Source organism: Malaclemys terrapin, chromosome 12, assembly GCF_027887155.1.
Source record: "Malaclemys terrapin pileata isolate rMalTer1 chromosome 12, rMalTer1.hap1, whole genome shotgun sequence".
Lineage (NCBI taxonomy): Eukaryota > Metazoa > Chordata > Testudines > Emydidae > Malaclemys > Malaclemys terrapin.
This window is the reverse complement of record NC_071516.1, coordinates 4,688,567-4,759,964: the sequence shown is the minus strand read 5'-3', so window position 1 is coordinate 4,759,964 and position 71,398 is coordinate 4,688,567. Positions and strand designations below refer to the sequence as shown.

The following is a 71,398-nucleotide window of genomic DNA, read 5'->3' as shown; positions in this document are numbered from 1 at the left end:
ATGTAGTCAGGTATTTTGAAGGACTCTATATACTTGTGCTTAAGCACTTGAAATAAAATGTACTTAATAAAAGTACTAACCTCCCTCCCCACTGTCCCGGATCCTGGGTGGCCCGCAGCACCCACTGTCCCAGCTGGGCTGCACGCACCACAGGGCTTTTCCCTAGTGGACCTGCTGTTGCACCGGCCAGGTGGGTGGCAGCCCCACACCCTTCACATCTGATCGGTCATGGGGGTAACGGGGAGACTTACTCCCAGCCCAGCGGACGGGTGACTCGGGAGCAGGGGGAGCCAGACCAGGCGGACACCTACCTCTCAGTGTCCTGCAGCAATGGAACAAGCCCAGTAACTGCGTCCCCTGCAGGGTGGGGTAGGAAGCGCCTGCCAGCCACTGGGCATGCATGGGCCAGTGCTGTGGGGCTGTGGGGCCTAAGCAATTGCTTAGCATGCCTCTTGCCTTCCCAGCACGGATGGTGCTGAGATGGTTCCCCAGCCCTTCCATCATAGAGCGACTGCCCATTGCAGTTAAAGGGAGATGGGGGAAATTCATCTCTCTTTTGACCCAGCCTCAGCTCTCTCCAGATGCCTCCTTCATCTGGCTGGGACACCCCCAGCCTCAACTGCCTGGGTGCCAAAGGAATACTGCTGCTAATAACAATACAGTCGACGGAAGGGACAAAGCCACCCCACTGCTCTCACCCCTTCACACGCTACAATAGGGGGTGGAGGGAACGGAGGTACATACCTCCCTTCCAAGCCCAGATCGGCGCGGGAGGGACCCCCACTCCTGGACTGGGAATGGTGTGACGGGAACATTGCTGGTGGCTGCTTGTGCTGGGACTTCAGACTTCATAGGGACTTTAACCCTTTTATAGGTGCAATAAAGATTATTTTTTTACTCTTAAAAGAGGTGTCTTGGGTTTGATCCGTGGCTCCCCATCCCCTTCCCACCCTCGTGTGGGGACTTGGTCCCAAGGACCAGGGATCACTTGGATTTCTTTTTGAATGGCTCACACAGGGGGCTCCTCCCCCGTTACTGATTGGGTCACGCCTCTTGTCTGACACCCGGTTTTATGCCCCAGGTGCTTAGTGCAGACTGGATGAGGGCAGCTGGCTGCTGTTGCTGATTGAACTTAGCAGACCGATCCCTTCCTGGTGTTACTGGGGATGGTTTTAACCCTTCACAGTCAAGCTGCACTCGTCATGCAGCCGGGCACACTAGATTCTGTACAGCTCTGATTTCTAGGTGTCTGTATTGGAACCGATTCACATTGACGTTATGGAGAGAGACACAGGAGAGACATTGTGTCTACTGGACTGACCACAGGGCAAGGAACCAGGAGCTCCTGACCTCAAATCCTGACATGCCCGTGGCTTCCAAGACACCAGTTTACCTTTGTGTGTCTCAATTTCCCCATTGGTAAAATGAGGATAATAAAAATCGTCCCTCCCTCCCAGGGGAATTGTTTGGAGCATTCATACGGCTGATTTATTATTATTAATTATCGCTATTAGACCTCAGTAGGAGCCCTAACGTGGGAGCAGACATCTGCCTGCTGCAGGGTTCTTACGCCTTCCTCTGGAACATCTGGTACTTGCTGTTGTCACAAACAGGATACCGGGCTAGGAGGACCTTGGGGCTGCTCCAGGCTGGCAGTTCCTATGCGCCTACTGTACTGAGTACATCCGAATAATATGTGCGGATTGAATAATAGTTCCATGTCGAGGAGTCTTTGGGTCCAAGGGCATGAGGCAGTTTTGTACTGTAGATATTATGATGGGTTTGCAGTGGCTACAGCGGGTGTGTGTTGCAGGTGCTGAAAGGGCCCCACCCCATACCACGCCAGCTGACTCACAAATGTTTGCCCCGAGTGGGCCTGATTCACCATTGCCTCGCGCCTCGGGAAGTCACTCACGCAGAGTGGGCGTGTCCGGAGCGGGAAGCATTTGACCCCTGCTTTGCATTAGCGTAAATAACTGCACAAGGCAGTGGCGAATCCGGTGTAGCTGCCAGCAGTCCTTGTCTGGCTGGGGACGTCCTGGGTTTTACAAACCTGTCCCGAGCCAGGTCAGGTTTTCTAAACCTCAAGAAGTCATCAATTCCAATCCCCTGCACTGAGGCAAGACCAACTCAGCCTGGACCATGCCTGACAGGTGTGTGTCCAACCTGTTCTTAAAAACCTCCAATGATGGAGATTCCACAGCCTCCCTAGGTAATTTGTCCCTGAGTTTAACCACCCTCATAGCAAGAAAAAATTTCCTAATTTCTAACCTAAATCTCCCTTGCTGCAGATGAAGCTCATGACTTCTTATCCTCCCTTCAGTGGACAGGGAGAAAAATTGATCACCCTCCTCTTTATTAGAGCCCTTCCCACATTTGAAGGCTGTTATCAGGTCCCCCTTCAGTCTTCTTTTCTCAGGACTAACCGTGACCAGGTTTTTTAGCCTTTCCTCACAGGTCAGGTTTTCTAAACCATCTATCATTTTGGTTGCTCTCCTCTGGACTCTCTCCAGTTTGTCCACATCTTTCCTAAAGCGTGGGACCCAGAACTGGACACAGGACTCCAGGGAGGCCTCACCAGTGCAGAGTAGAGTAGGACAATGACCTCCTTTGTTTTACATATGACTCTACATAAGAACGGCCATCCTGGGTCAGACCAAGGGTCCATCTAGTCCAGTATCCTGTCTTCCGACAGTGGCTAATGTCAGGTGTCCCAGAGGGAATGAACAGAACAGATAGTCATCAAGTGATCCATCCCCTGTCGCCCATTCCCAGCTTCTGGCAAACAGAGGTTAGGGACACCATCCCTGTCCATCCTGGTTAATAGCCATTGATGGACCTATCCTCCATGAATTTATCTAGACTCTCCTGTTACCACACCCCAGAATATGAGTCTCTTTTTTGCAGCCATATCACATATTCGACCCCTTGAATTTTTCCCTGGCCTAGTGTCACACATACCAAATAGAACAATTCTTACATTATGCTTGGTCTTCCCAAGGAGCACTGAAAGAAGCACCTTCTTCTCTGGGTGGACGTGAACTCACATATATGCACCTCTGAACCCTGGGTCCTCACTGACCAAGGACAACCTCTGTGAGTGGGGTATGGTGAGGGAGCAGAGGGGGGCACAGTAAAGGAACTGTTGGTTGTAGCACTCAAGAACATGAGGCGGAAGGCACTGCCCCACGCACTCTGGCGTGGGTGTCCTGCTCACAGCTTTATGTTTATGAATCCTACTTGTGGCATTTTCCCTAATTAACGTCAGGTGACTTCTCTCCTTTCATTAAAAGTTTCTTTTCTACACTCAGACTCTGTGCTTGTGAGTGGGGAAGTATTGCCTCTCAGAGGCGCCCAGGGATAGTGTGGAACTTTCCCAGGTTACTGGGGGGGGGGGGGGAGCTCGAGCCGGTTTTGTGTTGCATTGTTGAAAAGGAACCACTAGATATTGAACCCAGGCCTGGTTGCTGCTGGCTCCAGCTGGCAGAAGGGTCAGATAATACAATTACCCTGGTTCCAATTGTATATGTTTCAAGTGTTCAGTCCCCTCACATGGTAATTTTTATTTATTTCTTTATTATCTCTTGGAAATCTTAAAACCCTTGTGTGTGCTTTTATTATTGCAAAATGAGACGAGCTACAATTTATGACTATTACTTTTTTAAAAGTCTGCTCTCCTAGAGCATTAAAGTGTATCCCTGATTAATTTTTAACTCTAGCAACAAAACCTAAAACATAAGAGTGCCTCGGTGCTCAGCCCAGAACATGAGCCTGGCACGGGTTGGGCTGGTTTCCATGCGAGTGAACGTGGAGGCAGATGGCAGACATTGCCCTGAATGGCAACTAACTTGCCGGCTGTGTGTCGTCTTCTGGTTTATTGCCTAATCTTCTCCTCTGCACAGAATCTGCTTGGCGCAGCCCAGTGCAGAATGTCCAAAGTGTTTTGCCCCAGTCTCCGCTGCTGATTGCCCGTGTTGCTTGGCCTCTTTCAGGGAGCCCTGCCGGTGCTCTTTGACCTATGATGAGCACACGGACACTGCCTCTCAGGCTGCAGATGTCAGGGTACTAACCAGCTCTATGGTATCTTTCCGCTCTTCCGGGACATGCAGGTGATGCGGCTGGAGGGACAGGGCCTCCTGTTGTCTTTCACAAAGCTGGATGGGCTCAGTGCCATTCTTACTGGCCAGCTTCTCCACCCAGAGGGCCTTAGTCGTGCAGGGGTTTGTGCACCACCACCACCGTGGCTAGGTTCACCTCGGCCTCCACTGTGGTTTGCAGCCGTGGCTGTTTTAATCTCGGTCGGGGACACCCTTGGCAGAACTGGCCCCTTCCAGCTCCTCCTCCTGGCCTTGTGTGAAATCCCCTTCTGTGTAGCCTGCGAATGGATGGTCAGCGCCCATCTGAAGGTCACTTATGTTGGAGGAACCATACCTCTCCCTGTCTTTACTTGCTATTTTGGAGTTGTTGTCTCTGCTGCTCTGTGCCAGACAGGGATGTGGCAGGAGCACCGCCCCCCCCCAAGAGATTCCTTCTTACCAATCCAATCTCTTGTCCCTGGTAGGAACCATGTTTCTCTGGATCTTCTGGCTGATCTTTGTGGCAGCCCGTGCCCAGCCAGGGGATGCCTTCCTCACCCTCAGCGGCCAGCGCTCTGATCACATTTGCGGCTTCCTGCCTTCTTAAAGCAGGGCAAGCTGAGCATTTGCCAACTGCAGAATGCTCCCTTAGCTGGGGACATGATCACTGGGGCGTTGGCCAACATGATGATCACAGCGGCTGCTACCTTCGCCCTGGGCAGCATCTCCTCTTTGGCATGCATCCTGGGTCTCAAGTCTGCAACTCCCTTCTTGACTGGAAAACTCCCTCTCCAGCAACAGTGTGGCATTAACAACCTCCATGACCTGTGTGGCATCACTGGCACCATGGGCGGGATGGTGGCCAGCTGGGTTGCTTCTGTGGAGATCTATGGCCCCCACCTCTACCAGGTCTTCCCTCTGCATGCCTGGCCAGATGGCAATGTCGGCTTGAATGCGTCCTCATTGGGGGAGAGACGGGGATGGAACACCTCAGAGCAGGTTCTCTACCAGGCTGAAGGTTTTGGGGCATCTTTTGCGGTGTCCCTCTTTGGAGGGTACCTCCATGGGCTGGTTCTGAAACTCCCCTTCCTGGTCCCGCCATCTGATGACCTCTGTTTTGATGATGCTCTTTATTTTAAGGTCCTGCATCCGACTGAGATCTCGGACACTGTTAACCTCCATCAGGAAGTTCATCTGCCAATGAAGGACAAGGTTTATCTCCAGGCCTATCTCCCGTGGCTGTATCTAAATAATGCTGTGTCCTTGCATTGTGTCCATCCTGTTCCCTTGTTCTGCTTTAGGTGGGAATGACTTAAATCCACGGAAAGGCGACTTGGCTTTTCAAATCAAAATGGCGTCACATGTGGGCCTGGATTGCATCTGAAGAAGTGAGGTTCTTACCCACGAAAGCTTATGCTCCCTATACTTCTGTTAGTCTCAAAGGTGCCACAGGACCCTCTGTTGCTTTTTACAGATTCAGACTAACACGGCTACCCCTCTGATACTTGACTCCAAATTTTTGGTGACTCAAAAAGTTGAAAAAAAAAACATTGCAGGCTGAACAAAGCGTTTCATGTAGAGTTTGAGTGGTTTTTTACATTTGTAATTTTAAAAAAAGATAAAAGTAAAGGACATTCCTAAACAGAAGGTCGTTTTGAGTCAAAAAATTGACACATTTTGTTCTGAAACGATCTAAACGAACCCTGCAGCGGTATCTTTTTTCTGACATTTTTGTCTCCTCCCCCCTAACTTTTCACAGTCATGGGCAGGTAATAGGTACGGGATTCACCTTGCAGCGATGGGGCAATCCCCTCTGCATGCCCCAAGGGATGTTTAATCTCGTACTGTCTTGTTTCCAGCTCTCTCTGGGGCTACGGGTTTGCTTTGTGAAAAAGCCGTTATCGGCTCAGGTCTATTTACAACATCCATTTTCAGTGGCACCATGAATGAACACTGTGCTGCTCTGGAGACCCAGCCACCCACTCCCCAGAGGGGGACAGGAGTAGGAGTAGCTTAGGCGTTGGAGAAATTGTTATCCAGCAGATCATGTACCCCCGCCTCCTCTCCCAGTCTGGTGCCTGCCTCCAGGCGAGCAGGTGTCCCGGGAGCAGCCCACAGGGAATTTGGTGGGACAGGAGAGATGGGGGTTGGAGCTGCAGAGATGGTGGCATCACTTGATTTCTGTAGCAGCTGGTTGGGCTGGAATCCCCTCTCTGGGGGGCGGTTGGGAAGGGCTAGTCCCTTGAAAGGAGCATCCCCCACTGAGGACATCCCAGAGCAGGCACGCCGGGGAGGCCCCCGTGCTTTGTGGCACTCAATCTGCTTGGCAGATGGCAGGACTATTTGTTGTCGTGCAGGAGCCTGGAAACCCGGCAGCAGGACCAGAGAAAGGGGGAGGTTCTCCCCCACCCAGGGAGCCTCTTTATTATTGTTTAGCCTGAGGTTTTCCATGTATTTCTTGCTCAAGGACTCAGAGCGCTGCCTAAAGCCCGGCATGGAGCTAGCAGACAGCATGAGCGTCTCCAGGCAGCTCTGCTCAGACACCTCCCTCCTGAGCTGCAGCCCGCACCAGAGACAGCCAGACGCCCTGACGTTGCTCTGCCGAGGCACCGCCATGCGGGCCTCCGGGAACCCTGCTATTCTAGTCCGGCCTGGAGCCGTGAAGAGCACGTATCGGCGGGGTGGGGCTGGTGGGGATGGACAAATGTCCTCCAGGATTTACATTCTGGCCCCTCGCGTTGTGGATATCCACAGCTGCATTGGATGGGGACAGTCTGTGTCTTCCCATTGTTATCCACACCTGGGGGTTCCTGCCCCCAGAGAAATCCTCTCCTCCAGCTGGAGCCAGGGAGGGCCTGGGGATGGGCGCGTCGCAGGGCTCTCCAAAAACAACCGCTCTCCAAAGGATTGCGCCGTAAAATATTAACCAGAGCCCCTAGCGTTTATCACACTGTAAATCTGGGCTTTCAACAACTTTATGACGCTGCGCAGAGACAGGGAGAGAACAACACACTGTTCCCATTGTCATACACAGACTTAACATGCCAGGCCAATTCCCTTCTCCCTCAGTGCCCCTCACTGGAGCTGGCCGGAGGGGGGTGGTGCAGGAGCCCACGTTCCAGGTCTGGAACACCCACAGGTGCTCTGGAACTACAGGTACAAGTGCCAAGGTCAAGTCAACCAGCCTTCCTTCGGAGACGGACAAAAGGAGCATTGTGTGGTTTACTCCGGGAAGGTCTTTTGAGTGAGACTTTGAAACCAAGAGTCTGCCCCGTATGCAAATGCGCCTCCAAGGGTGTTTGCGCTCAGCCAAACCTCCACCCCAGAGGCAGCTGCATTTTGGTGGGGCAGAGTCCATGGCAATTGTGAAGCCCTTGGGATGAACAGCACTGTAGAAGTGTGAAAGATGTTATTAAATTGCATCCTTGGAGGAGGAAATGCTGCAGCGCCGATCCGAGGGAGTCCCTAGCGTGTCACTGGACATGGGCAGATACAGGATCAGCTGGTCTGGACGCCATCAGACCCCAAACTCAAACCGCACCTCTTTGGCCATTAGAAACAGTTGTCTTAACTGCTGCTGTCACTCTCCCTCCCCTGCTCCAACACCCTCATGTTCTCCAGCTCCAGGAGCCCCTGAGCTGCCCTGAGATGGACTCGTGGTGTTTTTGAGTCTCCAGGAATGGGTCCATAACACGATGGCCAGGTTTGTGCTCTTCCCGGCCTGACCCCGGTCTTAGGGTTACCATATCTCATAAATAAAAAAAGAGGACCCTCCACGGGTCATGGCCCCGCCCATTTCCCCACCCCTAGCTCCGCCCCAACTCCGCCCCTTCCCCCACCCTAACTCCGCCCCCTCCTCCCTCCCACTCCCAGCCAGGGGGAAAGGGCTGCCCCAGTGCTACCAGCATCACGGTTTCCCGGGCAGCCCCCAGACCCTGCGCCCCCAGCCGGCGCTTCCCCAGCGCAGCTGGTGCCCGGGAGGGGAAGCGCCCAGCCGGGGGCGCAGGGTCTGGAGGCTGCCCAGCAAACCGTGAAGCCGGTAGCGCTCGGGCTTTGGGCAGCCCCCATGCCTCCGGACCCTGTGCCCCCAGCCGGGCACTTCCCCTCCGGGGCTCCGGCGGCTCTGCGTAACTTACACTGTATAAGTTACACAGAGCGGAAGAGGAGCAGAGCCCCCGCAGCTGGAGGCTCTGCTCCTCTTAGGCTCTAAGAGCCGGGCTGCCCCAGCGCTACCGGCTTTGGGCAGCCCCCGTGCCTCCGGACCCTGTGCCGCCGGAGCCCGGGAGGGGAAGTGCCCAGCTGGGGGCGCAGGGTCCGGAGGCAAGGGGGCTGCCCGAAGCCGGTAGCTCTCGGGCAGCCCGGTTCTTAAACAGAGCCTCCAGCGGCTGGGGCTCTGTGTAACTGACACTGTGTCAGTTACACACAGCCCCGGCGGCTGGAGGCTCCAGTCCCCGCGGCTCTATTTAAGAGCCGGGCTGCCCGAGCGCTACCGGCTTCGGGCAGCCTCGTGCCTGCAGACCCTGCGCCCCCAGCCGGGCACTTCCCCTCCCGGGTTCCGGCGGCGCAGGGTCTCCAGGCACAGGGCTGCCCGAAGCCGGGAGCGTTCAGGCAGCCGGGCTCTTAAACAGAGCCGCCATTTTCCCGGACATGTTCCGCTTTTTGGCAATTCCCCCCGGACGGGGGTTTGACTGCTGAAAAGCCGGACATGTCCGGGAAAAAGAGGACGTATGGTAACCCTACCCGGTCTAAGCGTTTTGGGGACTAGCCATGCTGCTTGGGTCGTCTCTGCTCTAACCCTCTGGCAGTCCATCCATCAACGGTGCTGGGCTAGCACCCCAGGGCTCTCCAGAGGGAACAGATCACTGGACTTCTCCAGACTGGGGCACCTCACCCCAGAGCTCTCACTCAATCTAGCCAGGCCTGTATTTAGCAACATGGATTGGACGGCCCCCTTGAAATCTGTCCCCAATCCCCTTGGGAGCTGTGACTTCCCAGGCTGAGATGCCAAGACCAACCCAACCACTCCCTGCACTACCCCGGTTAGGAGAAGGGATCTGGGATAAATCCTCTGGAGCATCCGCGGGCAGTAGCTACACCATACTGGTCCCACCCCACTGTCGCTGCTTCCCTGGTGCAGCCGAAGGACGCTGTAATGAGTGATAATTACACAAGAGCCCCAGAGAAGGAAGTTTAGATTCAGAGGTTATCAAGTGCATGGAGCATATCTGTGATGGCTGTTAAATGGACCTCTGCAACACACATGCACCTCCACGCACCCCATCACATGCCCGCAGACACACGATGGCCACACACCTGGACACAAACAGGTGCTCTGACACGTGCACGGAACAGAAAAGACACGGTGGCATGGGCATGGACCCAAACAGGTACCACTGCTCACTCCTGCCTGCACACAGACATATAGAAAAACACACTTAGGGCAATCCCAGACATTCCCCCCCACACACACCCTTTCCCCCACACATGCATTTGCTTTTCACACTCAACAGCGAGCAGGCAGAGACTGCACAATCCTCCAAAGCGCCAATGCCCCAGAGCTGGGCACCATTCTGGGTGCCAACCAACCGCCTGGCATTGCAAGGGGGAGCGGCGAGGGGCTGCAAGGAGCCATCCGGGGGGGCTGGGATTGGGGCCACTTGCGGGGAGCCCCAGCCGCAGGGCAGGGAGTGTGCGCCCTCAAGGAAATGTGCTCACTCCCGCACTTGGCCTTGCCTGCCGGCTATTTTTATTTTCCTTTTCAGGCCAGTTTCCTTTTTCCGGCTGTTTTGCTACAATTCCACCATCGCTCCAACCTCCCTTTTCCCCTCCCTCCCTTTAGCATTTTCCTTCCTTTCCATTCACTCATCCCTCCCTGATGGTCCATAACGCTCCGCCTGCCTGGTGCTGGTTCTGACGCCCCCCCCCGGCTTGCTTCAGTCTCCACCCAGCCCCGCGCACCCTGCTCCCAGCCAGCAGGGGATGGCGTAGCCGCAGCCGCGTGGCTTTTGGGAGCAGCGGGAGGACCGGACTGGAGAGGGGCAGGGGTTTGGTGGTGATTATTAACTGGTCTATCAGGCAATCGTTTTAAAGCCTTAGTCGCTGGTGGTTCCGTGGTCTTAGGTAGCCACTGGAAGGAGACCTGCTCCCATGCACCCAGGGCCAGTGCGTTCCACACCTCGCTTCCCACGTCCGTGTAACTGCCCTGGCCTCTGTCACGTTCCCCCTTGATAACGCAGCAGCTGCTGCTCCCACCCTACTGCCCGATCGGTCTGCGGCTATCCTAGGTCTCTGAGGCAGGGCCTGAGCCGGGACGTCCAAGGGGCACCCATGTGCCTGAATCCGAGTTCAGGCCCGTCTAGGCAAAGCAAGGCCTGGCCTGCACTTTCCAGGCCAGGCAGCAGCCTGGGAGTTTCACGGCTGCTCCATGTGGCCCAGAGAATGGCCCAGTCTGCCCAGTCGTTGCTCTGCTTGCTCTGAGACTGTGCTGCCAGCTGGGGGGGACTTTGCTCCATGGCTCCCGCGAAGAACCGAGCCAGACGTTCGGACAACGCAAGTCACAGCTCGGAACCCGTCCCGCTGGGAGCTGGCAGGCGGAGGCCCCCCGGCCGCGTCTGGACTCCCTGTAGAAGGTGGCGGGCTGTGTCCAGAGCGCGAATATCTCTCAGAGACTGGTGGGATGTGTGTGTGAAGGGAACGTGCTCCCGTCCCCCGTGCGTACAACCCCTAAGCAACCACTCCCCCTCTGCCAGGCCCTAGGTGACTCGTCTGCCCCCGCAGCCCAAACGACAGACACTCACACCAAGGACCTGCCGGTCCCACCAGCCCGAGCAGCGTCTCAGGCCTGGCCCTGCCTGCGAGCTGCAAACGCAGCCAGCTGCGGCAATGCCCGGGGCAGCACTGGCTAACGCTGCAAAGCACCTCGCCTAAAAGAGCTCCCGCAGGGCAGCCTTGAGCACACGCATCACTGGGCTGCCTCGCAATCCCTTGGCTTTTCCACTGGCTCTGCAGCAGAGACGGGGACAGCGCGGGCGCCCGGGGCACACTAAGCAGCGCACATCATCCCACCCTCAGCCGACCGCTGCTGAGAACAAACAGGGAAAACATTACCTCTGGGGGGCCTGCGTGAATCATGCTTCCCCTGGTGCACTGGAAAGGCTGATGGCAGAGACTGGGGGCGATTGAGGAGGGGGCATCCCCCCCCCCCCCCGATATTGTTATAAAAGCTGGATGCAAACTGGCAAAATCTTTGCTATTTTAGGACTCTCGGGGGGATGGTTGCTGGGGGGCGGGGTAGCTGGTCCCCCCCTCCATTTAACAATTAAAATGCTCTCTGTATTTGATCTTTTGTTTAGGGAAAGAAGCCCAAACCCAAACAACGTTTTCAATGCAAACCCCCCTGCAGAGCTGATAGAATGAGGATCAGCAAAACAAGCCGGCGTTTGTTCTCTGCACAAGCTACTGGCTCTCGGGAGCCCAGCAGCGAACTCTGCCCACCCCTGCCACCTCCCAGCTGACTTTGCTGGGCTGGAGGGGGGCGCAGGGTGAAGCGCTGCTCCGCGCTGAGATGCCAGGCCTGCCTGGGGGAACGTACAGGAGGGAGCTGTGCTGCTGAAGGGGGCTCTGGGAGTTACAGGGAGGGGCATGGGATCCCTGCATGGGATTCGCACACCCGTGGGCATAAACTTCACCCCAGCTCCAGGACCCACACGTCTGACACCCTTGCACAGGTTGCAGCTGCCACCAGGCGGGAACCCCAGACTGTGAGGAAAGGAGACGGGCCCAGCCACCATAGACCAGGACAGGGAAAGCGCAGGCAGGCAGAAGGGGCACAGTATGAGGAGCGGGGCTGGAGGCTGAGGGAGCTAGTTTGGTGAGACACCTGGCAATCAGGACCGCAAACCATTCGCCAGGCTGCTGCCGGCCAACAATGGCCAGTAAAGATCTCTTTCCTCCCACTGTGCCGCAGCACTTCCTGCTAATAACACTGGGCCGGGGTGGGGAAGGGGCAACTCAGCAGTGCTGCCTCTCATTATTTTAATCACATGCCTGGTGATAACTGATTTTCCTTAAAGCCCCAGCTCCTGGAGGCAGGTGATTGTGGGCAACGCTCAGCTTTCTCTCTCCCTTTTTTTTTTTAAAAGTCAATTTCTAGCCATTGCCTGCAAACGTGAGCCGAGGGCGCCCTAAGGGCTCAGGAACCAGAAGGCAAAGCAAAAAGGAGCCCCCGTTTTTTTAGATCTCGTGATGTTTAAGCCTTTCTGGGGCTGGGCTCAGGCTTTCAGAAGGCTCCCATTAGCGATGCCCCTCCGATTGGTGCAGAGACACTTCCTCTCCGGTTACAATGGCGCGGCAGCCTGTAGCTAGCGAAACAAGGAAGCGCTGGGTCTTGCTGGGGACTGAGCAAGTGAGGGCATGACGGGCCCACGAGGAAACCTCCGTCCCCCTCTCTGGTGAAATCGCACTGACTTCACTCCAAGCAATTTCCCCCGACCAAGAACATAAGGGGGGGTCGGGGTGGCAGGCCGGGATCCTCCCCAGGAATCTGAGTTCCACCCTCCAGCAATGCTTTGGGCAGTCCCACACAGTGGCTGCCAGCCACGCTGCGTGGCATAGCTACGTGGGTCAAAGCCCAGTGTCCCTGGCTGCTTGGCTCCACAGTCTTTCCAGGATGTCTCTAGCACAGCCCTCTCCTGCCATCTAGCGTCGTGCAAACGCCCGGGCCGGGTTCTATGCTCCACCCCCGGTGTTGGCTTACGTTTGCTCTCAGGCTGAGACCGGCCAAGGGCCTTGGCTGGGCTTGGGTCTCAAGCCCGTGCGCTCTTTGATGGACGGGCGCCCTGCAGAGGATGCGGATGGACCACGGCCGTCCCCCGGCTGATGCAGAGCCAGACTCTGGATGCCAATCTCCTGCCTTGCTCCATGCGCAGGCCTGGCCCCAGTGCAACGGCTGCAGAAAGCCCCCAGCGGCGAGCGGCCTGGGAAGGAGAGTGACCAGCAGGATTAAGAGAAGCCAGTTCTGCCCTCCCCTGCTCCCGCGCTAGCTCACCAGCGTCAGTGGCGCTGAACAGGCTCAGCTGGGGGCATCGTTTGGCCCCGGGTGCTGGGAGCTGGACTCGGGCCTCGGGAGGAAAAGTCCTCTCGCAGAGGGGCTGCGAGCACTTTGCAAACAGTCAGGTGGGCTCAGCCCAGCAGGAAGGGGAAGCTCTCGGGGGCACAGGCCAGGTCCTTCTGTGCTTGTACGGCACCCAGCCCACGTGGGATCCTGAGCAGGGCCTCCGGGCACTCCCTGCCCCGGAGTATTAAATAAAGAGTGATTATCCCCATTTCACAGCTAGGAAAACCCAGGCAGGGAGCGAGGCAGGAATTTGCCCAGGGTTACAAAGAAGGCCAGTGTCAGAGTTGGGTGGAGATGCCTTCCGGCCCTGTTCACTGCTTTAACCACTAGCCCATGCTCTCCCCGCTTGCTGGGGGCAGGGAAAGTGCATAGGAGGGAGACCGCCGTCTCTTGGGGGGGGGTGTCATAAGGAGGAGCCCCTCCCCCAACAGTTAGTTTGGGGACTAACCTTAGCCACTGAGGCAGCTCCTCTCCAGCTGGCCCCACTCACCTGCTCCCTGCTGAAGCTGCTCAGTGCACTGACCGCAGGGCCCTCAGGATCAGGCCCAGAGGGGCTAGCTGGAGTCACCGCCATCGTGTTATCACACATTCCCCGGGTGCATTGGCGGTGACTGGGGGCAGGAGAGGGCAGAGGCCAAGCCTGCCACGCCCATTAACCCTCTAGCAGCAGTGCCAGCCGCACCGCTCCGGGGCCGCTTTGCTGGGTCGATGACGAGCAGCCCCGTGGGGTCCCTGGGCCGCTCGCGGCTGTCGCTCTGGTGTGGGCTGGCTCGAGAGGATAGTCACAGCCCTTGCCTGAGCCTGCCTCCCTCGCTTGGGCAGGGCGGTGTCCCGGAACAAGGGAGGCTGGCTCCGTTCCAAACGGACGGGCAGCAGCATGCTGGCAATGGACCACCCAGCCCTAGGTGCGGCTTCTCTGACCTGCCACCTCTCCAGGAACAACCCAGGGGGCTCCACGTTTATTCACCCCATCCAGTTCCTAACAGGCTGGCTCAGGGTACAAGCCATCCTTGCTAGAAGAAACCCAGCAGAATCATTTGCATGTCTACAGTTCCTCGGAGGCAGACTGGGAGAGGTTCATTTAAAACTGATCAAGGGATTTTTTTCACCCGGGGTATAACTAGCCTGCGGACCCCCCTGCCACAAGATAGCACTGAGGCCAGATGCCTAGCAGGGTTCAGACCAGGACTGGGCATTGATAGGGAAAGGACAGTAGGACTAAAAACCACCCAGGGTTTTGAAAGGGATCTAAACCTTCATGCTTTAGCGCATGAGCCAGACTCTAACTAACCGGGGTCACGAGGAAACATGCCCCATGGGTAGGTTTTCCCATTCCTGCCTGCTGCCATGTTCTTTGCACCTTGCTCTGAAGCACCTGGTTCCGGCCAGAGTCAGAGAGAGGTATCAGCCTAGATTGGCCCCTGCTCCAAGTTCATAAGACAAGTCCTGCGATTAGCATCATACCTGCTTTACAGCACGAGAAACTAAGCTTGACCGTCTGGGTGACTTGCCCAAGGCCAGCCAGCTGCAGAGTCAGGAACAGAACCCAGCAGAGTGATTCCGCCCAGCCCTCTGTTTTACCCACTAAGCCAGACTGTCACCGTTACTCTAGGAACTCCACTGTCGGCAGCAGTTAGGTTGTGTCAGCAGGGACAGGTGTGGGAGGTGTGAGAGGCATGGGATGCGGCTTGCTCTCCCGTAGCCATGGTGGCTCTGGAGTGGGGGGCTCATGGGCCTGTCAGGCACACAGAGAGCACATGCCACTTCTCTGAAAAACAGTGCCACTCACCTCTCCCTCATCATCCAGGAGTTCAAACGAGGGCCGGGAGCCAGGAGATCTGGCTTCTCTTCCTGGGCCTGCTACCAACTCTGCGAGCGACCTTGGGCACGTCACTTCGGGGACATCTACACTGCAAAAAACACCCTGCAGCAGCTAGTCTCCGAGCTCACGTGATGGTGCTAAAAATAACTGTGTAGATGTTCCCACTGGGGCTCTGAAACCTGGGGAGTTGGGGGCTTGCAGACCTTGCGCTCCAGCCCAAGCGGGAACACCTGCACGGCTACATTTAGTGCCTTAGCGTCAGCCTGCGTCTGTAGGCTCAGGCTCTGAAACCCGCTGCTGCAGGGTTCTGTTGGGTGTTTTTTGCAGTGTAAACGTACCCTGGTCTCTCTGCGCCTCGGTTCCCCATCTGTACTCCAGGGATAACAGCACTTCTCTGCTCCCAGGGGTATTGTGCGGGTAAACTCCTTTATGCCTGCGAGACACTGTAGTGAAGCAGAGCCATCGATGTACCTACACAGGTCGTTGCAAAGGGTTACAGTTGCAGCAGAGGGAGCGTACCCGCAAGACAGCACCACAGAACACCTGGGAGTTGCACGGGATACTCCGATGAGTCTGCACCACCTCCTTCAGCCAGCAGAGGGAATTCTAGTTTAGTGATAAAATCTGGTCCCCAGACCGAAGAGCCGTTGACTGTATTTTTGCTGCAAGGAAGGAAAGGATGGTAGTAAGATGTGACTGCAGCTCGGGTAGGCCAGACCTGGGCTAGCTTTAATTCAACTGGCCTGGCTAAAAATAGCAGCCAAGGCATAGAGGCCCAGACTTCCACTCCAGCTGTACAAACTCTAGAAGAGAGGGGGGAGTTCGTGTTTTCTAGATAAAATATCCAGAATCAGTAAGGGAAGAAGTTTTATTTTCAAGCTTCTGAGAAGCTGCAAACACGGGGGCGTTCACACCCAAGAATTTAAAGCAGGCAGAATGTGTTGGTAAGAGAAAAACTGTTATTCATGAAACAAACTATCCCCTCCCCCACCATCTGGGGGTTTTTAATTCTCACCATTATGGCATTTCAACATTGGATACACTGGGGATTTATGTATTTCCCAAGCTCATGGATTTGAAGGATTTTTGCCGAGGTTTTGTTTTGGTGCATGGAAAACGCGCTCCTTTCCGACGCTGCTCCTTCGGGGAGGCTCATGTTTAAATGCCAGGCAGCCAGTAAGTAAAAGGATGTTTCTTTACGATCTCTGCTCACTGCCTATGACGTTCACTTGTCTGCACGAGGCTGGCTGGGCGCTTCTCGAAGAGCTACAGGGGCTCAGTGAATCTCAGACCAGCTCCCTCTGAGCTCATACTCACCACTGGTGTAAGAGGGCCCACTGACTGCAATGGAGTGGCACTCCCTAACTCCAGCAGAGATCTTGGCCCTTGGTGTTGTGTTTCTGACCAAGTAGATACCTTGACCAACAGCCACGATGCAGAGTACAGCAATGGCATTGTCCCATGAAGAGCAGAGAGAAGGAGATTCATAGATTCCAAGGCCAGAAAGAACTACTGTGATCAAACACTTTTTACTCCACCAGCCATGGCCACAGAGGGATTTGAACCGCTGCCCTCTAGAATCGCAAGCAGGAGCCGAGTCCCAATGCCACCTCATATAGATACAAGACTTTGCTCAGCAGCCACTGGCTAGGGTGTCCCTGAATGTCCTAATGCACCACTCAGCATGAATCCACAGCAAGTCGTGTCCTCTGGTGAAGCTAATGGGAGCAGCTCTGCCTCCAGGGCTGGAGTCCTACCAGCAACAACTGGTTTTCTATAACTGATTAAAGGGCGAGCTCTGGTGCCTCTCTTCTAGAAGCAGGGGATTTGTTTTGCTGGTAGGAAGAGGACAGTAGTTACAACAGCATAAATGATGAGCAACTAAAGGCTGGTTTTACGTCTAGGCAGCACAACCTTCCCCTTAGCACCACGAGGCAACATCAGTTCAGCCCTGACCCAGAGGGAAGAGCACCACTTCCTGAGTCACCAACCCCACTTCCTACAGCACTTTGGCTTTCCCTTGTCCACTTGCAAGTGTCCAGCACAAAGAATGATGGGAAGAGAAACCCGGCCCCGAGAGGCGATACAAGTGGTTCTCAATTGTCTATTCTTCCTGGTTTTTCCAGGACATGGCAGCAGCTGTAGAAAGTCCATTTCATTCTCCGCACCAGCCTGTTGAGCGCAGGTTGGAAGAACGAGGGAGAGAGAGCTAGTTCAAACCCATGGAATGTCAGGGGGATCTAAGATTTCCTAGACTACTTGCCATGATGGCTACCATGCCCAGCCTTTCCTGAAGCAGCAACCCTTCAGGAGCTAGATGGCTTTCTTCCCAGCATCTTCCGGGCTATGAAGCCAATATTGCATGTCAATGAACATCCCCGGGAAAGCAGCAGACATCATCTCAGGTGGTGCAGTTGTAACCCACACACCTCCTGGGTGTGGTGCTCTGTCCCATCGAGTGGTACTGAGACCACTTAAAGAGAGAGATCAAATGAGTCTACTCTACAGGGAGATGGCCTTTAGCTCATGCGGTAGGGCTCACGTAGTTAAGCTCCACAGGTCCCAGATTCAATCCCACCCACCAACAACAGGTCTGTCAGTGTTACACAGCGTGAGAGAATTCCTAGCAGACAAGAAGCATTTTCATAATCCAGGAGCCTCTTGTTACCCTATTACCCCCTTCTTTCACTGCCTGCTCACTGCCCTGTCCTTCCAAATTCCTAACATACAGACCCGCCGGAGCCAAGGCCCCCGCTGTGGAAATGTCCAACAAAGTTTTATTCAGCACAAAGGAGCAAATTCTGTTGATGCCACTCAGCTGATTTCAGGGCTGAATCTGACCCTCAGTATTTGCTACCTGGAACAGTAGCAGAGCGGGCCATGAGCACAAGAGACGTCCCTCTCCAGTCCCCAAAGAGAAGGATGGGATGCAATGGAAAGCCTGCCCCAGCACCGCCTGCTTCACCCAATGGCAGAACCAAGAAATCAGAAGGCAAGGAGTTTCCAGGAAATCAGTGTTGCTTACTGGCTAGTACGGAGGTGGTGGTACAATCCCAGGTACTCAGCACCCATGGGGAGAGCACCATACACTGCTTCCTACTGACCCTATGTGTCCCAGTCCTTTGAGTGGAGAGAGAACAGCTTCTCCCAGCAGGTGACCAAGTTTTCCACTGTTCGCGCTATCACCTTCAGCTGCTTTCTCCTGTTGCCCTGGCCTCTGTGTCGCGGTTTCTCTGTAGCTGTTGACAGACTCTTCTGTTAGCATGCAAAGAAAGAAAAACAGTCGCAGCAATGAAAACCAGGGCCTAGATACAGACGCCGAACAGGACAGAGACCAGTTCAGGGCTGTTCGTACCCCAGGAGCATGTGGGGAAAAGCAGTGGGGAGGGGGATAGCACTGGAAAATGGGGGTCCCCAAGCATGCATGTAACCCACTGGTGAGGGTGTGGGACCTGTAACACACACTTCCCAGGGGGTTGCGAGCGCTCTGCTGGATACCTGGACACTCACGCGCATGTGCACATCTGGCCGTACAGGAGAGAAGCCACCTGTGAGGTGTGGGGTTGTACCATCAAGTATCACTCTCCAGAGAGGGTGGGTGCGTTCCAACCTGGTGGAACGTCCCAAGGCAAAACTTCCAACTCTGACAAATTGGGTGGAGGAGGGGGCGGAGCCGGGGATTTCCTGAGATTGTGCCAGGTAACCTGAGCTCCTCGGCAGAGTCTTGCACAAGGGCATCAAACATCCGAATGGATTCCCTCAGCTTGGGCTTTCCCCCGCGACTCTCCCAGGTGAAGAGTGTCCGTTAATGAACCCAGCACTAGTGCCAGATAGGGAGAGGGTGGCGATCAGCTTGGGGTTTCCCCAGGGTTCTCCCGCAGGGAATTCATTTCAGACAACAGAACAGCTCAGTGACAGTTCGAAGGCATCATTTCTGGCAGGGGCGGCTCCAGGCACCAGTGCACCAACTGCGTGCCTGGGGCGGGAAGCCGCGGAGGTTGGCCTGCTGGTCCCTGTAGGTTGGCAGTCAGGCTGCCTTTGGCAGCATGCCTGCGGGAGGTCCGCCGGTCCCGCGGCAATTCGGCGGCGGGTACGCCGAAAGCATGGGACTGGCGGACCTCCCGCAGGCATGCCACCAAAGGCTGTCTGACTGCCATGCTTGGGGCGGCAAAAGACATAGAGCCACCCCTGATTTCTGGGGAGACCCTGGATCTTGCCCCAGGCCTGCATGTGCTGCCCAACAAAGACAAGGGGGGTGAGGTAATATCTTTGATTGGACCAACGTCTGGTGGTGAAAGAGATACACTTTTGCGCTTGTACAGACCTGAAGAAGAGCTCAAAAACGTGACTCTTTCACCACCAGAAGTTGGTCCCATAAAAGACATTACCTCACCCACCTTGTCTCTCTAATATCCTGGGACCAACAAGGTTACAACACTTAAACTTCTTAATGAATGGCTGCTATTTTTTGCACTGTGCCAGCTGCATGGCAGAAGAGAAAAGCAAGCCCTGACCTTGTGGATTTTCTTGCAGTTCTGTTTGGTCACAGACTCCGTGTTGCTGACCACCTGCATCACAGCCACCACTTCAGGATTCCTCCAGGGGCCTCTGACCATGTTCCTGAGAGACATGCTCATGGTGGAGATAGACAGCAGGATTTTCTGCTCCTGAACAAAGAAAGATGCAAAATCCAGATGTGCAGAGCCAACTCAAGCAGAAAGCTCTATGGTTAAGTAGAGGAGCCAGCGGTAGCTTAAGACAACCTCGGGGTCCCAGCGTCTTAGATCACTGGAGTAAATAGTGCCCTAAAATATAGTCGTCGCCCAACCCTGCCCAAAAAAAATCCCTCCCCCCACTAGAATACAGCTTAGGGCCGCTGTTCTGCTGACCGCTTGGGGAACAAGGCATGAGGCTGTGGCCACAGGCAGTGTCACCGTGCAAGTGATACAAGTGTTACCTGCTGCCCATCCACCTGCACCGCCACGTTAGCGCTGCTGCCGTCCAGCAGGCTCCCCTCCACCCCAGCTGCTAAAGAGACCTGCAGCCTTTCCCTCAAAGGGCAGGTCATGGGCACATCCATTTCCCTTTTTTGATGATCCCCCCCCCCGCCACACACACACACACACACTTCCCCTTGTTTGAATACAAAAGAAGAAGCCCTCAGTTATTAGCTACACAAAAGCTGCGGGGCAGAGCAAACAGCAAAATCCTCAGGTGTTAATAAAATAATAATAATAATATATTAATTATTATTATTAACACCTGAGGATTTTGCTGTTTGCTCTGTTCTGAGTTCCTGCCCCGCAGCTTTTGTGTAGCTAATACCCGAGGGCTTTTTAGCTACACAAAAGCGGCGGGGCAGGAACTCAGAACAGAGCAAACAGCAAAATCCTCAGGTGTGAGCAGTAAACCGTGCGAAAGCAAAAGGGCACATAGCGCACTGAACTGGTTAGTGTGCCTGCGTTCTACTGCCTCCTCCTGGATGGAATCGTAACTGCTCCAATAGCAAATGGCAGTTCGGAGTCCCAGGGTTTCGAGTTCTATCCCCTGCTGTAGCCACGGAGCTCTGCGGTGCCCTGGTGTACAGCACAGGGACAACACTGCCTGCAGACTTGTCCCACCAGGGTCAAGAGTGGGACTGGAACTTCTGTTAGGGCACGTCTTCACTACCCGCCGGATCGGCGGGGAGCAATCGATCTATTGGGGATCGACTTACTAGTGAAGACGCGATAAAATCGATCCCTGATTGCGCTGCCGTCGACTCCGGAAATCCACCGCGGCAAGAGGCGGAAGCGGAGTCGACGGCGGAGCGGCAGTGGTCGACTCGCCGCCGTCCTCACAGCCAGGTAAGTCGACCTAAAATACGCCACTTCGGCTACGCTATTCACGTGGCTGAAGTTGCGTATCTTAGGTCGACCCCCCGTAGTGTAGACCTAGCCTATGTCTCAGACACTTGTGGCTGGGCTTTGTCTAGCTAGGGGAGTGTGTCGAACTGGCTCGAGAGCGAGCGCCAGTCACAATTTGGCCATGTCTCTGCTGCCACGAAATGCCGAGTGGCCATGGCATGAGAGTTAGTCACTGCTGGGCAGTTTGGATGGCCACTCTCGCATTCCCACAACACCTGGCTTTCCTGTACTTCTGGAATGGCGTGGGCCCACCCCACCGGTGCGACCTTGCGCACGTGGGGCATAGGAAGTCGCGCTGCAGACGCCATTTTGAGGAGCGCACCGCTCCACCCCTGCTGGGGGAACCTCGCACGCATGGCATGAATGAGGTCACGTTGCACAGATGACGCCATTTTGAAGGGCGTGCCGGTCCAGCCTTGCCACGTGGCCTCGCATGCACAGCGGGGCGGGGGGAGCAGTGCGCTCTCCAAAATGTCATTCCCTGTTCGATACTGGACAAAACCACCTCTGATTTTGTCTCAGTCCCGGACAGGGAACAAACCACCCAAGAAGAAGACTCTGCAGCTTAAAACCAGACAAACGGCCTGCCTACGTGCACTGCAGGATCGCCTGGTGTGACCCAGTATTGTACAGACTCACATCTCAGCCCCCACTCTCTTTCTCACACCCATTCAATGGCCAAACCTGTGTGAAAACAGGAAGAGAACCCACGTCACCCTGTTCCACATACACAGACAGTGCTCACTGAGCTAAAGGGAAGTACTGGCTGTTAGCTAGCGGTACAGGGCTGATGACACACAGTTGAGTAGTCCTGATTTCATCTAGTACAGGATGCTGGTGTACACACACACACATACACACACATACACACACACACACACACACACACCCCCCCAAAGCACGTTGCAGAGAAAGCATTTACCTTGTTAGAGAGGCAGGCTAGGCCAGCTCTCCCCCTCCTTGGGGTTTCAGCAGATCGAGTCAAGTTTTTCTGTGTAAAATAAAAGGATTGCAAGCTGATCAGCTTTGGGCCTTTCCCCCCGGCTCCCCTGAAGTTACTATCCCGCGCTCTGTGCACAGCACAAGCAATATGCGCTGGGGAGAGAGACCCACGGAACTGAGCAGAGCACCCCTTGAAGCTCTATGGCTGGCTTGATGGGGGGACAGTGCCCCTTACAAAAATCTCCTGGCACTTTTCATGGGGGTGGGGAGTTTGCTGTCGCCTTGGCAGCTGAATTCCAGTGGCACTCTTGGTACACTCTTCCCATTCGCAGGGAACACTGTTATACTCCAGCAATGCCTAAAGGCCCAGGTAGGATGGACGCCTTATTCTGCTGGGCGTTGTACCCACATCAGCGGAACCACGGTCCCTGCTCCAAAGGCCCGACACAGTCTAAGACAACCCGTGCCACATGGCCAGATAGCTACATTTGTATACCCGCCCGCCCACCCGCCGGGGACTGTCCGCTCCACTCACCAGGTTCTGGAGCTCATCGAAGATCACGGCTTGGTATTGCCGCAGGATTTCCACAATGCTGCACTTCGCCTTGCCCTTGCTCAGCACCGATACAAGCAGCAGCAGCAGAACAGCACAAAGGAGAGTCCTGGGGAGAATCTAGATGGGAAAGAACAACGCAGCTGCAGCACGGGAGACCTGCCTTCCCTTCGCCTTTCAGGCTGAAAGGACGCTGGTTCCGCTTGTGTGGTTTAAAAGCTGCATGGTCGGCTGAACAGGGAGGGGTCAGCGTGGACTCCAGAAGTGCATATGGGGAGCTCCTATGTAAGAAGTGGAAAGCATGAAGAGTACATTGGACTACAGTATAAATAAGGTATCCTTCGGGAATACATGTCCCTGGGTCAGCTAATCAGGTTGTGCAGCATTCCCGACAGATCTGGACTTTATCAGATCAGGGGAGAGGAGACTCCAAAGCCGAGAGGCCCTCCTGGAGAACACGCTGCCAGCACTTCCTTCTCCTTTTAGAGCAAAGGGGCTTCAGTCATGGGAGAGATGCAGTCTTAGGTCGGATGGTTCCCGGCCATTTCAGGGGCAAATCCAAAGACTTCATTTAGAATTAATGGCAACAGCGTCTCAATCCTCGGAGAGGTGTTTTTATGTGTCCAAACAAAACTGGGGGCAGCTGTCAGGATGGTGCATAGGGACAGAGGAGGCCTGAATTGGCAGAAGAATGGCTGCTGTGTGGGAAGCCTATTTTGTCACATTTTTAAAAAGGTGCTGAATATAAAATACAGGAGCAATAAAATCCAGTGAGACATGGTCTCTTGTGCAATTGTTCTGCGCGTGTTCCAGCTTTTCAAAAAGTTCCTTTAATCCAGGTGCTCAGGGGTCTCACACAGGAACGAAACAGACGCTCTTGATGGCTAAATGGGGGCGGGGAAATAGCCTACACAGATCTCTGCTTGCATTGGTGCAGCACGGATCCCTAGTCAAACCTTCAGGCTTCAGGCTTTCCACGCAGCACTGAAGCCAGCCGTGGCATAGCACTGAAGCCAAAGCTTTGATATCTGAGACTGTTGAGTGGATGAAGTAAATAAATTTTATCTCAGTGCTTGTCCTGTCTTGGAAAAATCAATGATCCTCAGACGCGTCAAGGAATGGTCTAGGTTTACTTCCCTCTGCCCCAGCGAAGGGAGTGGAATTTCTATTTGGGTGTGGCAGAATCTTCTCAGATACGCCAATTGCACCGCTTTGTTTTCTCTGTACATTTCCCCAAGAGAAGGGAGATATCACTCCAGAGCAAACTTCAAACCAGGCAGCACAGAAGAGATAAATAACGCTCAAAGACATTCATCAAAATGCCAGCTTCGCTGCAAACGGAATATCCCTTTCCACACAGACACCGGCCAAAGTCTAAGGGTTGCTACTCAGGAAGGCTTCCCCACAGAGGAAAGAAGGCCATGCAATTTCACTTGAACTATTAAGTAAAGGACTCTTTCCATAAATATCAAATTCCGGAACAGAGCACCATTTCCAAGCAGCTGGGACGGGTACTACATTTTCAGTCCTTAATATGTGAAGAAACACAGTCTGCCATTAAAAAGACAGGCTGGCTACACTCTCAAAGGCTATGACCTGCAATTCTCACAACTCACGTGACCAGCCTGATGGAGGGGTGCCCATAAGAGATACACACTTGTGGAAGGAAGACTCTAATGAACAAATCATGAGAACTGTTTTCTCTTAGTAATTGGCACTGTTCAGAGGTGGAAAAAGTTATTGTAGTTAATTCACATGCCTGGGGATTACTAATTCTCTCTCCATGACAGTTTGAAGGTTTGGGCCCCTGCCCCCCTTACACACACACACACAACATCCTTTCAAAATTGGCATCACTTAATATTTGTTAGTGGCATCCAGGAAAAGTTCATTCTGGGTTTAGAAGTCACCTCCTTCCATGGAAGGACCAGGAGTGATTTGTAAGGTTAAGAACAGGTCTGTGAACTGGGTAGAAAAACTCAGGTATTAAATTGTGCTTTGCATATGCCTGAGGGAGCTAATCTTTTCTTTCCTGGCTTTAATCCTCTTGCAAACAGTGACAGATAAGGGAAATCACCAGTATTGATAGAGCACTTCCTGGTGGCACATGCTCTAAACTCAGAGGCACAGATGTGCTCCAGCAGAAATCACTTTGGTCCCCACACGGTGTCCTGGCTTGCACTGTCCTGATGACCCCTGTCGCTTTGGGTATCTTGGAGGGCAGAAGGGGTCTGGTTGGCTCTGCCTTAAACCTGGCAGACAAGCCCGGAGGAAATCGATTTCAACACACTGCTAATTAAGGACAGAGCTTTCCCCCCTCCGCCAGTGCGCTGATTTTTATACACTTCAGGGCTAGGAGTTTATCCCCCCTGCAAAAGGGTCTCTCTCCCTGGCCCGGCTGCCCCCGACCACACCAGGAGGCTGATGCTTTCCACAGAGCTGGGACGAGCCCCCCCCCCCACAAGCATCTACACACGCCCACGCTGGCTCCGTGCAATGACCGGGCTCCAGCCATGAGCCAGCCCCAGGACGGGGGAAGATCCTGCCCTTTCCAGAAACAAGCAGCCGCTGCTGCAAAGCGGGACCATTTACAGGAAAGTCTGGCCCGTGGCGAGCGGGGTTTAGACAGGAACAGTCCCTGGGGGCCGGTGCGGAGTGGGAATTTCCAGTCCCTTCTCCTGGATCTAGCTGGAATCGGTGCTTCTCCTATGCGGGGGGGACGGGACCCCACATGGTCCCAAAATGCCCTCTCAGCCCCCCCGGGCGCAAACTTCCAGGTGGCAGCTGCCGCTGGCTGGGATCAAATCCCCCCCCCTCCCTCCCCCCGGGACACTCACCATTTATCGCTCGCGGTGCCGATCCCCACATCTGCAAAGGCCCGGGGAGGGAGGCGAGGCGCCCAGCTGCATGGTCCCGTACGGTCCCTCCAAGCTCCAGGATGCCCGGCGCAGGGGACCTGTCTCAACCGGTGCCCCTGCCGCTCCCTCGCCTGCCCCAGCTGGGTCCCAGCATTTGAACTTGGCTCCAGGAGCTAAGAGTAGGAGTGGGAGGGGATAACGCGCCCGCGGCTCTAGTCCCACCCACCCCACGCCGCCCCCAGATCCTGCCTGCCCCAGTTATCCCAGCCGGAGACCTGCACCTGCCCTCCCAGAGCTGGAAGAAGGGGAAAGGGGGCGGGCTGTGTGTGTGTGGTGGGGGGGAGAGTGAAGCAGTTTCTCAAAGCCTCGGCACAGGGATAGGATCATGGCAGATTATAACAACTTGGTTATAGAGGAGCTGGAGAAGAAAGTCTCTGCCTGGGAGCGGAGGGTCAGGTCTGATCGCTCTGTTTTACAGCGCAAACTGCTGGGAGTCGAGTCCCAGTGTGCGGAGGGTGGGATTTTCGGGGTGCTGATGAAGTACCTGTCTGGAGAAGGTGCTTTTGGACAGCCTGTAGCACTCCTGGCCTGAGGAGGTTGTGAAGACTAGGACTATAACAAGGTTTCAAAGAGAACTGGATAAATTCATGGAGGTTAAGTCCATTAATGGCTATTAGCCAGGATGGGTAAGGAATGGTGTCCCTAGCCTCTGTTTGTCAGAGGGTGGAGATGGATGGCAGGAGAGAGATCACTTGATCATTACCTGTTAGGTTCACTCCCTCTGGGGCATCTGGCATTGGCCACTGTCGGTAGACAGGATATTGGGCTGGATGGACCTTTGGTCTGACCCAGTCTGGCCGTTCTTATGTTCTTATGACCTGTCTATGAAGCAACAAGGGCAAGTCCCTTCTGGGTTTCAACCTAAATTTCAAACCTTGATTGTGAACTCTTTGGGGTAGGGACCTTGTTCCATGTATATACATTGCCAAGTCTAGGACAGGGCTACCACACTACAGGTAATAAATAACCATCTCCCTTCCTCCGTGTTTCAACCACCACCACAACCTCCAGAAAGTCTCCCGAAAGCCAGTCTCAAACTGAAGCACATGGTGCCAGCTCCATCAGGCATGCAGAGGGCCAGGTAAGGCTTCCAAAACACTATGGAACTACTACTGCTGAAGACAGCCATGCCTAGGCCAAGCTGCCAGAGGTTTGAAGATCCTGAAACAAAAGCAAGAGGAAACACTTGGGAATTCTGCTTTGGAAATAAGGTGTTGGCTCCATCCTTGCTCTCACAGAACCACCTTTTGGGGCTGAGAAGTATTGCTGCGGAGCTAACTGCTGTCAAAGATCCCGGATCGTGGCAAGCCAGACCTTTCCCTTTCAGTTTCTACTAGCAACAAGTTTTAATCATTAGCAATTTCTGACAGTGGATCTAAAATGGAATTAACCTACTTTAGTGCTCATAACTGCACTTTGTACTATAAAATCTTGCTAGATGTTATCAATTTATAGAACTTACTGTGAGTAGCCAGTGTAATATGGTTAAGACACTTGAGCTCTGTATACACACAAAGAGAGGTTAACAAGGTACCTTTGCTGGCCTCAGATGAATGAGCTCAGAATCATATTTGGAGTGTGAAGTCAGCTAAACCTAATTTAAATTCTTCTCACCATGATTTTTACAGAACAAATTGCGGATGGCTAATCTAAAGATTTGACAGCAACCAAAAGCATGCTAGGCACCTGGGTATTAATAAGACATGGCCCATGCCACAAGTTTACAACTACGTTCATACATGATGAAACAAAGATTAATGGAACAACAAAGGAGGAATGGGTTAAGAGCAATAGTTACTTGGCAAAGAAGAGGGCGCAGAACCATGAAGCAAAAATGTGTGGCTTTTAGGATACCTGAATAACTCAACCCAATTCTTACAGACGTCTTGGCAGCACTAAGCCTTCCAGAGGGATCTGAGAGGGGAATGGTCTGCTGGATCATCAGTTGAAGCAGAAGGAACTATGTATACTCAAGGACACACCACTGAAGGCTGGATCCTGACATGTTTATTGTGCTCTATGTGCATATAAATAAAATTTACAGGTTCAAAAATCCATTTTCAAAATGTTAAGACATCTAAAAACATTAAGCTGGTAAAGGGAAGAGTCCATTTAAAAAAAAAAAAGCATCAACAATTAAGGGCATTTTGAAAGATAAGGTGAAAGGTAGAAACACTGGGTGGCAAGAGGAATTTCATGCTGGAAAGGAAACAAATCCATGTGTTGGTACATAGCCCTCACATCCCGATGCTTTCAATATCCCATTCTGTGCTTCAGCACTGGGAGAGAGCGTACATTTACCCTGAAGGTGAATTTTTGTATTACTATGTTGCTACATTTTATGCTCTTTAAATAAGGGAAAGTTCACTCCAATCTCACACAAAGTCTGAATGAATGGACTTTGTGTTGGGAACAAAGCAAGTGCAGGGGAGGATGGAATTCAGCCCTCAACCAATGGGCAGGGATGTGAGGTGGGGGTCAGTGTCCCAACCCTCCAAACCCCTCTCCCCTATTTGGGACTTTCCCAGACATTGGATCCAACAGCCCTTCCCCAGCCCATTCCAAAGCAGAGTGTAAAAACCCCACTGTGTTTCATCCAACACAGCCTCACTGCAGGACTTAAGGGCCATATAGGGCTTTTTAGGCCCTCTGTACCTGGGTGACCATGAAGCCCAAGCTTGCTGCCCTGATTACTCTAGCACGTTTCTAGCACTGTGGCACTTTCCAACCAAGAGGAACAGTCCTCTCCCCCAAAGATCTTACAACCTAGAGAGACAAAGGACAGATGAGAAGACAGGGAAGGGACACCATCTATAAGCAGAGGGGTCAGGATAGGCCCCGTAGGTACTCAATACAGTATGTAAATGGCATTTGTTAATATATGCAGTAGCCATGTTGGTCCCAGGATATTAGAGAGACAAGATGGGTGAGGTAGTATCTTTTATTGGACCAACTTCTGTTGCTTTAAGCTGGTCTCTCTCACTAACAGAAGTTGGTCCAATAAAAGATCTCACCCACCTTGTCTAATTTGTTAACACATTTTTTTCAAGCTGACCCCCTGCAGAACCATTATTAGTTTACCCAACTCTGGGAAATCCTAGTTAAACTATCCCCTTGTCTATACCTCCCCACCCCAACCAACCAACACCCCTGTCCTCTCTCAGTACGGTTAACCCAGACTCAGCCCCTGCATCCCCCATGCAGAGAACCGTCACTCTGCCTCTGCATCAGCGACGGAAGGAAAGTCACTGTTGGTGGTGGAGAATCTCTTGGGATAGTGGAGGTCTTCCCTCTCCATGCTGCTTGCCTGAACAGCTGCAGGCCTGAGCCTTTGAAAGTTTACAAGCCCCCAGCACACTAATGAGGTATACCTTTCTTAATGAAGGTACAATTGCACATGTTCTCACCAGCTATGAGAGAGAACACATGGGCTTCATTTCGCATTTATAAATCTGGAAGAAAAACTTTCATCAAGAGTTGCCACTCCTTAAACAATGTGGCACTTAAAGCAAAAGAATATGAGAAAGCTTGGCAGACAGATACATTCCTCACACGGGCATCTTTGTAAGGAGTAGCTGGCCTTTCATAGGGTACCCACCCACTAGTCACATCCAACCACCCTGCATTTACTCTTTGACACGCAACAGTCACTGCAATGGAGGAGATGGTGGTCAAATAGAATTCAAAGCGAAACACAAGACAGTTGTATTTTATAGCATCCCATTACATCTGTACAGTTTTCCAGGCAAGTGACAGGTTTTCTTCAAACAGCATTCTATGATGATGATACATACTTTAAAAAAAAAAATCACTATATCCTAATATACAAATGCTATTAAATGAAGTTGGAGACATTTGTATCTTTCAGTTGGTGAAGAATAAAATAGATACAATCTCTCTGGAGGACATTTCTTTTCACTCAAAGGAGGATCAAGAGAATGAAAGTCTCCCCTTTGGGTCAAAAAATGGCATTGCTCATAGGTTTAGAAAACTTTACTCATGAACCTAAGACAACTTACAGGGGCTACAGACACAGATATCGTCTATGTGCTCCAAGATCATCCCAGCAACAAGCTAGTTTCTCCATCTGAGCTTGGAGAAGTTTTTCATATCCATCCATCCTGGAGATCAGCTTCAGTTGTTAAAGCACATGGCTTCTGAATGGTTCTAAGAATAAGGATTTTTCCTTTAAAGAGCCTCGATTTATTTTTACCATGTTGTTTTAACACTACTGCTGTAGTATTAAAGTGAAATTATTCCATTAAAAGAAAATGCTTACATTATACATTTAAAAATTAGAGAAAATATCACTAAAAATAGGTTCTGGTTATTGGATTTCACAAAATGCTCAATTAAGAATAGTTTTCCACAAAAATCTGACCAGGATTCTACCCCAAAAGTTGAGGGGGCAGTTCCAGTCTAGCTTTGTCACACCAAACATACAGTTTTGCCTTCTGTTTCTGCCACCATGCCCTTCCTTCCATCCCAACATTCCAGGCATGTCTTTCAGCAATAATTGTTCTTTGGTTCCTCGTTCTTTAAGCCTTAGTATGCTTAAATATGAAGGGGACAGCTTTGTTGACCAAGAGTCATCATTAAAAGGGCCAAACACCAAGAAACTGAAGGCCTGGTTGACAGGAAGAGAACTCGTGCCAGGAAAGACACTAGAGGAGCTGCACGTCATCAGAAAGCGATCAATAATTAAGGTTTGAATTTACAGAATGGGTTCAGACATCCAAATGAGAATGCCCATCAAACCTACGCAAAATGACTCAGCACCATCACCTGCCAGCAATGTTCACAGAAGACATTACAACACAAACGCATCGGATTATGCCTCACCAACGACTGCAATGTGCAGTCTCAAGCACTACCGCAGAAGTGGAAGGGACCGTCTCCTCATCATAATACTGTTTTTGGAAAACCAGGGGTCCTCATTTGTTCCACCAACTTCCTTAGTTTGCTCTAAGCAATTGTGTCGCTGGCAGGGTTGAGGGTGTTGGAAACATGTCTAGCAAAGGGGCCATGTCCTGCAGGGATGATTGAGGCAGATGAACATGGCATACTCTAGAAGGCATTTTTAATTTTGGCTGCCACAACTACTAGGATCTCTCCAATTTTTTTCTGCCAGTTCTCTATGTCCTTGGACACTTCACACCACAACTCTCCATGGCGGGGCTCAGCATTCTCACAGCGCTTCTTCACCTCTTCCTGCTGCTCCTACAGAGGAAGAAAAACAACAGGTTGGGACTATCTTAATCCCGCAATTCTTTCTCCTAGCTGAGTAAGACCGTCTTCAGATTCTACCATTCCTTCTAATGCATTGGTACATTGTGCTGAAAGTTAAGCACTTATACCAGGGGTAGGCAACCTATGGCACGCGTGCCAAAGGCGGCACACGAGCTGATTTTCGGTGGCACTCACACTGCCCGGGTCCTGGCCACCGGTCTGGAGGGCTCTACATTTTAATTTAATTTTAAATGAAGCTTCTTAAACATTTTAAAAACCTTATTTACTTTACATACAACAATAGTTTAGTTCTATATTATAGACTTCTAGAAAGAGACCTTCTAAAAACGTTAAAATGTATGACTGGCACGCGAAACCTTACATTAGAGTGAATAAATGAAGACTCGGCACAGCACTTCTGACAGGTTGCCGACCCCTGACTTATACAAACCATTAAAAAAAGAAAGAGGTGGGAACCAGGGTTAGGAATAACTGAAGGTTAAAACTTGGCAGCAATGACAACTGCTTTGCAAAGCAGCCCAATGGGCCACCAAACTAGGTTTGGTTTTCCACCATCTACCTTTCCCCACGTTCTTTCCATAGCTGCTCTTCAACAGAATCTAACATTGGTTTTGAGAGAACACACAAAAACGGACATTTTGCGGAGTTATGAATCTAATAGGGTGCTCTAGAGCCTAGTCTTAGTACATTCCAGGCTGCCAGACAATGAAACTGTTTCCCTAGTCGCAGATCAGGCAGAATCAAAGCAACTGTGGTGGATTAAATTAAATTTAAATTAAATTAATGGAGATATCCTATCTCCTAGAACTGGAAGGGACCTTGAAAGGTCATCGAGTCCAGCCCCCTGCCTTCACTAGCAGGACAAGTACTGATTTTGCCCCAGCTCCCCAAGTGGCCCCCTCAAGGATTGAACTCACAACCCTGGGTTTAGCAGAACAATGCTCAACACCCCCCTCCCCCCCCCCCATGCTTTCCCTGTGTTGCCTAGACAGTTAGCAGTGCATGTAATGCTTGCCACAGCTCTTGTACATTTAGGCAGAATATGCACTTCTCTCTACATGCACGCTCCAGCATGTGGAGGGAGATGCCTCTCCCTGAAGCTGAGAAGTCTCACATCAGCTCAGCACCAGGCTTCTCATGAGCATTACATAGGAGCTGCCATACAGGATTAGAACAATGGTCCATCGGAGCTGGTCTGCTACTTCCAACTGCAACCCATATCGATATTTCAGGGAACGGGATAAAAACCCTCATAAGGGGCAATTATCCAGCAACACCTACAGGGACACTTCTGACTAACCCCAAGCAGTTAGCGGATGGCTTATGCCTTGAATGAAGTTTGATCTCATACATTTTTGTATCAGCTAATGTAACTGTGGATGGCAAAGACAGGCTGCCAGCTGTGTCGAGTTCTTTGTGGTGGTGGTTTTTGTGAGATTCACTCCCGGTGGACTGAGTGGAAATACCATCTTTGGAGAACCACACAGAAAAGATAGTGTACTTGGGGTCAGTGCTCAACAGTGCACATTTTACTGCATCTATTATTGGGGTAGCAGTTTCTAATTTTAAAAATCCGTATTATTTTTCCATGCTGTGATATCTAGAGGAATTGATTAAGGAACACCAGAGCGTGCATGTAGAGAGAAGTGCATATTCTGCCTAAACGTACAAGAGCTGTGGCAAGCATTACATGCACTGCTAACTGATCCTGAAGAATCCTCCATCCTCTGCTTCAAAAGCAGAAACTACACACTTCAGTTTAAGAATAGATGTGCAATGGCAGAGGGTGTTCAACATGGCATTTGGCTTGATAATTTCCATTTCCTGCAGAACCACAGAGAGAGCACAGATGGGGTACACTAGACTGACAGTTGCTCTGATCTATAATCAAACACTAGGATTGCACACAATTGTTTCCCAGCCACATAAAGTTGTCTGTTAAGATACAGAACCCTTTTTGTTTAGAGTTTTGAGATAGCTGCTCTGAAAGGTTCTGGATTCAGAAAATGATTAAGTCATTTGTAGGTTTACATTTCCTTTCATAAAGGAATTTGGCAATTTCTGAAGCTGAAATCTAAAAAGTAATTCCATCTATTAACAATGCTGGTTTTAAAAATATCATGTTTTAAGTCACACGGCTCATAATTATCTAGTTAGCAAAAGCAGTCTCAGCCTCTCACTCCTCAGGCCACGTGTACTGCAGAGACAATGCACTCTCTGCTAGGAACAGGCTGAGCAGGGATTCCTGTTGCTGATTAATGAATAGTGATGATGGGCTTCAAAACCAGTCCTGTTAGCCAGCAGAAGGTGGGGTCAGGACCCCATATCACTCCCCAGGAGGTCAAGTCTTCTATCTATAGAGAGAGACACTCTCTTACCTCAGTGCCGTGCTGGAGCTCGAATTTGTAGAAGAAAGCCCAGGCATCCCCCAGGTCTGAATCTATCTTCACTGTTCGATGGAACCATTCTCGGGCCTTGGTTATTTTACGCTCGCTCCAGAACAACCTGTTGTGGGAAGGAAAGGGAGAAAAGCAGAAGTGAGCAGTTGGCAGGTCACTCTCTCCTTGCAGAGACAACGGGTCACCTGACACCTTGAAAAGTTCAGCTCTTGGCTCTCCCAGCACAGAGGGGGCAGCTTTGCAAAAAGAGATCCTTCTGGCTGGGAAGGTGGAAGAGGGACTATAGAGGTAAAATGGAACACCCACTGTTTCCTTGCTGATTGCTGACAGTCTAAAAGGCTAAATTAGCCCCCAACCAAGGAAGGGAGCAGGGGGGAGAGTCAGATGTTCTGAAGAAAGAATGTTATTTTCTTGAAACCCAGGCAGAATCTTCCCCCCCTTATTTGCTTACTGTCAGTCAACCATGCTGCACCAAATTCATAAAATGAGAGGCTCATGCAGGCAATCTTATCTCCCACCATCATGTTCTTAATGTTTTAAGATGATCTTGTAGCTATCTAACAAGCTATGTACAATCTTTAGATATTTGGAGTTTATTTAAGTCCTGTACCTACAGAAGTGTGTCCAGATTTATGAAGGCCAAGATCTGAAGCAGAACCCATCGTACTGTGTAGCAGAGCCATCAGTACAAGTGCATGTATATAGCGAAATACTAAAATCTACTGAAACAGACGTACATTGAAAATCTGTTTCAATGCAAAAGGGTAGGCGTGGGATTTAGATGTTTAAACCCCAACTTTTGCACTCACATTGCCTGTCGCCATTTCTAAAATTTGCTCATGAATTTCAAAACTTTTCCCCCCCAAGAACTAATCAACTGTGTCAATATTTTATGGGTTTGGTTTCTGTACATCAAATAGAGTTCAATTAAAACTAGCGAGGTCTTTATGAATAGGAGGCTGTGTGATTGGCTAAGCTGTTAAGTTGTATAATTTTATGGTTTGATAACATGATTGTTTTTTAAGCCTTATGATACTCTTGATTGTTCGGTGTTAGATAAACTGTGATTTAAAGAGCATGAACACTGATATGAAACAGACAAAACACCTGCAAAGTAACAATCTGTAGTAACTTATTTACTTTTAACAAAAGCTCTTCACAATCATGTTACAGCCCAAAGTATCAGAGACACATACAGAAGACTCATTATGGGAGGTGGAAGCAACTTGTGCTGGGTTTAGTTTAGCTACTAAATAGTTTGAGGATGTACCAGAAGGGGCCTGGAACCAGTTTCTTTAAAGAGAAAGTTAAAATTCTTCTTCTTTGCTGACAAAACTGAAGAAGTCAGCTGTCATTGTCTGGCAGACCCTAGTGCCACAGTAACTGGAGTGAATCCTGTATGATTTGCTTTGGCTTACAAGAAAAGTTGTGTAAGATTTGGGCACTGTTTTACACACTTCCTCTATTAAACTCTTCTGGTATTTACAAAAGAAAAAACAGCTGTTTCCAATCACTATTGCACTAAAGTCAGCCCTGCACTTGACTGGAGGCTTGTAACATAAAAGAACAGGAAAAAAGCCATGAAGCACAGTGGATTAAAATACTAGCCCTTCAACATTAGATTAACTCAAAATCTGGTCTAGGCAACAAGAGAAAATGACATTTTAGTTTTGTTTCAATTCCTAAATGTACATTTGCCTGCTTCACAGAAGCAAATTCAGCATGACCGGCAACTTATACTCAAGAAATGCCCAAAATGAAACAGCATGGGATGATGGAAGCAGCAGAACTGGAAAAGGAGAGTATGGCAGGTCAAGATTATGGGCCACTGGCAGAATTTGGGGACTAAGAGGGAAGAGACAGGGAGTTTAAATAGCACCTGTCCACATTAAACTGGCATAGTGGCCAGCACAAGCAGCCCCACGCTTCCATGGGCATGAACAACATGTCCCCAAAAGGAAAAGCAATTACAGCTTGACTTCAAGTCTTTGTCAAAGCTATGTACCAAGGGAGCCCATGCTAGTGATGTTTTCAGTGTACCTAAACCTAACACTAGAACAGATCTCTGCATGAATCCACAGTGTTCCCCACTGCACTCCTACACTTCCCAGCTGACATTAGTACTCTGAGAAAAGGCAGACAGCTTATGTTCAAGCAAGAGAAAGAAGCTGATTTGCACTGATGCTCAGAGCCAGCCATCCAGATGCATCAGTTGTTCCTGGTTTTGAGGCATATCAATACTGTATTGAAGCAAGGCCACATGCTACTGATCTGCAGCAGTGTTTTCATGGTGTATGTGACCTTAACTTGTGTCCAGAGACAAAATGTCTATTTTTACTTCATTAAAAATAGGAATAGCTGCTCACTTGGCTACAGCCAACAGGACGTGAGGGTCGTGCTCACACTTCTTCAGGGCATCCACACTTTTGGTCTTTCGCTGTGGTCTTGCCTCAAGGAAAATTGCTTCTGACCATAGGATTCCTAAAAACCAAACAGAAAGATTCCAATTTTTGTTAAGTCAAAGATTAAAAGGTCACATTTTACCAAGAACAGCAAGTATGGTAGGTGCTTAAATCCAGAATGCAGTGTGTCATTACTGCTTCAGACGTTCAGGCCAGAAAGGACCATCATGATGATCTAGTCGGATACTCCCACCTATTGCAGGCCACAAAACCTCACCCACCCACTCCTATAGTAGGCCCATAACCTCTGGCTGAGTTACTGAAGTCCTCAAATCTTGATTTAAAGACTTCAAGCTACAGAGAATCCACCACTTACTCTAGTTCAAAACAGCCCAATGACCCATGCCTCACTCTGAAGAGGAAGGCAAACTCCCTCAGGGTCTCTGCCAATCTGACCTGGGAAAAAATTCTTTCCTGACCCCACATATGGCAATCAATGAAACGCTGAGCATGTGGGCAAGAACCACTAGCCAGACACCTGGGAAAGAATTCTTTCTAACTCAGAGCCGTCTCCTCTAGTGTCCCATCTCTGGCCAGTGGAGATATTTGCTAATAGCAGTCACGGATGGGCCACAGGCCATTGTAGGCAATCATACCATCCCCTCCACAAACTTAGCAAGCTCAGTCTTAAAATAAGTTAGGTTTTTTGCCCCCACTATTCCCCTTGGAAGGCTGTTCCAGAACTTCACTCTTCTGATGGTTAGAAACCTTCATCTAATTTCAAGCCTAAACTTATTGATGACCAGTTTATATTCATTTGTTCTAGTGCCAACGTTGGCCCTTAACTTAAATAATTCCTCTCCTTTCCTGGTGTTTATCCCTCTGATGTATTCATAGAGAGCGATCATATCTCCTCTTCTACTTCGTTTTGTTAGGCTAAACAAGCCAAGCTCCTTAAGTCTCCTCTTGTAAGATAGGTTATCCATTCCTCTGATCATTTTAGTAGCCCTTTTCTGCACCTGTTCCAGTTTGAATTAGTCTTTCTTAAAGATGGGAGACCAGAACTGCACACAGTATTCCAGATGAGCGTACACCAGTGCCTTGTATAATGGTAATAATGCTTCCCTAACTCTACTGGAAATACCTTGCCAGATGCATCCCAGGATTGCATTAGCCTCCTTCACAGCCGCATCATATTTGTGCTTCATAATCATAGTGTGATGGACCAACCTAATACTCAAATAGCTCTCACCAAAACTCACTAACTTTGTACTGAATGCTTCTTTGTTTTGTGCTCTGCAGTATCAGCTGCTATTCCCTGAATACTGAGTCTCCAGCTATGAAGCGCTTCTACAAGACACTCTTCGCTTTCCATTTTTTTTGGTACTTCATACACTAGGTATGTGCCGGCCCAAAGACTTTCAGCTGTGACCACCACACAGTGGGAACAGTGCAATATAGAACTATCCTCAAACCTCTTCTGGAGACCCTGCATCATGCAAAACACATGATTGGTGTTATGCGGTGGCCATCAGCCATCTATGGATGCCTCTGTAAGCAATGTTTGAACACTGTTATCCCACAAGTGCAGGTAAATGTTTTAATTGTACAGACAAATCACACACATTGCCTACATACTAATTCAGTTAATTCATGAGTGCCACAAGGTGGGATACACTCATCAACTTTCCAGTGGTTAGCATGAAGGGATAAATGGTCTGGTGAAACTTTCCACAGCTCTCTTCAGGCACCCGGTATACTTCCCAACAACACTGCCAACCTCCCAACAAATTACTAGAAGCAAAACTAAAATGCCTTGAAAATATATACATTTCTAGCAGTCTGCTACGAAGGGGGCACTTAGTATGAAAATAATAGACCACCCAAGGTCATTATTGGCAGATTGACGGTAGCCAAACTTGAGCCTGGTCTACACTACAAAGTTTTGCCAGCATAGTTGTCGGCTAGAAGTCCGGGGGAGGGCGGAAATCACACCCAACATAGTTATGCCACCAAAACCCTGGTGTAGATGCAACTATGCTGACAGAAGAATGAGATGTTGCAGCTATGCCTGCAGAAGAACTTCTGCCAGCTTAGACTGCATCTGCACTAGAGGGCTCTGCTAGCATAGCTACACTATAGATAGACAAGCCCATAGTGAACGACCCAGAACAAAAAGGTTACCAAATCTTTCAGATAGCCAGGAGTGAAATTGTTCAGTGTGTAATTTTAATTGTACAGGACACGCTACATCTACTTAAGAATCATCAACTCTCATCTCTTCAAAGCAAACATGACAGGTAACTACCCTCAGGAGGAAAAACATTAAGAAGCTGTAAAATGTACCACCTGGAAGCAATTGGAAGAGTTTGATGAGGAACGCTGAAGTCCTCCCAATGATCCTTACTGTACCCTGCTGCCAAACAGGCCAGTCACAGGAGGCCCAGAAAAACTGCTCTAAATGCCCACAGAAGTTTAAGCTTACACATCCCCAGAGAATTTTTCTTTCATTGCCAAAAAGCTGAAAAGGAAATCTGCTCAAAGGAGCATGAAATCTTCTGCTTCACTTGTCAGCCAGCCACACCTGTGGAACACTCTAGAGCTGTGGAAATCTTTAGAAGTCTCACATCTGCCAGGATTCCATCAGGTGGTTCGTGCAATAGCTTCCTGTAAGTGGCAGCCATATATGCACCATAGGTAAGGCTACGATTCTGTCATGGATATTTTGAGTAAAAGTCATGGACAGGTTACGGCTTCCGTGAATTTTTGTTTATTGCCCGTGACCTGTTCATGACTTTTACTCAAAAAATCGCTGACAAAATGGGGAGGGAGGAGGGTCCTGTACCCTGCCCGGGAGCTGCAGGGGGGCCCCGTCAGCAGTAGTGGCCGGGGAGCTCTGGGATCCCCGCAGCGGCTGGGAGCTGTGGGAGGTCCCACTGCTGCCTGCAGAGGCTGGGCTGCTGCAGTGGTCCCCTGCTGCTGGCAGTGGTTAATCAGCTGCAGGGCCCCCAATGTCACAGAGGTCTCTGGAAGTCAGAGATTCTGTGACTTCCGCGACCTCCGTGACATAATCGTAGCCTTAACCATGGGGGGGGGGGGGGGGTGTACGTATACACACGTGCACGCGCATACACACTCACTCTCTCTAACTTTGTTCTGATTTCACTGACAGTTTAGAGCAAGAATTTTCCCTTTGTGTCTTTCAAGACTTCTCTTTACTTGCAGGCTATATTTGTACCAGTGTAGAAAAGTCCATGACCTGACCTGAGCACATGTTTTATGACTATTGTGGTATTCCACAACAGGGGGAAAAAAAAGATCCTTAAAATAAAAAGCTTTTCTTTCTCAAGATTATTTAGCTATGTAGTTGCTACAGGGCTGTTATACAATTGTGACTAGGAAGAGAACTCAGCAATCATGAATGGCAGGGAAGGAGGTTCAGGATGAAATACTTACACGTGGCTCCTGCTACAAAAAAGTTTAGAAACCCTTGACCTAGTGGGAGGGTGGGAACTGGAACACTTGCATTCTAGTCCTGGTTCCAACACCAATCTGCTGTGTTATCCTGGGCAAGTCACTTGCACACAATCAGTTTTCCCCGTCTATAAAATGGGGATAATATTTACCTATCCCATGGAAGTGTTGTCAAGCTGCCGACAAGCTCCGACATAAGGAATTCTTAAGAGTGCACATCTAGTCATGGAAGATGCAAAGAAATCTCATAATTCTTCCACTAAATCATACCCTGTTGAACAGTTCTACTGCACAAATGATCTCTGTTAACCCAGAGTGTTTTCATTCAACCCCAGAACCCAGCACCTCCTTTAAACAGGAGCAATCAGTTTAGTCCTCAAAGAAAAAATGTCACCCATGTCCAAGATACTCTCTCAGGAAACCAGGAACCACATACCGGGCACGGGCCTGATAACACAATCCAAGCAACACTGCAGGAAAACTGAACCACCTGTGAACAATCCATGCCCTTCTCTTCAGGCAAGAGGCAAGAGCATCTGAGACCTCGAACAGATCTGCAACGCTTCTTTTGCGGAAGGAAATTACCACCTCCTAGAGCAGTGGTTCTCAAACTTCTGTACTGGTGACCCCTTTCACACAGTAAGCCTCTCAGTGCGACCCCCCTTATCAATTAAAAACACTTCAAAAATATATTTAACACCATTATAAATGCTGGAGGCAAAGCAGGGTTTGGGGTGGAGGCTGACAGCTCGTGACCCCCCCCATGTATTAACCTTGCGACCCCCTGAGCGGTTCTGACCCCCAGTTTGAGAACCACTGTCCTAGAGCATATCAGAATCTGACCAGTACATAAGATGACACGGCTAGCAGAAACATCTTAGAGAGATGAGGACCCCTCTTATCCACCAAGCAAAAATAACTGCATTTCAGAAAAATCAGCTCCTCCTTACCCGAGTTGGGACATTCCTGCAATGCCTTGGCCATCAGCGTATTAGCAATGTTTTTTAGTCCAGCTCTGTATTCTAATCGCACAGACTCTAACCTGGTGTGGAAAAGACACCATTGTCAACATCTCAATTCAGTAGCTAAGAAAGCAAGAAACCCGTGAGACATTTCATTTAAAGGACATGGGACTTGTTAAGAACACATCTACCAGTGCTCTCTGCACAGCTGCCAGGAGACTAATTTTGCTCACTCGTAAGCTCATTGGGCTAAATGTGTTCAGCAGGAAATCATGGAAGAATCAATGGCTATTATAATTTTTCCATCCCATGGGTTAAAAGATCATTGTGACCTTTATTTTGAACAGTCATCTTAGATAAAAGCATTTAGAGGAGACTGAATTAACACAGAAATGGAAAGGTAGTTTAGATTAATCTACAGTTTCCATTACAAGAAAACAGTTGGCAACCAACTGCATCCCCAGAACAAGTAACATGATGGCAGCTGTGTCCTAGATGAGCCCCCCAGAGGACTACACATATTCAGAAGGGAATTGTTGTCCCCAAAGCAAAAGAGTGAAATACCCAGGATTTCCTTCTGGTTGTATGCGATAATAGAGAATCCATGCTCAGACGGCAGGAGGTTGGGGAAGGGTGCAAGGTGGTTAGCATAAAGAATACATTGCCTGTGTTGTTCGTGTGTACTTAGGTCAGCTCTACACTACTCACCAGAGGTCTGGATTCTTCGGATTCTTCAAGCGAGACTTCTCCAAGATGGCTCTTGCTCTGGTCAGTTGCCCAACTTTTTCCTCCAGCCTGGACAGCAAGAGCCACAGGGGTGTGGAATGGGGGCACTTCTTCAACTGTTTAAAAGAAAGCAAACAAACCAGGGTTTGGGGCAACAGGGAGAGATGACGATGGGGAGTTTATAGTATTGACTGCTTTTATACCAAAGCTGCAATTACTAACATGTCTCCAATTCAGTTTCATGGCTAATTTTAAGATCATTCACTCTCGTATTCCACATCACTCCCAAGACATGCCCCAAACATATTTGAAGTATATGGCAGCATGCACCTTTTTGGTGGCTAATGCATCTCTTTGGTCTACATAAACTCTCTCCTTGCACTTTGTTCCTCGTAAAACCTACCAATGGGCACTTTTTTCCTTTGGTAGCCATTAGAATATTAAGTAGAAAAAGTAAATATTTTAAAGGGGAGCTTGAATTCTCCCTCCCCCCAATCAAGAACAAGCATCTGGCCAGCTTCCTCTTAACATTGTCAATACAACCTAAAGAATAGGTAACTCAGCTATAGCATAACGACAGTCAATCTACTTGGATGTGTGGTTTGATGTTTATACTACAGAGCATGAATGTGAGGCAAAGAAGAGATTAGCCTCTCATTTTATGCGGACAAATCTGAATGCACCAAATATATGTAACCTGGAATGATCTAGTGGAGGATACATTCTATCCAGAGACTCTGGTTTAGATGTTCATCCTTTGCTCATCCTCATCACCTAGCCATTCCTATGTGATCATTCTACCCTTTTAGCAAGATGTCAGCATCCAGCCTACCAGTCTGCCAGGGACAGATTCCTACAAGTTACGGCTTTTGCTTTGAGGAAGACAGTCAATACATGATTTCCCTATACTGGAAGAATGAAGCAGAGATGGAATCATGTCCATCCTTACCCCTTGATTATAGGCTTCCCGAGCTTTTTCTATTAGCTCGTCTTGCTCCTCAATCTGCCCTTTCATCATCCACAGCTTGGGGAAGTCTTCATAGTGCTTCAGGGCTTCCTCACAGAGCTCCTGGGCAGCAGCAATGTTCCCAAGCACCCATTCCAATTTCACAGACTTCATAAAGACCTGAGACCAGACAAGAAGGTGCTTTCTCATTAGCAGTTATTGATCCAGTAACATATCAATGCAGTGGATTCCTTGTTCCACAAACATACACCTATTACATGCACAGACTAGGAACAGGCTTCTGAAAACATGAAAATTAAGGCTAAAAAAATTCTGGGAGTCAGCAACAGCTTGAGATCAACACAAAAGTTATCCAGGAGTTGGAACAACATGATCAACCTTAACCTTTGCCCCCACTGTAAGCAGAGTGCAGATAGTGACATTAAAGAAGTATTCCAGGCAAAAATATTTAGGCAGTAGAAGAGCACATGAACATGAATTTGCTCACTGGCTTTCCTACCACACCCCACTTTCCTTTCCCAGGTCTCTACCACACTTGTAAATGTGGCTCCCAGGACCTCTTTCTCTCCTTCCCCACAGTCCAAAGCTCTGAACCAGAAGGCTAAGGACTGCCACATACTGCTTTCAATTCTTTCCTTTACCATTTAGAAGGGCCATTATTGAGAGGCAATGTGCTTCTTGCTGGTCCAGATTGTGACAGACTAAAACCAAAAATCAAATACAGACTGCAAGATGTTTAGATACTATTAGCTTCCCACGCACTTGAATGCCCCCAATAGCCCATCCAAGGAGCAACAGCATCGAATCTGACATACAAAAGTTTCACAACCCTGACTGCCAGGTAGAGAGGAATGTTTAAAAGATCAAGGATGAGAGGTAATTTTTTTAAATTAAATCTTGATTTATTTTCCCCATTACATAGACTAGATGTATTTTGTTTGAGGGGTGGGGTGGGAGGGTGTTTTAAAATGGTCCAGTTGAAAACTGGCAAAATAACTTTTGACTACAAATAATATTGCTAGCAACATCCTTCAGACTGATACACCAATGTAGTTTTGTATCACAAAGCAGAATAGTCGGGCCTTTTAGATAATATGCCTGTATTAGGAACTCAAAAAAATACGCACTAGAAAGTCTTCCCTACAAATAGGAGAGTTTCATTTTTAAAAGCGAGAAATGAAATGCAAGACATGCTTTATGTAACATGACTATTACATAAACTGTCAGCTGTAACTGGGAATTTCTTGACTTTTGCCATCTGGGTAACAATCTAAAGTTTTATTTGATCCCAGACTTTTTTCTCCATAATACGTTTACTTCATGTTGCAATGCGCTGGGGAAGCACTTTAACAAATCAGCCACGTCCCTGCAAAAAACAAATAGCAGGATGCCAGCTGGTACGTCTCTGGGGTCATGAAAGTGAAGGAACTCCCTCTTCTTCCCTCCCGTCTCCCCCATATCAAAAGAAGACTGTCGTTCCACCCATCACATGTTCTTACTCTGGCTGTGGGGGCACTGCTACGTGCTTTCGCCAGTAATCTCCTCGCTCTTTCATATTCGTTGTTTTCAGACTCCAGCTTCACAGCAGCCAGCCAGATCTCTTCACTGTTGGGGTTGGCCTAGGAGAACAGAGTGACAAATATATAATCTGATTCATCAGAAGATTTAATCCTTTGTTTGGTTCAGATTTAAACTGTAATCAGGCCCTTGTCGATCAGCACCAGGATTCTTTCAGTTCAAGCTCTTCCCAATCATTCATCTATGGCCTTTTAAGGTTACAAAGAGTTCTCCCAAACAGACCCACAATCCAAGGATCTACGCCAGTTTAGGAATGGACATTTCATTTCTAAACTGCTCAGAAGAGTTGGTCCTTGAACCTTCTTCTGAACCGTCAATTAAAGTAGTGAAAAGATTATAACGCTGACGCAGGGACTTTTTTATTACCCCTGTAGACAGTGCCTGGCAAAATGAACCCTTGATCCCTGACTGGGGTCTGTAAGTGCTCCTGCAATACAAATAACTTCGGGGCATCAATGCTGGGAAAGGTTCAGAGCTCTAAGAACAATTAAAAGTTCCCAGAACCTAGCTGTGGAATCAAAAATCAGTCACCTCCAGTAAGAACGAGTCTCTGCTGTCATTCAGTTTTACTACCATTCTGCTTTGGAGGCTCCACTCTCCTCAGCATCAGCACTATGGAGCTCCCCACTCCTTTCAGTGTCTGGAGGATAACTTCCTTCATTTTGCAGTAGGCTGATTATACTGGTCCAGGCTACAGACAATTACAGGGGGCAAACATGCACTATTTGTGGGTGTGATCCTGGTTCTGGAATCCAAACCGTTACATTTCAATGAATGGAGGAAGTAGACTAATTCATCCAGAGGAACCTGCTGATAGCGGGGAGACTGCTAATCGGAAAAATTGGAACGGGAGCGGCAATGTTGAAAGGGTTGCAGTCTATAGGTTGCTTCCAGCCTGCTTCTCTATTCTATTTGGGAAACAGAACCAAAAAGGAATGGTGCCATTTTGAAAGGCTAACTTTGCTGCTGCAGGAGCTCAGAGCCCTCTCTAGAAAGGACCTATTCATTTGCTTTGCTCTGTCCCATCCTGGCAGTAATTCATTTATGCATCTGCCACGTGCTCAAGTCTGTCAAATGAAGGCTACACCCACCTGGAAAGCCAGGGCCAAAATGCTTCTGGCTGCAGGCACATCTCCAGCCAGCCACTTTGATTTGGCTCCCATGAGCCACAGTACTTCTGCCTTAGGACAGTGCGCCACAGCTCTCTGCAAGAGAGCCTCCAGCGATTCCCTGAAAGGAGAAGATGTGAGCTGTGATAACACGAAGGCACATCTATAAAGCTGAATTGCCGGATCTTACTTCCACTATTACTCGATGTTATAAATAGTTATTGTTGCAAAGTCCAATGCTATAAACTTTGATAAATCATGTCATAAGGAGATGGGGATGGGTTCTTTTCCCATGAAGTTTCTAAAATCAACTTCTGAAGAGGGCTCTACAAAAAGTGAATCGTTGTTAAGACACCATCATGTGAAGCAAGTGTTTATGGAGAGACCGCATAGGCAGCTTGTGTGTTTTGGAAAGTGCTGTTCAGCTAAACAATACACCGTACTAGATATGGTGGCAACTGTGGAAGAAGTCTTTTCCAGCATTATCAGCTGGAGTAGCCTGGATCACACTGATAAGAGGTTATGTTTTCAGTAGAGTAAAAATGTATTTTACAAGTGAAATGAGGGGGCTAAAAGTCAGTCACCACCAGGAAACTTGAAAGGCTACTGACAGCGGTGGAGGGAAAAAAACAACATGTTGAGAAAGTGCTCGAACATTACAAGCTAAGTCCCAGATCCTGCCATCAGTTACATCTGAGAAGTCTCATTGGCTTTAACGGGATTACTTGCCAGTGTGTCTGTAGCATTGTGGCCATAGGCCCTTACAAGTTTAGCCCCTCTTCCAAGCTTTCTAAGGAGAAAATATTAGATGCATGTGACACAGCACAAGCTTTAAGATACACTATCTGCAGTTTGGCTTTTCTTTTCAAGTTTAAGTTCAAGAGTGATCTTAATCAGAACATTTACCTGATACAAATTAGCAACATTTTTAATTAAAACCTGACTGAGGGCCTCCCTGCACACACACTGGCTCACTGATCAATCAGCGTACCTAGAGAAGTTTAAATGAAACAAGTGACTTACCATCCTACATTCCCACCATTTCTCAGGTGTCCCATTCCCAAGAGGTTTAACACCACCTCCATATCATTCCCACATACCAGGTTGCCCCATTCACCAAGAGGATTTTTAATGACTTCATACCAGAAGTAGGTGCGGTCTACCACCATAAGAAATTAAACTCAGCTCTGCATACAATTCCAATGGGTTTTCACCAGCTCAGACTTTTTAAATCCTATTATTCAATAGTTTATGGTCAATTTATTAGCTTCTCTGCCTACACCAACCCCAACCCACAAACTTTAGAACTGTAAGAACACCCTTTTGGTAGCGTGAGAATTATGCAGCATACGTACCTGGTTCCGTGGTTCTTTTCAAAGTAAGCTGCTCGCAACCAAACACTTTTCTTGCTTGGGAAAACTTGTAAGGCATAAGCATAAATTGCCCGAGCACACTCTAGGGCATTGTGAGCAACACACTAGAGAAAAATGAAGGGAGGGGAGAAAATCCAAAGGGAGTCAGTACAGGCCCTAGAGATATAAAGTGCAGGATAGAATGATGTACATATCAATGGTGACACAGAGCTCAAGGTTTTACAAGAATTCCGGTGAGTGGTATTTACCAAGTACATATAATAACAACAGGACAAACATCTGAATAGCAATCACTTAGCAGAAATTAAATATATACTGGATTCGGAATAATGTTTTACCCTAAATAAGGTGCAATTATGGGATTCTCACAAGCACCTAGGAGTCCCAGGAACACGCATGCCATTGATTTTCAATTGGTCTTGTGCTCTTACATTATTTAGGTGATTTTTAAAATTCAATGTTTTTAAAATTGGTCCTATATGCTTGCATATGCATTGCTTACCTACAGAACTCGCTGGTTAGCATGATTACATGTGCACTCATAGTTTGTAGGCTCAATTCCAGGTCAACATATTGAAAATGTAGCTTTGGAAGTTTTATAAAACTAATACTGGTAATTTAGTTGTCAGTGCATATTCAGTCTGTTCCAGATTGACAAAGAAATCCAGTTAGATTATGTAAACATTTGAGCTAGAATTTTCAAAGGAGCCTAAGGAAATCTGCCACCTAATTCCCTTAGGTTCCTTTGAAAATTGCCATCTTGGCCTACAATATCTACTTATATTACAAAAACAACTGCAAAATTTCTGCACAACTAGCAGTCTCTAGAACGTCTCTAGAAGATTGCTGCAACTCAAAACTGAGAAGTGCTGACAGAACTCAGAGACAAGCTTGCACAGAGTCTGTTGGCATCTGGCCAGTAATATCAGCCCTTTATTTTCACAAAAAATAGATCTAACTTCCCAATTGTCAGTCCCTTTCCCCTACTATAATTAAAAGAAAACAGAAGGGTCCTAATCGGACATACACTATCTGCATCTTCCATCCAGGTATGTTTCCGATCTTCCTCTTCGATCCCAATCCCAATCACAGCTCGCATAATAGCCTGACACGTAGCCACACTCCCAGCTTTATCACACTCCTCAGCATCCTAGAGACAATGAGAGCAACACTAAGACAATCTGTTATTTCAGTGTGAAAAGCCAGCAAAGGAGACAGCACATTCTATTGCATCCTTTGAGCAGGAGACAGACTGACAAAGCATGACCTCTCCAGCCTGGAAGGGTCCTCTCTCCATTTCACGGATTCCCTTTGGACTGAGCCAACTGTGGATTTTTCCAAAATAAAATGCTGAAAACTATGAGAGGAAGTGGGGAGAGAGAGCATGAGAAGATGAGAAATGCTCCAAGACAGACTGAGCCATGAAACCTAACAAAAATCCTGTGTATGAAAACAAATACACAAACGGAGGATGGTGGCATCAATGCTCATAACCTCAAAATTACTGAACTTTCTTTATGTTTGCCTTGATTCTCAGATCTCAATGTTTAAATAAAACCCTGTCGGCCACCCACCACCAAGTTAAGAAACATTTGGCACATTTATCAGAATACACAGGGGAAAAGGTTTGTTTTAATATACACAGCTAAGCAGATTTTGTTGAAACCTGCAAAATAAATTCTACTTCTGACAGGACATCCAGCATGGAAAATTCCAGCACTACAGAAGTTTGAGAAAGGAGGACAGCAAGGTTTATAATGGAAGTTTAATTTCAACCCTCATTAGATTGGCTCCTATTGCTATAAATGAAGTTGTATCTGGTTTAAATGATAATGGGAATGGTAGTTTTATAATTAAAAAAATTAGTTTCCTTACTGAAATTCTTTTGAGTGGTGTGCCAAATGTGCAATGCAGATGTGAAGAAAAGCTCTGTGTAGCTCAAAAGCTTGTCTCTTTCACCAACAGAAGTTGATCCAATAACATACATTACCTCACCCACATTGTCTCAGTGCATATATGAGATTCAAGTTAACGGGGGTCGGCTCAGACACTGCCTTACTTGAATTTTAGTTTGCATTCAGAACAAGAACATATGAAAACACTTTGCTGCCTTCATGCACTCCACCAAGTGCTTTAGGCCAATAAACTATTTTATAAGTTATTTTAAAATCATTTTCTGCTTTTCAAGTCCAATTTTTTAAACAGAAGGATTAGAACATTAAGCCAAGTGAGAGGTACATTGCAGAGGCTATTGCCAATCCAGGGGCTTTGCAGGCTTCATTGTTACCAAAACATTCAGATGTGGACACTGCACAAAATCGCTCCTCTACTTTCTGCTGTCCACATGCAATCAATTACACCCACTTCTTGTAATATGTTGTCGGAAAAGGCCTCCTTTTGGTGAGTAGATGGTTTTTAAACCAATAAATCCAGGTGTAGGTAATACACAAAAGCACAGCTTGAGGCTTGTGCCCCTTACACCCTCATACAGCAGCTGCTTGAAGTAGCACAGTTCAAAAAAAAAAAAAAAAGACGTAAATCTGACCACAGTAAAGTACATTCTCCAGCTAGATTGCACGTTACTCCCAGACATACCACTTAATCATGGCACTAGCCTGGTTCCTTCCAGCTCAGATAGTTATTGATCAGAAGTGACTCGGACATGGGACACTGGTTGATATCAGAAATGTTAAGTTCTATATTATTTTGCATCAGTGGGCGTCAGAGTGGGAAGAGAATGCATAATCTGAAATGTCTGACTGGAGCCCAATACTAGCATGCACAGAAGGGTTTTTTAAAAAAGGGAACACACACGAGTACCTGGATCCACTGCTCCCTGTTGATTTCTACCCCATTTGCCCTGAGGGACGTGATAGCTCTGTCAATGATTTTCTCCACCATCTGAGTGTTTCCATTGGCTTCCTCCAGTTTGGCAGCAGTTATCCAAATGTGACGGTCTGTTGGAATGTTCTCACGGGCTTTGTTTAAGACTTTGCGAGCATTCTCATATGTCTCCAGCCTTGCCAGAGCAAGCCATAGCTGGACAGCAACAACAAGTTAGATATTAAAACAAGGAGACAACACTTCATACAGCAGTATCTGCCCTGTCAACAGGCGAGAGAGAAGGCTTTGCACCATGCAGATATATACTCTTTGGTAGATTCTCCCCATCTCACACTATAACGAGGCTGCAAGATGCCAATATATAAGTAGTAAAATAATCAGAGTTTACCACTGGCCTTGAAAATTCAATACCTCTTATTCCAAATGTGTGAATATGTTGTCTCTGTTGAACTTCTGCAGTAATATTTTCTATTGTGTTGTCAGCTGGATTTATAGCTCAGTGTATGGTTCAATGTTTTTAAAGTGAATAAAACAGTGGCTTAAGTAATGTGTGTGTGTTTGTGCAATTATCATAAATGCATGTGCAAATTAGGTAACTGTGCAAGCAAATATGCCTAACTAGCCATTTATGGGTACAATTACCCAATTTACATGTACAATTACAATAACAAGTACACAACAAAATGACATGTAAAAACATGCTGAAAACCACCACCTGAGGCATACAAATTAACCCAGAAAGATACTGCCAGACCTGTCTTGCTGGTTAGTTAAAATGCCTGGTAAATCCGCACACTGCACTTTACTGTCAACTTTGCTTTTCAAAGCTTGTAAACATCAGACCCTTTCTATAGGAATATCCTTAATCTGAAGGAGAGAGAGAGATTTGTTGACTTACTTCCACGCTGGTTGGACAGCATTCCACTGCTCGGCTCAGCATTATCCTAGCATCTTCAGGTTCTTCTAACTCCACTGCTGCCTTCCACAAGCGTACTGAATTCGGAACATGCTCAAGGGCTAGAAAGGTCAAATAATAATATGAATCTTGGGAAAGAAGGCTTTTACAAGAGAGAATGCTGTACTAGCAATAATCATTTCTGCAAACATAGCTATCCCTTTTCTTTCATAGAGGAAGTCTTAAAAAAAAAAATTTAAAACAGTTTTGCTCATAAAAAGTGAAGCTGGAGAGGGAGAAAAAGTACCATTTTTCCAAACCAGAAGGTCCTTTTGTTTCTCTTCAGCCAGTACAAGATGGAAGAATTGGAGTAAAATCTAGCCTGAAATTCCACAGGCTACAAAAGTCTTAACTTGTAACATCTGTGTTAACTCTTTCAGAAACTGCTTCAACAGTTGTCAGAACACAAAAATCAGGAAAGCAAGGAACCATAAAGCACTGTTTCCCCATTTCAAGCCAAACAAAACTGATTTTCAGACAACTGCTGTGCAAGTTAAAGGCTTTTCCACTTAATCTTGACTGTGCCCAGTTTGAGATTTTAGAGCTGTTAGATATTACAGGTCTAAGTAGGGTTCAAATCAATTTTAGAACATTATGACAAATGTTTTAGCTCCTTAGGACATGCATTTTGTTACTGCATCTTTCACTCAGGTATAAAAACAAGCATGTAAGGATTAATTCTGACAAAAATGGATATGACAGAGGGTGTTCTTTTGTTACTACAAGCAACACCAAAAGATTACAACAACAGAATATTTCTCTACTTTTCAGGTGTTTTTTATTTGATGCACTTCGTGTACATTCAGTTTCATTGTTTTTCCTGTCTGGTTAGTCTTTCCCATGCTTATATGGGAATGTTATAGCAACAGGGAAGAGAAACCTTTTTAAAAACAGGAAAATGTGATTGTAAAACCACAAAAAAATTGAAAGATGATTCCAAGGCAAGTGTAACATTTGAAATTACTTTTAAAATCTCAGTTTTTGAAGTTGAGCAGGTTTCAAGTTAATGGTGTCCCTTTAATTGTTCCAACAAAGGTCCAGGGAAGACAAAGACTGTTATCCTGAGCTTCTCTCGGACTCAAAACCAGAAGGAAATACATACAGAAAATGATTATGGTATTCTGACTAGCTGGACGTTAACTGTTCTTCATCAAGTTTATAGTGGCAGGAGCTTTTCTTAAAGCATTCTAAATGAGTAATGTCAGCCTTTGATAGCTTTAAGTGCTACTCGGCAGGAAAGAGCATGTCTTCACAGACACAGCATTCATTTCTACACCTCAAAATGGATTCTAGCCCTCAGTTTGCTGCCTCACTAGAGAGGATAAAAGCATTAGACGCTCTAGAGTGTTTGCTGGGTGATAGGATCATACAACCCACAGAAACAAAAGAGAAGCACATTACAGGATCATATTTCAGTGCTGCTACTTGGCACTTAGCCCTGATTATTTTCTGGTAAATACTGGTTAAAATTGCCAGTCTTCACATGATTCCTGATCCAAATACCTCCAGGCCTCAGTTTTGTGCTGCACCATAGGACGCAGTAGCGGAGGAACACCATGAAGCTGATAGTAACATGTGGAAATTAGAAGCAGCATGATACATTTATATTCTTTTCCACCAACAGCTATACACCAAACTTCTTACCAGATAATATTCTGAACTGAAAGCTGCTCACAGAACATACAATATCTCTAATCATTTAAACATCAGACGGAAAAAAATAACTTGTGTACTTAACATGCTGTAAATCATCGTTCTAATCCAGCTCACAAGTCACATCCAGAAATCTATCACTTTCTCATATGACTACCATCTGGTTTTCTATTTAATACTTACTGCAACTTTTATAGGCGCACACAGTTTAATAGCAGCAGCTGTGTTTAGCAGCACATTGCAGAACAAATTCTTTTGCAGTATCTAACCCATAATTAAAAAGCCACACACAAAATAAATATCTGAACTCTTGCAAGTTCCAGAACAACAGCTGAAGCGCAAATCTTTTATTCAAATGTTGGCAAGTACAACACAAGTGTCATTTCATCACAGATAACCAACTGCAACAGTCAGATAGGAGGCAATTTACTTCCCTTGGTCCTAATCCTTGCAGTAATCGTACTAGATGCTATGCAGTCATTTAATACTGTGAATTGATGCATATTAAAGATCTACAAAGACATTAAATCCTTATCCTGTTCCCTGGACACCTAGAAAACTGCAGTAACTCTGAGTGTTTGTAACAGAATTTAAATGCTAGGATTCAGCAACTTGACAAGGAGGTAGTTTTAATCTCTTCTGAAATGGGACTGGCACATTAATTCTTTGGCTGCTTGAAGTTAATGTTGTGGTGCCATGAGCAAGACCTCTAATTTCAGCACACCGGGATGATCAGTCATGAGAGAGAAGTGCCAATCATACTGTTGTGTGCTAGTTACTGAATAGGCATTATGAGTTTGAAGGAGGCAGTACACTTCAGATGGATGAGAGCTGTGATGGCAACAGCATAAAAGATGCAAGCATTTGAGTAAATAATGTAGAGAAAAACTATTTGTCATAGGAACATAGGAATTTCCATAGTGGAGATCTATCCAATCCATTCTCCTGAATCCTCTGTCCAGAGGCTTCAGAGAAAAGTACAATACCCCACCTCTTGGAAGTCTCTAATAGTTAGAGACTGGCTTAAGTCCTGAAGCACAAGGTTTAATATCCCTTCCAGATTTTTTGTTGTCAAAACTGTAACTCTATATCCAATCCTATTAAGTTTTAGCCTCAACAACTTCCTGCAGCAATGATTTCCAGTTTAATCACACATAGTGTGAAAGGATATGTTCTTGCTGATGACAAGAATAACATTTAAAACTCCAGGCCATGCCCTAAAGTGTTTATGTTTTATTATTTTTTTAGAAGAACGCTTGCAGGAAATTGAAGGGTTAGTTGTTATAACCCTGTAGAAGGTCTCACCTTTCCTAAGGACACGTTTCTTTGCTCGTATATCTGTCTCCAGTTCTGCTGCTCTGATATAAATCCGGACAGACTGTGGGAGGTGGCGGACTGCCTGGGCCACCACAGCCTTAGCCGTATCTCCAGGCTGCAGCCGGGCAGCTTCTAACCAAACATCTTCACTCTGTGGGTCAGCAAACAATGAAATTGACACCCTTTCCATCAGCGCAAACAGTGGCAAAAGTCCCATAACAAGTTTAAACTGGAGCTTTCGGAAACACACTATTTCAGCTCCTCTGATAAGTTACAGGAGTGGTTATATTAATCTATACTGAAAAGCTCAATGGAAGAAAATATGCTTTTAGTAAGAGAACTAACCACACTCTTTTCACAAATTTTTGCAATAATCCACAGAGAGGCAAAACAACTCTTACCTTGGGGCACATTTCTGTCCCCTTCATGATGAGGTTTCGAGCTACTTGCAGTTTGCCAGTAACCTCTTCCAGTCGGGCTGAAGCTATCCAAGCTGGTGGATGATGAGGGTTGGTCTCCCGCACAGACTTCAGAAGTAAACGAGCTTTCTTGATGTCACTGGTAAAGGAGAAAATACAAACAACAAAGCTTTTAGTAAGCTAAGGAACAGCTCTCCTTCACCAATAAGCTCCCCACACCCAGTTCCTCACAATCACACTCAGATGTACATTAACTCAGACCTCAGACATTTTTACACACAGATAACACATTATATACTACCACTACAACACTGTGGAGAATATATTTTAATGTAAGTGAGGTCAATGTGAAGGTTGCATATAATTAAGTGAGATTTTGAGGAGTTGCACGTGTGCACTGTGGTTTGTTGCATGCTGAAAGTGAAAGCTTGTTGTGGAATTGACAAGTGTGTAAGCATTTTTGGCTATTAAGGCATTTAAGGCAAAGGAGCTGAAGTTCTTGCACATGTAAATGTTGGTTTCACTTGGCAACTTCCTGGATTTTTAGTGCTGGCACTGAGAAAATGGATTTATGCTACTTTAATTCTAAGTAAGTCTTTTTTATATGACTAAATACAGATGTCACAGAGGATTGGGCTATAGGTATTTTCACAATGTCACCAGGTCAAATGAGGTCAGTATTGACTAAGGGCAGTCACTGATCAGCAGCATGTGTGAAATGTATTGGGTTATTTCCTAGCAGATAGGTAACTGCATCACAAAGGCGCCAGCCCATCTGGCATGCTTGTAGGCAGTCTACACAAGAACCGAATGGGTAAAGAGACTGTACTCCCTCATAGAGGCAGCTCATCCAGGCCCGGAATCTAGGTATGCTGGTGAGGGAGAACTTGCAGGACCTGGCCTATGGTACTTCAGTCTCCAATGCCATCAGTCTAGCAATTTTCACAAATACAACATATTAATAAAAAGTAAAGATGAGTGGAATCCTTCAGACATGTACAAAGGTCACCTGGAAGCCATTTTGGCCAGATACATTAGAAATATAAACTTCCATTTACATGCAGAAGGGTCAACCATTAATAAATGCCAAACCAATTCACCCCAAACTAGACTTACTTGATATCTCCTCCATGTGTAGGTATCATAGAATTCAAGTCTGTCAGATATCCCTTTGGGTCCACCACAGTTTGGCCACTCACAGAGTCAGACACCTGGGAAAGTAAATCCAAAGCTGAAATTACCAGTCAGAGCACTACAGTTTTGGCAATGAAAAATACATTAAGAGTGAAAACACACAAAAACTGTTCTCTCTTAACTTACATGGTCATCTGGTATGAAAACCAAAATGGAGTAAACTGGAAAACTTTGCTTATACCCATGGTTTGTTTGTTTTTCTAAAACAAATGACAATGCAGCTTTATTTTGCAGAGCATCTTTCCTACACAATGTATCCCAAAATGATTTACACAATTAAGCCATATTATCAGAGTTTAAGCAAACAGAGAGGGGAATTAACAGGCTTAATCAAAAGGAGAAAAATGTTTGCAAATGAGATTAGAAATTAAAGGGAAAGTTACTGAGGTAAAAAGATCAGAAAGGGTGTTCCAAATGGCAGCTGCAGAGGAGACAGGTTTTGTACCAACACTAGTAACTTTGTAAAGGAGCAGGGAGGGGAGGACTGAGTAGAGAAGAACATCTGCGAAGCAGGATGGAGCCTGTCCACTGAGGAAGCTTTTTAGCTAGACCCTGTTACAGTCAGAAAATAGGAATTGAAACCAAGGCGATGCAATCAAACCTCTCTATATGTGAGAAAGCAGGCAGAAATAGCCTGCACGTGCTGTGTAGATACAGAAGCGCCCCGACTTACGCAAGCATTCTGTTCCGGAACTCTTTGCACAAGTCGAATTTTGCGTAAGTTGGAAACGTATCTCTGACAAGTACGCGTGCGCAAAAAAAAAAAAAAAAAACACGTATGGAACTTTTTCCGTAAATTGGGTTTGCATAGCCCAGGTAGCGTCTGTATGTGTAACTATGACTGACTGAATTTCCATGTTCCCACTGAATTACAATCTTGAAATCTAGTGCACTTATTATGCAATGCCAATTACAGAAAAATATTTACATTTGATATTTGACCCAGGTCACCAAAAGTTTAATGGTGTAGACTTACAAAAAGTCCTTCAATTTGGAGAAGTTAAGGGCATCTGACATCACCTGTCCTATTGAGTGGGTTTCAGTCAAGAGAACTGTCAAAGGCACGAGAACTTGCTGCAGGCACCAACACTGATAGTCACCCTACCCATGAACCGTCATTTGTTAATATTACATACACTCTAGTTTTATGTTTTAAAAAGTTGGCAAACACATAAGAACTGTTAATTTTACTAGAAATGGCACTGGTACCAGCTTGCAATTAAAAATAACATGAAACTGGCTTGCTTAAGGAAATCCCCAAAAGGATTAACTATGGAATTTAGCTGAAGAGTAAAGTAACAATTAAATATTTGATTTTACTGGGGAGAAGGGACAATTAGAGAAAAAGAAAAAAGTTTTTGTAATATTGTCTACAGAAACATCCCCATGAGTATGTTGTTAATGGGCACTGGCCTTTAATGTAGTCAACATTCTATGACTATGTAAAAACAAACAAACAATCTGTGTATGTATTCAATCATATCTGATGTTAATGACATGGTGCATTTTTTACTTCTGTGACAGCACTGCAGAACACAGATATAGGAAAGGAAGACGGATTCTTTCACCTGAATCAACAGGACTGTTAGTTAAGTTCCAAACATCTGGCCAAATTTTGCCTAGAGTTAAACTGCGCAATCCCTCTCAGGTAATAGGTTGGACAAGCAGAACAAAGGGTGCAATTTAGCCTGACAAATCTTTAATATTTGCAAGTATACACCACAGAGTCAAAAAGCACACAGTTGGACTTTCAGATCCCATGGGAGAGTTTAGTGCTAGTGGTTAGAAAGGCCATCTTTTCACCACAGCTTTGGAGCGGAGCCTGGAGCTGCAGCGCAGAGCAGCTCCAGAGCAGTGGAGCTGCAGGTTTTTGCCTGGAGCTGGAGCGGAGCCGGAGCACAGCTCCAAAGCCCTGCTTTTCACGTCTGAACCAGCATGAAATTTTCTCTTGAAATCACTGAAATAAATATAGAACTCCATGATACCATTTCAGAGTAAGGGTTGTGTACTGAATGGTTCACTAATTAAGAGAAGAGGAACAACCATCGCACCAAACTAAAAACTGACTCTGTAGACCTGATGTCCATTTCTGCCATGACTGGCAAGCTCAACTCCTCTGTGATGGTCCAGAATGCACTGACCCATCTCCCAGAGAATTCCTCTAGAACAGGCCTGTAGCTAAGGGCTGTAGGGTATTCTTTTAATTATTATTGCCCTGCTTTTCAATGTTTTTTTCACTATTTAATATCCCAAAGAGAATAAAATAATAGTTTTGAAAAACCAGGCTTCATTACAAAACAGGTACACCTTCAGGGTTATTGTGTTCCTGTGGCCTTACCTGGCTCAGTCTCATATCCATCAAGGTATTCCTGGCCTGCCCAATCTTCCTCATATCCAGTTCACCTGTCCCAGGTGTCATTAGCCCAGGTGTCATTCCTCCTGGATACGGAGTGTTCAAACCCCCTGGATACGGAGTGTTCAGACCGCCAAATTGCTGCCAAAAAATGAGATATATTATTAAGGTTTATGCTGGGATTTTCAACAGAACTCAAGGGAGTTAGATGCTCAGCTCCTATGGAGTTTCAATAGGTGCTAGATCAGGGGTGGGAAAACTACGGCCCGGGGGCCGCTTCCGGCCTGTCAGACGTTTTTCTCCGGCCCTCGAGCTCCCGCCGGTGTGCGGGGTTGGGGGCCTGCCTCGCTCCACCCGCCCAGCACTCTCCAGCCCCCACCTCACAATTCTGTTGATGAGCATCATCTTCTGGCATGCAGCACCACACTGCGCAGGCGCGACTTCACTGTGCTGTTTCCAGGATTGGAAACCCGTCCCATGCGGCAGGGCGCCCAATCCCCTCCCGGTCTCCTACGGCCCCACCCTTGAGAGCCTCGAAACCACCCAGGGGCTGCACCCAGCCCAACTAGGGTGCCTCTACCTGTGACAGTGCCTGGTATGACAGCCTTAGTGTCACTGCCGGCAGGGCCTTTAGGAATCCCCGGTACCACCCTGTAGAGCCCCCCTTCCCCGCACCTCGGTAACATCCCTTATAGAGCCCCCCCATGCTACACCCCACACAGTCCCCTTCCCCCACCGGGCATTCATGGCCCGCAATACAATTTCCATACCCAGATGCAGCCCTCAGGCCAGAAAATTTGCCCACACCTATGCTAGATGTTTATGAGTTTGGAAATCTTCCCCAAAGTATTGCCAGTACAAGTTGAACAATTGCCTCCCAAGTCACAGTATGCACAGTGGTTTTTATATTGGGAGTTGAATAACTTCCTATGGACTATTCAACAATAAAACATGAGAACAGGTATGTTCTCAGATTTATTTAATTAAGAAGTGTCAAAAGATGATAATGACAATATTAACTGAAAGAATATTAGCAATAAAATCATATAATCATTTGGTATCAATTTAAGTCCAATAAGTTTTCTCTTCCATCAGCCGATCACAGTACTCTGCATCCATTTAAACAATTAATTATGATCCAAAAACTTCAACCACTGACCTGTCAACTGAAAGTGAAATGTCTTAATTCTAGAAGAAATCGAATACATCAGCCACTAAGGGAAGTTAGACGCCAATTCATGTTATATATTTGGAAAAGTTTCAGTCAATAAGAAATACGTTGGTTCATTGACCAAAATTAGTTAGACACCCCTTAGCCAAAGAGAGCTAAAACAAAAGAATTTTAGAATCTTCCCTTGTTAAAACAAAAGGCTCTCTGATTATTCTTGCTCAGATTCTGCTCAGCTCCAGAGTTTGCTGAATAAAATAGAAGTTTTCAATAAGCCTGGGACTGCAACATATAGCAACCTCTTCTAAAGGCTCTTGTACTAAAGAGGTCTTTCCATATGCTATTCACTTAAGAAAGGATTAAGCCTAGTGCCTTTGTCTTTATTTTAAATGGAATTGCAGGATGTGTTCTAGGCTAAGAATAAGGCACATTTCACAGCAAGTGCTTGTCTCTAGCTACTATTAATAATTTTCTCCAATTTAACATGGGTAAAGCGGTAACTTCTTCATGTTTGTTTGTTTTCATGCTCACCGTTTGCCGGGGGTCCACAGAAGTGTGATTCTCCCCAGTCTGTAAGTGTTTAGCAAAGAAACTATCAGGAACAGGAGTCAGTTTCTCATAACGTGGGTTCCTCTGACGTTTGTTCCTAGCATCACCAACTTCTGGAATACTCAGCCACTCTTCCTCTGTGACTTCCGCTAGCTTCCTCTACACAAAAAAAAGCGGTCATTACTGATTCTAGAAAATGTTGTTTGAAAAATTGTAAATTTTTCTATTGTTTAGTGGACTATCAATCCGTTGGTTTCAGAGAATTCAGGGTCAGTGGGGTCCCATTTTGAAGTAAAAGGTCAACACTAAAGAATTTCAGTGCACAGGGGAGTTGTATACTTTTAATAGGAACCTTCTTTGTACAGACTGGGATCTTAACCTGATATTTTTATATTTTTGCCTCGCTAATTGGTAGCGATTGTTTTTAAATTTTAACAGGGTATTATGAATATGTAGTTTAATCTGACTAACCGCAATGTCCATCTTGAAAACGTTGAGAGTCAGGACTGAAATTTTTCTCCCTCCACATCAGTTATGTCAATCGTGAACATTTTAAAAAAGCAGAATTGCAACGCAGCTTCTCAGCCGGGTGACCAGACCAACCCACTCTCAGGGTGCAGGGCTTGTTTACACTTGTGGAGCCAAAAAGATCCGATACCAAAATCTGTGTCTATTTCAATACCCTAATATGCCCATTTGGCAGAGAGGAAGGAATGGCGATGACCACAGACACCTACAACTAAATGGCTGGTAAGTATTTAATCCTACCAATCCTCACAGTACACACATACAAACTACCAATCATACTGATTTACTGTTAATAGCATATACCAACAGTACTTTGGTTTAAATCAATACTGACCAGTAAAAAAAACAACCACCTGTGTCCCCAATGCAAAACATCATACTACAATACTTAAGACATTATCAGCCCAAAATTGGTTTCTGCATCACTAGCTACTACCTTCGTACCCATTTTTGTCTATTGTTCAATGGAAATCAGTTCTAGTCTGAAGGCAGGGGACATGCATAACATTCTTAACAAATTCCCATATAGAAAATACTATAGAATAGGAACTGTGCAAATAAATGCCCAAAGTCACGTCCATCTCTTCACTCTTAAAATGGGCTATTTTCTTCATAACGTGTAGGACAGTTATCTCCTTACTTTTAAATCTGAGAACTGCTGCTGAATTTTGGGACGTTCCATACGGTACTTTTCAATCTCCTCTTTCTCCCGTTGTTCTCTAGAAAATAAGGAGTGCTGAAGTCAAGCTCACAGAAACACTAAATCCAGTACCATTATTATAGAAGAAACCTGTTTGGTCAGAGCTCTTAAGGCATAAGCCTATATCAGAGAACTGTTACACATACTGCATATAGCAAGTTGAAGTTATTTATCGATTTACAGAAGAATATTAAATATCTAGTCAAATAAGGCATATTTCAGGATCCTCAAGCAATAATACTATAGAATAAAAATTGAACTTTGCATCCATGTTTAGTTTTAATCTCCAGCTCCCTATGGATCTGATAAAATACTGTTTTTAGTAACGTTTGTTAATAAACATACAAAATATCTAGATTAGAAGACTTTTCTAACAATATCTCACTTGTTGTGTGATGCATTTAAGTTCAATTATATTAGTTTTGGATTAGCATCTCTCTAAATCACCAAACCTCAGCCATTTCAACCATATGCAAGAGAAGCTAGTCAGTATTAACATCTGTTCAAGGTGTCATGCAAAAAGCCAAGCACTTCTGAAAATCAGACCCAGCATCTCTCACATAGGCTACCCAAAATCAGTGGCTGCTTTTGAACATTTTGCCTTTTAGAGATTTGCCCAAGAACACAGATTGAGACAGCGGAAGAGCTGGAAACAGAAGTCACAAGTTCTGACTCCTAGACCCACCTCCCACTAAAATCAGCAAATAATGCCTCTCTTGACAGTGCAATAATTATACCTTCTCTCTTTTCTCCGTTCATCCATTCTCTTATCCAAAGCTGCATAAATAGCATCAGCTTCCTCGTCGTCTTTTTCATATGGACCACTTGAGAACAGGCTCCCCGCATAGCCGTTAAACTGAGAATTTTAAACACAGTAACTCCAGTTTAAAGATGCTATTATATATCTAGCACAGTTATCAACATAATTTGGGATAAGGAAAAGACCTCAGCAAGCCGCTTCTAACAAGAGCATCCGGCTAACACAACCCTAAATAAAAGCAACCCTGCCCTTGCCCATACTGTATGCATTTCAACAGCAAAACCTTTCAGTAAATAAAAATTCCCATAAGGAAAAACCATTTCCTTCAATTTTGCCTGGTTCAACTATACAGTCCAAATAAAGACAATGACACGTCAAAGGGTGTCATAACTATAAAGGGAAGGGTAACAGCCCTCCTGTGTACCATACTATAAAATCCCTCCTGGCCAGAGACACCAAAATCCTTTTACCTGTAAAGGGTTAAGAAGCTCAGGTAACCTGGCTGACACCTGACCCAAAGGACCAATAAGGGGACAAGATACTTTCAAATCTTGGTGGGAGGAAGGCTTTTGTTTGTGCTCTTTGTTTTGGGGGTTGTTCGCTCTTGGGACTAAGAGGGACCGGACATCAATCCATGCTCTCCAAATCTTTCTGAACAAGTTTCTCATATTTCAGACTTGTAAGTAACAGCCAGGCAAGGCGTGTTAGGTTTACCTTTGTTTTCTCAACTTGTAAATGTTCCTTTTGCTAGAGGGTTTACCTCTGTTTGCTGTAACTTTGAACCTAAGGCTAGAGGGGGTTCCTCTGGGCTCTTTGAATCTGACTACCCTGTAAAGTTATTTTCCATCCTGATTTTACAGAGATGATTTTTACCTTTCTTTCTTTAATTAAAAGCCTTCTTTTTAAGAACTTGATTGATTTTTCCTTGATTTAAGATCCAAGGGGATTGGATCTGGACTCACCAGGAATTGGTGGGGGGAAAGGAGGGGGAATGGTTAAATTCTCCTTGTTTTAAGATCCAAGGGTTTGGATCGGTGTTCACCAGGAAATTGGTGGAGAAGTCTCTCAAGGCTACCCCGGGAAGGGTTATAGTACTTGGGAGGGAAATATTCTGATGGGGGAGGTAGACAGAGTTTCCCAAATAACTCATAAATAATTTGGGTGGTGGCAGCAAAAGCAGATCTAAGCTGGTAGTTAAGCGTAAAGATTTTCATGCAGGTCCCCACATCTGTACCGTAGAGCTCAGAGTGGGGAAGGAACCTTAACAAAGGGCAACAGAGCTCAGATTTCATTTCTGGAGGCAGATGAAAGATGCATCCCACAAAGTACCGAGACTAATGTTTTATTTAGATATCCCTCCCAAGATACTCAGGGCATGGTACGGACAATTAAACCATAATATACAAACATTAAAATGAAAACCACAAAAAACGCTGTGGCATCTATGCAAACAAAACGTAGTGTTAAGTGCCTCTACAAGGAACTCTGCCCTTGTCTCCTCTACTGGAGATTTGCCATTATGAAGGGGGTTAGTAGTGTGTGTGCGCTGGGGTAGAGGGGAGCAGAATTATAGACACCTCCCTCAGCCACGAGGAAAAAGCTAACAGAAATGCTACAGTTGCATCACCTCATCATAATTGGTGTCATTCAGATCTTCATCATCATCATCAGCCTGGTTTTTCTTCATCTGGTCCCCAACAGTTCTCTTCCCTGGCGGAGCATGACGATCATCCACTGGGTCGTTGGCATCTCGAGCTGGGCCAATATCAGAACGGGTGGTAAAACCCGTGGCACTATAGTGAGAGACCAGTAGCCATGATTTAGCCTATAGTAATAGTGCTACAATATACAGATGTGTGTTTTAATCACTCTGAAAGTGAGGCATTACAAATCTTAGAATCGTAGGACTGGAAGGGCCTTGAGAGGTCATCTAGTCCAGTCCCCTGCACTCATGGCAGGACTAAGTATTATCTAGATCATTCCTGACAGGTGTTTGTCTAACCTGCTCTTAAAAATCTTCAATGATGGAGATTCCACAACCTCCCTAGGCAATTTATTCCAGTGCTTAACCACCCTGACAGGAAGTTTTTCCTAATGTCAAACCTAAGCCTCCCTTGCTGCAATTTAAGCCCATTACTTCTTGTCCTATCCTCAGAGGTTAACAACAATTTTTCTCCCTCCTCTTTGTAACAACCTTTTATATATTTGAAAACTATTATCATGTCCCCTCTCGGTCTTCTCTTTTCCAGATTAAACAAACCCAATTTTTTCAATCTTCCTTCATAGGTCACGTTTTCTAGACCTTTTATCATTTTTGTTGCTCTTCTCTGGACTTTCTCCAATTTGTCCACATCTTTCCAGAACTACGGCGCCCAGAACTGGACACAATAATCCAGTTGAGGCCTAACTAGCATGGAGTAGAGCTGAAGAATTACTTCTCATGTCTTGCTTACAACACTCCTGCTAATACATCCCAGAATTATGTTTGCTTTTTTCTTTTTGCAACAGCATTACAGTTGACTCATATTTAGCTTGTAATCCACTGTGACCCCAGATCCCTTTCCACAATACTCCTTCCTAGGCAGTCATTTCCCATTTTGTACGTGTGCAACTGATTGTTCCTTCCTAACTGGAGTACTTTGCATTTGTCCTTATTGAATTTCATCCTATTTACTTCAGACCATTTCTCCAGTTTGTCCAGATCATTTAGAACAAACTTGTAATTCACAGGTATGTTACCTGGCCCCCATAGTTAAATGATGTGATGTGATGCTGGAACAACTGTCCTCTTAAAGAGACAGTTTTACGCAGAATGGACCCAGGTTTTATACAGCCCTGCTCCCTGTTTCCCCACCAGCTATTATCCCAACACTGCCACTCCTCCAGGTCCACCTCCTTTTTAAAAAAATGTGGGAAGCAGCACAGGCCAAGGGATGTGCTGGCTCCCAATTTCCGCAGCCCACATCAGCCTGGAGCGGCGAACCACGGCCAGCGGGAGCCGAGATCGGCTGAACCTGCGGACACGGCAGGTAAACAAACCGGCCCAGCCCACTAGGGGGCTTACCCTGGTGAGCCGCATGCCAGAGGTTGCCAATCCCTGATTTAGGTAATCCACCTCCCGAGAGGCGGTAGCTAGGTTGACAGAAGCGCAGCCCCACTGTCAGTTTAACTGGATCGCTCAGGAGTGTGGAGTTTTCAACCCCCTGAGCAAGGTAGTATACCAACCACAGCGTAGACATTTCCAACGCAAATCCACACCCCTGAGCGAGGTCCTTACACCAACCTACCCCCCGGTTTAGAACGGGAGAACTTCTCCCATCCACATAGCTCCCGCCGCCGGGGAAGTGGAGTACGTACACCATTTAAATCGGTTTAAATTCACCCCAGGGGTACAACTGTCTCATGTGGGCAAGACTTAGGGTGACCAGATGTCCGGATTTTATAGGGACAGTCCCAATTTAGGGGCTTTTCCTTATATAGGCTCCTATTACCCCCCCACCCCGTCCTGATTTTTCACACTTGCTGTCTGGTCAGCCGAACAAGACTTAAGGTGCCAGGAGAGGGGCTCTCTTTGGCCTCGCTGGGACCCAGGCCCTGCAGCCCCAGCGCCCTCCACCCACCAATGGGGGGGCCGCGCCTGCACGGCCGGGGGAGGGGGGCGCGCACACACACACACACACACACACACACACACACACACACACACACACACACGAGTTGGGGGCGGGAAACAGGGACACTGCGCCCGGAGCGCGGGGCAGTCCCGGCTCTCCAAAGCCCAGGCCCGCAGCGCTGGGTCGGGGGCCCAGGCCCGACTCCACGGGGGGAGGGCGCAGGCGGGGCCCTGCGGCGGGGGGGGCCCAGGCCGCCTCTCGCTCACCCGCGGCCCAGGCCCGGCACGTAGCCCAGCGGCGCCGGCATGCCCAGGAACGGCTTCTTCTTCTTGTTCATGGTGCCCGTGATGGAGGCGGTGAGGCCCGAGGCCCCGCCGGGCCCGGCCGGGTTGGAGCCCCCGGGGGGCGCCGCGGCGGAAGCGGAGGCTGAGGCGCTGCTGGCCGCCATGTTGGGGAGCCGAGCGAGGGGGCGGCGCTACCCAGGCGAGCGGCGCGGCCGGAAGGGGCGGGGTCTGGGTCCCGCCTCAGGCAGGGTGTGTGTCGCGCACACGCACACACACACACACACACCCACACACACACCCCGTGTGTTACATACACAGAGTGTGTGTCACATTTATAGACATACCCCCCAGTGTGTTACACACACACACCGTGTGTTACATACACCCACAGTGTGTGTCACATTCATAGACATACACCCAGTGTTACACACACACACACCGTGTGTTACATACACAGAATGTGTGTCACATTCATAGACATACACCCACAGTGTTACACACACACACTGTGTGTGTCACATTCATAGACCTGCACCCACAGTGTTACACACACACACAGATACACACCCACACTGTGTTACACACACATTGTGTTACATACACCCACACTGTGTGTCACATTCATAGACATACACCCAGTGTTACACATACACTCACCATGTGTTACATACACACACAATGTTACACACGCAGAGTGTGTCACATAGACATACACCCACAGTGTGTTACTCACACACACACACACACATACATCATGTGTTACACACACACTGGCCCAGTGGAGCCCTCTGCCCATGTGGTGTTAATTTCTGAGCAGACTCCATTATAGATTGTTTTAGGTAGGGCCCCTAAACTGTCTCTGACAGCTATTTTAAATGAAGGGCATGTTCACACCCATCAGTTTCAACAAGGATTTAACCCGTCTTTTTACAACAGCACAGTGTTTCACACACAGCATGTTACACACATACACATCCCCTCAGTATGTTTTAGAAGGGGGCAGCAGCCTTTCTGGGCCAGGCCTGCGAAGATCCCTATTGCACATGCAGCACCTCTCATCCCCAAAGGCCCCAGGACACTTGGCAAACTGTGCAGATGCTGCATCCGCCACGACAAGGGGATGTTTTGACAGAGGAAGCCAGGACCTTGTCTACACTAGGTCTTATCTTTTTTTCTTAAATTTCTGGATCTGGCCCTCTGTTCATAAAGTACCTCTGAAGCACAGCTGAGGTTTCCCACTTCATCAATGCGGAGAAGGCAGGTAATCCGGAGAGAGAAAAATGGTATATTGTAATGTTAGGGCATTTACTTCCTGTTGTTACCTTGGCACATCATGATGCAGCATGATAATGGGATATCTGTATGTCAGCATGTCCTTCTCATCGTCAGAACATCACTGCTACTTCACTTTGCCCCATTTCCATTTCCCCAATAAAGCTACCCAGGTTCGCTGGAATGAATCTCAGCTCCGCTTCATAAAAATGTCCTTGGCAGAACTTTCAACATATTCTGGCCTGAGTGTGACAGATTTGTAGCAAAACCAAGTAGAATTGCTTTAAAGCTGCATTAGAAATATCACAGAGTTCTACAAAACTCCACTGCATTGACTCAACTCTCAAGTGACTACTTTCCCACTGTAAGAGGCTTTTAAGAATTTGTTGAGGAGCAGAGACTTTTCTCTGTGAAATCTTGATGGTTCCTGATGGCCTCTGCTCTTGTGTTTACCACCAGATGGAGCACTTTGCACATGAATTTGTCCATCAGAAATAATCGTCTTTCAGACGCATAGTTGAAGAGGAAAAGAAAGAAGCTAAAGGTTCTTTCTGCGTGTCCATACTTAGCATTGAAACCCACCTTTCTGAATGAAAGCATATGAAATCTTCACACTGTACTTCTTACCAGAATTCATTCAAAACTCAAGGGGAAAAGGTCTTCATAGCTTGAGTAAATTTCTATCCACTTTTCAGCCTAGTGATTACAGCCTAGTTTTGTACATCAAGTGAACTGGTGTCTCATCTAACAGACCTTTATGAGAAAATTAATTCCATATCTTAGCTCTCTGTATGAAGTTAAGTTTAATCTGTGTGGATGTATTTTGCTATATTGCTTATTGAAGGGATAATATCCATGGCACTGATATATGCAAAGCAAATAATTGAGCTTGTTGTTGATTAAATGCTGAAGTGGAGCTGTGGCATTTAATCAACAGCAAGTGCCATTTATTGCAAATATGGTTCAGGACCATGACAATTGCTGCCATTGTACTACTAGAGAGCACTTTTAGGAATCTATTCTTATTTTAGAAGGGTTTGCAACTAGTGGGTTGCTATCACCATCTTTGTAGGACTTTACAGTGATGTTTATATCTGGGATAAATCTTAGCTGAATAGGTGGGTGGAATGAACTATTGCTGCTGGCTTTTAGGACCCTCAAAATAAGTGAAGTCCTCTGTCCCCCTCCATTCCTAGTAAGCCTCAAATTGCAAAACAGCAGGATATTTTACATGGGGTGTGTTGCTGTGTCAGTGCATTGATTACAGAGGGAGAGGGAAAGGAGATTGAGAGGGGTGCAAAGAAAGATGGATTAAGGGGATTTATGGGGCATGTGGAGGGAAGAAATTATGAAGGCCCTGACCCTCCTAAAAAGTCATGCTGATGTCCCCCAGAATCCTAAAACTGGTTCCATTAACTACTGATGAAGTGCCCGACAGAAAGTGAATAGCTGATCTAGGGTGGGTCTTTAATGTGAATAATTGATCAAGGGTGAAAGGCATGTGGGGAGAAAGGAGTGAAACCACTGGAGATAGGGTCTGAATGTCAGTAGTGGTTTCAATGTCATGAATAATGATAGTGCTCTCTCTTCGGGACTCCATTTGGCTTAGAATATTCTTTTCTTCTAGACTGTGCTCAGTGTCATTGTTATTAGTTATTATTTGCTTGGCACTGGCAGTGTGCTCAGTGCTTTATCCCATGTGCATGCAGCAACCTGGGGCAGCTGGAAACAACAGCAGTGGATACATATATACTTTGGCCCAGAGCCACAAAATTACTTAGATGCCTAAACCCCTGACTTAGGCGCATGAATCCCAGTTTTAGGCACCACTACAATCCACAAAACCCCTGCTTCAGCGCTGCCTAACCCTGGAGGTGCCTAAACTCACTTGGTGCCGAAATTTCCACAGGTGCCTATGTTTCTGCCTCTGAGCATGCGCACCGCTGCCGCCTTCTCCACATCTAGATACCTATATCCTACATAATCCCTAGTGTGAGCCACAAACCAGGGGCAAGATAGGCGGAGGAGCACTTCTCACCCATGGGCACAATCTGGTAGGTGTGCTGATAGCAGGGATCGGCAACCTTTGGCACGTGGCCCGTCAGGGAAATCCGCTGGTGGGCCGGGATGGTTTGTTTACCTGCATCGTCCGCAGGTTTGGCCGATCGCAGCTCCCACTGGCTTGCGCCGCTTCCCGCAGCCCCCATTGGCCTGGAACGGCGAACCGCAGCCAGTGGGAGCTGCGATCGGCCGAACCTGTGGACGCTGCAGGTAAACAAACCGTCCCGGCCCTCCAGTGGATTTCCCTGACAGGCCGTGTGCCAAAGGTTGCCGATCCCTGGCTTATAGCCTGCCCACTGGATTGGGTCCCATCCAAATTCAAAAGCAGGTGGTGGTTTTATAATTTATAAACCCAGTGGTTGTGGAGACCCAGGTTCAAGTCCCATTTCAGGCAGAGGGGGAGAAAGGATTTGAATAGGGGAGTCCAACACCTCTTGGGAGAGGGGGTGTTAACCACTGAGCTATTCTGGTGTAGGTCTCCCTCACGCTTTCCTATGGATGCCACTGTCAGGACCGGCTCCAGGCACCAGCCGACCAAGCACGTGCTTGGGGCGGCACCTTGGGGCAGGGCGGCGCTCAATTTTTTATTTTATTTTATTTTATTTTATTTTTGATTCAGCGGCATGGCGCTCGGAGGGGGAGCGGGGGCTTCAGGCGGCGTGGTGCTCGGGGGGTTGGGGCTTCGGGCAGCGTGGTGCTCGGAGGGGGGCAGGGCTTCAGGAGGTATGGTGCTCGGAGGGGGGGCGGGGGCTTCGGGCGGTGCTCGGAGGGAGGGCGGGGCTTCGGGCGGCGCAGCGCTTGGAGGGGCGGGGCTTCGGGTTGCGTAGTGCTGGGGGGGCGGGGATTTCGGCGGCACTCACGGGGGGTGGTACAGTGGGGTGGCGCTCTTCTTTTTTGCCTGGGGCGGCAAAAAAGTTAGAGCCAGCCCTGGCTGCTGTATTGTGGATTAATAATTAAAGAATCACTGGAGCAGTGAGACAGGAACGTGGGTCTCTCACATCCTAGGTGGGTGCCCTCACCAGCAGGCTATAGAATCATTCTTCTGCTGGCTTGCCCAATGACTACGATCATTGCAACACATAACGCCCTTTGTGGCTCTGGACCCTTCTAAAATGTTTCCAAAGCTGTTTCGACCAGACTCCATGGTACGTTTTGCTTTTACTGGATGTTCTGTGAACTGGATGTCCTGTACCTAATGCATCCTTGCATATACTTACTTGATGTTTTGCTTCTTTGCCAAAATTAAGGCAAGTACCCAGAGACAGGACAAGGCTTTATGGTTTTTTATTTCTTCCCCTTGGCGCAGAGCAACATTTTCAGTTTTGGCTCAGGGCAGCAGAAAGAGCTTATCCTCCGGCAATTGTAATTCATGTTGAATATGCCTCTTAAAATATTTTTATTGTGCAGTTATTTCACTTTTACAACATGTGTGTATGATACTGTAAAAACGAAAAGTGAAGTTGGACAGGACTAGCGTAGCTGAACTTAATCAAAAGCAACCCAAATAAGTCCTTTGACAAGGGCTTTAATATCTCTTCAGCACTATTGCTTTGTGGCACCACAGTTCTGCTCAGAAGATAGAAGGAGATCGTAATGCTGGTCACACTGTTGCATGGACAATCCCTAATGGTATAAGTCCACCCTCCCCATCAATGCTGGCCCAAGGCCAATCATGGATGGTACAAACTGCCCAACCAGGACTGCTTCACAAATTATCCCTGTTGAGGCAAGCCCTGCTATAGAGACTGAAGCAAGATCAGTGGCATAAGACTCCCAGTGGAAACTGCCCCTGGACAATACCTGGAGCATTTCCAAATAGTTCCGGAGAGAGCTTACAAAGGACAAATTTTAGCATCCCCAGCCATGCAATGAAGACTGCTTGATGGATGGACCTCTTTATATGTGCTAACTATGAGTTAGGGCATCCAGGTCTAAATGATAGCTCTTGTCCTCCATTTCATCCCCAAATATTCATCCCTTTGGCATAGTCCAAATTTTAAGCTTCTCAGGAGACTTAGTAAAGAAGGGGAGTCCACATTGCCTAAATATGATAAAAAAACCCAACGCTCTCAGTGCTGCTCGCTTTGCTACATAAAAGGCACAATAGCTGAAAATAAGTATCTAGGACTAGATCCTTACCAGGTGTAAATCAGCGTATTTCCAATGAAAAAAATGGAGCTGGACCAATTTACAACAGCTGAGGAGCTGGCCCATAAGAAAGAGCAATAGCAATTTCCTAATTTGTGTCTAATAATGAGAAAATCCTAACAGATTCATGCCATACTGAACAAAAGACGCGTGCATGCATTTAAATAACGTGGAGCTTTTTGCTGATTAATTACAAATTGGGTTCTTCTTCTTTTGCATTTCCAATTAAGAGTTGGAACAGATGGTGAAAGCTTAATTTAAACTTATATATCCCTCGAAATAATCAGAATCTCCCTGTGCTGGGGTTTCTGCTACATCAAGAGGCTTTGAAAAGAATCAGGAGTAGAGGAGAAGTCGTCTTTTATTAGAAATTTATGATTGGGTTAGCTAGATGACCCAGAGGTATGCTAATGTTCTGTATTGCCTTTTGCCTGCGTATCACCAATTCAAATCCATTCCGAGGCCGTAGACTGAAAGTTGTTGACATCAGATGGACGGTTGTGTGGTAATGACTTCAATCTAGTTTCTAGGGGACAAAACCCACATGATAAAAATCATCATCAAGATATATGCATCCGAAGAAGTGGGCTGTAGTCCACGAAAGCTTATGCTCTAATAAATTTGTTAGTCTCTAAGGTGCCACAAGTACTTCTGTTCTTTTTGCGGATACAGACTAACACGGCTTCTACTCTGAAATCATCAAGATTGGCACCCTTGCAACCAGTTTTCATCGCAGCATATGCACAATGTGCCTAAGGTAGCATGTGACCAGGATTCATCACTGAATTTGGTCCACTGGTTGGATCCTTAGCTTCCCCGGTCCAGGCCAGGTACTGAAAGGGAGCACGACATGGACATTGATCCATGCCCTCCCTTGGGCCATAGTTACTGAGTTACCCTCTGCCATTAGGGCCTGAACAGGCAAGTTGCTGAGCATTCTGACTTCAGAGCATATCAAAAAGAATGGAAGAAGAAACTGCTTTTAAAAGAGTAAGGTCCAGAATTTCAAAAATATTAGGCTTGCAAAATGGGTGTGCAACTGCATGTCATATTCCTGCATGCAGATACCACAGATGAGTGTGCAAACGGAGCAATTGCACATGTAAATATGCTTAATTACTATTTGCCTATGCAATCACCCAATTTGCAGAAGCTGTTGTAATAACTATTGTACTTGCACAAAGTGGGAGTGCAATTGCACCTATTGTGCTTTAATAAATCTGCCTGTGAGACTGTGCTAGCTGTAACTCGCTGGTCACAGGTAATTGTGAACAGAAAAGATCACAATTCAACTGTTATGGTGGAGATTGTTGACACTTGGGGGCAATGGCTGGGTAGTGAGGTAATTAGCCCAATAAGGGGACGGTATACAATTGTCAGGAATAGGACCTAAGCGGGGAGCTCAGAGTGAGTTCTGTGGAAGGCTGTTTCAACCGGAGTGCCATGTTCTGCACTGCTTGGAATCTAGTGATTAAAAGTACATAACGGGGGAAAGAAATGGACTGTATGTTGTGGGCTCTGCAATTAAAAACAAAAATCAGACTTCTCCATTTCACTGAGGGGAGTACAGCTACTGACAAGAAGTCAGTAGTGAAATGCAGTGTGAGGAACAGAAGGCTTCACCCTGAGGAACTATTGGGATGCGTTACAGTCTTTCCACACAGGAAACTGAAAGAAGGCTGTGGAATTCTGAGCGAGGACCGGCTCTCTCTGCTCAACAGCTTGGTAAAGCTTGTCAGAGTGCAGTAGCCAGAGAAGAGCTTTAAATACATAAATAGATAAAGATTGCAGGTTAATGCAAAGCCTGCACTTTTTTTTATTAAACTACAGTTTCCCAGTGTTTTAAATAAACAGTTTTAATGAGGTCTCTGAGAAAGGATTACCTTCTTTTCTCAACTATTACCAAACTCCTCAGCATCCTCCTTCACTGTCCCTTAATTGCCCCGTTATAGTCCAAAGCATATTAGATACGTGAAAGGACACTTCCTTTATGCGACATTATAGCTG

The 71,398-nt window shown here is 47.3% G+C and overlaps 2 protein-coding genes across 2 annotated transcripts; both read right to left on the bottom strand.

Moving 5' to 3' along the window:
* Window positions 1-17,773: 17,773 nt before the first annotated feature.
* Window positions 17,774-25,425, bottom strand: LOC128846935 (uncharacterized protein C20orf204-like). Its single transcript, XM_054046221.1, has 5 exons — window positions 25,252-25,425; window positions 22,397-22,534; window positions 21,842-21,910; window positions 19,528-19,680; window positions 17,774-18,268 (listed from the first exon to the last, which is right to left on the bottom strand). The coding sequence occupies exons 1-5, from the start codon at window positions 25,252-25,254 to the stop codon at window positions 18,119-18,121; spliced, it is 513 nt and encodes a 170-aa protein (XP_053902196.1). The 5' UTR covers window positions 25,255-25,425; the 3' UTR covers window positions 17,774-18,118.
* A 3,600-nt stretch (window positions 25,426-29,025) lies between these two features.
* On the bottom strand, window positions 29,026-64,105 carry LOC128846403 (pre-mRNA-processing factor 6). Its single transcript, XM_054045473.1, has 21 exons — window positions 63,893-64,105; window positions 61,640-61,805; window positions 59,990-60,108; window positions 59,193-59,271; window positions 58,007-58,183; window positions 56,293-56,448; window positions 53,877-53,971; window positions 52,743-52,899; window positions 52,330-52,492; window positions 49,315-49,433; window positions 48,393-48,611; window positions 46,600-46,722; window positions 45,555-45,676; window positions 44,182-44,320; window positions 43,012-43,131; window positions 41,495-41,671; window positions 40,528-40,661; window positions 39,808-39,899; window positions 35,348-35,462; window positions 32,961-33,087; window positions 29,026-30,552 (listed from the first exon to the last, which is right to left on the bottom strand). The coding sequence occupies exons 1-21, from the start codon at window positions 64,072-64,074 to the stop codon at window positions 30,400-30,402; spliced, it is 2,934 nt and encodes a 977-aa protein (XP_053901448.1). The 5' UTR covers window positions 64,075-64,105; the 3' UTR covers window positions 29,026-30,399.
* Window positions 64,106-71,398: the final 7,293 nt, after the last annotated feature.

Excerpts from the sequence above, each read along its gene's own strand:
- LOC128846403 (XM_054045473.1), bottom strand. The coding sequence starts at position 64,074 with ATGGCGGCCAGCAGCGCCTCAGCCTCCGCTTCCGCCGCGGCGCCCCCC. Across the intron at positions 44,321-45,554 it reads GAAAAGAACCACGGAACCAG|GGAATCGCTGGAGGCTCTCT; the intron begins GTACGTATGCTG and ends TTCTCCTTTCAG. Across the intron at positions 35,463-39,807 it reads GCAGGAATGTCCCAACTCGG|GAATCCTATGGTCAGAAGCA; the intron begins GTAAGGAGGAGC and ends TTTGGTTTTTAG.
- LOC128846935 (XM_054046221.1), bottom strand. Across the intron at positions 19,681-21,841 it reads TAGCCTGCCTCTCTAACAAG|GAGCAGAAAATCCTGCTGTC; the intron begins GTAAATGCTTTC and ends TTCTTTGTTCAG. Across the intron at positions 18,269-19,527 it reads ACTGCAAGAAAATCCACAAG|AAGAGTCTGTCAACAGCTAC; the intron begins GTCAGGGCTTGC and ends GCATGCTAACAG.